The sequence below is a fragment of the Acomys minous genome, assembly GCF_964271855.1.
Source record: "Acomys minous genome assembly, chromosome: 11".
NCBI classification, from domain to species: Eukaryota; Metazoa; Chordata; class Mammalia; order Rodentia; family Muridae; genus Acomys; species Acomys minous.
In genome coordinates, this window is record NC_140492.1 from 35,813,596 (window position 1) to 35,885,684 (window position 72,089).

Consider the following 72,089-nt stretch of genomic DNA (forward strand, 5'->3'; position numbering starts at 1 on the left):
AGAGCAACAGCAATAGTTTTCTAGCTAATATTTCTCACTAGTTTCCCCTCCCAGCAACCTATTTTCTCTACTACCACATGTTTAATTTTAAAGATATTTTTAAGAATTTATTTCTAATGATATTTCCTATTGTAACATTTGAGTGAATTAAAAATGGCCAGTCTGTTCCAATTGTTTAACATCCTTAACATCCAGTGCTGGAGAGAAGGCTCAGATTAGAACGGTGCTGCTATTGAAGGGGACTGCAGTGGAATTCTTCTTACACAGCTTGCAAGCTTATGCGTGCCTGTAACTGCAGCTCCAAGGAATACGACTCTTCCTTCCGACTCCTATGGCTACCTATTCTCATGCTCACCTCCCACCCACCCACACAAACATACTTATACACAACTAAAAATATTGTAAAGTCTTTAAAAATTCTTATATATTCCAACTCATGCTTTAAAAATAGCATTTTGTCACGTTAATCTAAATAATTTGTTTATTATGTAAAAATAAATAAAATTTAAAGGGCCTTCTGATAAATTTTTGCATCTATTTCAAGTCCATATCGCCAGTTTTTTATTATTTTTTTATTTTATTTACATTCTATATCTGGATTGTAATCCCCTCGCTCTTATCTTCCTGTTTCTCTCTACCATCCCTCTTCTGCCCTATTCCCCTCCCGTAGATCTCTGACCAGTGGGGTCCTCCTCCCGCACCACCTGACCACAGCCTCTCAGATCTCATCTGGATAGCCTGCATCTCCATCCTCTGTGTTCCCACAGGGCCTCTCAGCCAAGGTGCCCACAGTCAAATCTCAGGCACCAGAGCTCCTGTCAGAGGCAGTCCCTGCTCTCCCCTCCACTTCTCCGTGTGCAGAACAAGCTGTCCATTGGCTACATCTGAACAGGGAGTCTAGGTTCACTGCTCGCAGTGTCCTTGGTTGGTGCATCAGTTTGTGCAGGCGCCCTGGGTGGGTCCAGATCTGCCAGCCTTGATAGTCTCCTTTTCAATTAATAAATTCTAGTAAACAATCATTTACATTCCCTGCCATTCATTGCAGAGCCATCCAGTGGAGACATGGAAACGGAGAACACAACACGGCTGACAGAGTTTGTTCTCACAGGACTCATTTACCAGCCACTGTGGAAAGTCCCTCTGTTCCTGGTCTTCTTGCTGATCTATCTCATCACTATTGTGGGGAACCTTGGTCTGATCACTCTCATCTGGACTGACCCTCACCTTCACATCCCCATGTACCTGTTCCTTGGAAATTTAGCTTTTGTAGATACATCTATATCTTCCATAGTGGTTCCAAAGATGCTGCTTAACTTCTTTGCTAAGAGCAAGCTGATTTCTCTATCTGGATGTATGACACAATTTTTTTTATTTAATATCAGTGCAACCACCGAATGCTTCCTCTTGGCAGCAATGGCCTATGATCGCTATGTAGCCATATGTAAACCTTTACTCTACCCAGTACTTATGACCAATGGTCTCTGCGTATGTCTGACAGTCTTGTCCTTTGTAGGTGGGATTATTCATGCTGTAATTCATGAAGGTTTCTTATTGAGACTAACTTTCTGTCATTCCAATGTGATACATCACTTTTACTGTGACATTATATCAATGTTGAAGATTTCCTGTACTGACACTTCTCTTAATTACCTAATTGTTTTTATTTTTTCTGGCTCAATCCAAGTTTTCACTATTTCAACCATCCTTGTCTCTTACACTATTATTCTGTTTACAATCTTAAAAAAGAAATCTGCCAAAGGCATAAAGAAAGCATTCTCCACCTGTGGCGCTCATCTCTTATCTGTGTCTTTGTACTACGGGCCTCTTCTCTTCATGTATGTGCACCCAGCATCTTCAGCAGTAGATGATCAAGATATGATAGACTCTCTGTTTTACACTGTCATAATTCCTGTGTTAAATCCAATTATTTACAGTTTAAGAAATAAGCAAGTCATAGATTCATTGACAAAATTATTAAAGAGAAATACTTAGACTTCTTACAACTATCAAGGTTCAATATGACTATGTGTTCACATTTGTGTAATTCATTTAAAACTTTAATTGACTTAAGTATAAGTACTTAACATCTCCTTAAAACATGTATGGGTTATACACACACACACACACACACACACACACACACACACACACACACACACACCCCACACACTGACCTCAAGAGCATATGAGTCTTTCTAACAAATGTTATTACATATGAAATAATTACACCAGAAAACAAATTAAACCAATGTTCAAGCTTTTTATTTAGTCTTTTTCAGTGTGGCTATGCAATGCAAGTGTATGAACAATTAAAAATAATATTCTTACAAAGCACACTTGAATACTATTTCCTTGATACCAATACTGCTGTGTAGTCTGGAGAGATGCCACATTTATCTGTTTGGAGGAGGCAGGTTTTTATTTTGGTGAGTAGAAACAGATCTATAGTATATGTCTAGCCTTCAATATGTCTTTCGTCATGGTTAATTTCACTTCTTAAAGCAACTCAACCTAAAAATTACAAAAATAATAATCAGAAAAGACAATTCAACAAGATAATTGACAGCAAGGGACAACTGAAAGGTGATGCTCTGAGCTCAGCATGCTTGCATGGGTGAACAGAGGCCACTGCTTCTATAGTCTAGGGTACCATCTAAGGACTTCTCCAGTGATGCTTTATGTTGTCTGACAGTAGTTCAAAAAAAACCAACAACAACAGTAGATTGGACAAGCTGAGAGAAGTGTGCAGAAAGAGTGCAGAATGGGGAAGAAGGAGTGCCTTTTTTTTTTTTTTAATTTAAGTAAAATGAAACTGTTGAGTTAAAGTCTCTGGTAACACTTATTGGAATGTCTGTTTAAAAACTAGAAGCTTCAAATACATAGTATGGAAGATTAAATAACGGCAACACATTTGATATCATAGAACAAAGTAGATTTTAGCGGGGGAGAATATGAAAATGCAAACACATACAACTGAGCGTACAAACATGTGTTTGTGCTTGTGTGTACGTGTGAAGAATAATTGTTCTGTTGGCACTTCACAAATTGCATGTCTTCCTGCCTCTGATCTCTCCATCTTCGGCTCTATCTTGCCTTTCTCCTATCATCACCGAAATGCCCTACATATTTCTATTTATGCCACAGAGGCTCTTGCTGTAGAATCTACTCATCTCTGCTCATGTAAACCTCTAGTTTTTATAGCCTCCAGCCTGCAGATACTCTCTTCTTTCACAAATGCTGCTCCTAGATAATTATTCATAACCAAAACTGATTAAATGAAACCCCTTTTCATATTTTTGAAGCATTTTATTTTTTAAATTTTTTTTTGCATTAAAATTTTTTTATTAATTCATTCATATTACTTGTCAATTGTTATCCCATCCCATGCATCCTCCCATTCCTCCCTCTTTCCTGCTTTCACCCCATTCCCCTTCCCTATGACTGTGACTGATGGGGACCTCCTCCCCTTGAATATGATGCTAGGGTATCAAGTCTCTTTTTGGTAGTCTTTTGAAGCATTTTCTTAACTACAAGATTATATACATGTACATTATTAATAGCTAATTATATTATTTCCATATCTGTTTTGCAGAGCTCTTATCCTCTGTGCTGATTATGACCATATTTACATTTTTCTTTGCCATGCATTTCCCACAATGCTTGATTTGAAATCCTTCCCAGTGACACCTACTGTCATAAGTCTCATCTCTCACAATCCTCCAAATAAAAATTTTATTATATCCAAAATACATCACTGAAAGAATTCTGGACCTACCTTACTGTCTAACATTCTTTCTTTCACCCAAAACTCCTCTTCACAGAGACTCCCTGCCATACTTTGTTCCATTGCTGCCAATATTGCCCCAATATTGAAACATTGTGTTTTTTTTTTAAAGATATGACTAAACTGTAACCATATGACTGCTTTCCTATAAGGCGTTCGCATAACATCAACTTGAACAGGAAATATTACTCATTAGAATAATTTAATCCTTTGCACTTCTTGAGTGAAATCTGACCTTGTGTGACACTTAACTTTGGCTTATAAATTGCTATCTAAAGTCCTGCTGCTCTGTGCCTTTTTGTTTGTATCACCGTAGCTTACATATGTGAGACCTTACATAAATGTTTCTAAAACTGAAGTGATTTGGCCTTCACAGATCCACAAAATGCAATGTGTTACTCCTTTCATTGAAAAATGAGCCCATTGTTGGTGAGAAGGTTCTACTAGTAAAGGCTTATTGTGAGGCCTTAAGACTTGAAAATTAAATTCTATTCCCACAGAACTCACATGGTAGAAAGAGAGAATTGGCTCCCACAAGTTGTCTTCTGGCCTTCATAGATGTTCTGAGGTGTGTGTGTGTGTGTGCGTGCGTGCACGCACGCACACACACACACACACACACACACACACACACACACACACATATAAATTCTAAAGGTCTCAGAGATTTTAAGGTTTTTCCATATTCTGGAACAAGAAGAGTTAAATTGGAGTGGAAGAAGGGAAGATAGGAGAAAGAATGCAACATAAAGAGTGATAAATAAAACATGGAAGCTTACCTACCATTGTAGAAGAGTCCTAATATATAAAGCAGAATTGCCATGTAATGGGGCAACAACGACCCCCACTAGACACCACTCGCTAATAAATAAATGTCTTAGTTCCAGAAATGGGTGTCTTCTTTTGGAATTGATGGGTAGTGGGGTTCAAAACATTCAGACTACTGCAAATTCTATTGGTTACCCTCCAGAATCTGATGGTAAGGCTCTGTAGTTGAAGATACCACATACTTCTTTCATAGAACATGTATAAATCAATCTTGTACTGACTTGGACATTTCATCACTAGTGACTCGTTTTCCTGGTACTGGAAGGTAACATGCAAGCTACTGGAGGAGAAAAGTAATCATCATCACTTGTAAAACCTGAGAGCTAAAATAATGGTTTCAATGGTTTAATAATAATATGAATGTCAGGAGTAGCAACCACTTTGACTGGATCTAACTTCAATCACACAAGGTGGGATCCTATACCTGGTACCCTTATTTTCTGTACACTAGACGCTTACTGGCTGTGAGAATGTTAAGCTTATCTTAAAAAAAAAAAAAAAAAAGACAAAACCAAAAACCCCAGCTTCTTTGTAAAATTTATTCAAATGCACGTGGTACTTACCTTCAAAGTTTAATCAGTGTGGTGTCATCCCTTGGCATTTGAAGAGAGTTGTTTAAAAAGATTTCTCCTGAATACGAAATTGTGAGACTGGTCAAGACTATTACAGAAATATCTTTGTATTTATATATAACCTATTATAACCTACTCAAATACTCAAGTATTTTATTCATTTTAATTTTTTAAGAGGCACATTTTTCACTCTGTTGTCCAGGCTAGCCCCAATCTATTTGTTCAGGTGACTGGTACTACGGGAGCATATCAACATACTTTAAGTAATTTTCTAGATTACATGCAATAACTTATGTCAGGTAAAACTTTATAAATAGCATATGGTTTAGGAAATATGGCCATAAATGCAAATTCAATGAAAAAGTTCATCAAGCCAATCTGGGTAGGATTATTAACAGCTCAGAATTATCACGGATCAAATTACCATACCTTCTAAAAATACCATGATCAGATGATGTACTTGTGGAAAGAAAAGGAAACAAATAATTTGTACTACAAAGTTGAGTTATAAATACAGGTTTTGACCATATGGTCATTCAAAAAATAAAGTGTATTATTGTTATGAGATATTCTTCTGTTATACGTACTCTGGTGCCTCACATTTGACCATGTCCCCTGGAGTACTGACCTGGTGGCACTCAGAGGAAGGACAGCAGGTTACCAAGAAAAGACTTGATACCCTATGAGCATACACAGGGGGAGGTAATCCCCCTCAGGAACAGTCATAGGGGAGGGGAATAAGGGGAAAATGGGAGGGAGGGAAGACTGGGAGGATACAAGGGATGGGATAACCATTGAGATGTAACAAGAATAAATTAATTTAAAAAAAGAATAATCATTGAATAAATAAATAAATAAAAAATGTATATAAATATATGTGTATATACATTTACATACAAACCCACACAATTACACATTATTGTGTACTAAAAGGTAATATATTGAAATAAATATTCCCCAGATAATGGGTGGAGTCATTGAGAAGTGACGGGCTAGTATTCAAATCTTAACATCTATGGTCACTGCTGTTTAGACAGCATGCTATTGGCTGCTATCCTAAATTTGTTTTTGGTTTTCATCTTTTCTTCCCCCATGGCTAACACCTACTTACTATAACTTTTTTTTTATCAAATTTATGATTAAGTTTAGGAAGTTAAGATATGTTCAAATGTAAGATGTTATTTTTATTATCAGTAGAGTGTTATTTTTGGATTTCCCATTGTAAAAAAATGTAGATGGGTGCTTTAATAAAATTATGATTTGATTAGTACAGACATGCCATCAAAGCACTCACTGCATTCAATTTCATATCTAAACCAGAGTTGACATAAAACCACCAGGCATGTCACTTATGATGAAATATAATGATGTTAAGTGTAATTTTAATTTATTAAGCTAGACTTGCTCAGAGTGATTTGATGTTTATCGATCCTCTGGGAAGACCTGAATTTTACACACACCTCCATCAGCAATGCCCAGTTGGTGATCTTCACTCTTTCCTACAGGGAATCCTAAGGCATTCTGAGGGGAATTTCAGTTCTTCACGTCTTCTTTCCTAGGGAAAAATGCACATGTATGCAATTGGTTGAAACTGTGTTCACAGAACAACGATATAAACAGGATTTTCTAATAAATTTTGTAAGCAAAGCCATCCAAGTGTGTCAGTGAACCACCTGTATCTTCACATCGGTGCTGTCATGTGCTATTTCTGCTCTTGAGAAATTCTAACACTCTTAAAGGATCTCCACAGTTCCATAGAAGATATTGGTAACATTGAAAATATTTTCTAATATTAATCTTTGTAAAGAAGATTTAAAATTCACAAGGTTTAAAATCTATTAGCATAGTGATGTTAGAATGCATGTACAAAATGAAAATAGCTAAGGGGTACTTTTGAAAAGATTGAAATTTTTGCATGTTTCATTTTCATGACTAAAATCTGGACTTTATCAGTTGTGCTGAGATAAAACATGAGTGCTTCAAAACTCAGTTTTTAGATTGATGACATTATTCTTGTATAAGAAATATCTAGACAATTCTGATATAAAGACCCCATTCAAGGCAATTACATTTCTGATTAAAACAGAAAGTCTACCAATTAGAGAATAATTATTTCATGACTCCCCATGTGAGAATAGCTTCACTGAATATTTTACCTATATATAATATAGATATAATATATGTACAAATTAATATTTACCATTATATATAAATATAAAAATATATGATGAATATTGGCACATTTTGTACAAATACATACAAATATAACTGAGCAATTTATATAAAATTTATTATACATCCTTAGGAGAAAATATCTAAATGTATTTGTATATGTTTGTATATATTTATGCGTATACACATAAACACACACACATATACATGACATATATCAGCATTTGTTATTTGAAAGATACATATTTGAAGATTTTCAACGGTTTTTGTGATTTGAAAAGCATGTAAGCTTTTTATGTACAATTATTGACATTGGCTCTTCATACAGTCTGTATCTAATCAATATTTTTCTCCTGTTACTTACTAAAAATGAGAGAAAGCATCACTATCACATGGAATGAACCTTTAGACACTGTCACTATACCTATATAAAAGAAAAAATTCAAGTTAAAGTCTCTTAGTCCTATATAGAATCTATAAGAAAATAAGAAAATAAACTAGAATTCTTTTAAAAAGGGCATTGATTCTGATAAAGCAGCTACTAGTGAACACAGGGTTCTGACAAATGCCCTGCCCAAACCACCCCACCCCACCCCACCCCACCCCACCCCACCCCACCCCACACCACCCCACACCACCCTCTGAGTTTCCTTTTATTTTGCTTTGTGCACTTTTCATGTTTCTTCTTCTTTTCTTGGCTTGCTTTTTACTAGACTTATCAAGTTATGACTGTTACTTTTGCCGATTTTCATGACCTTTTATTTTCTTTTTATTCCCCGTGTAAATTTAGCTTTTTCATCCCCCTTCTCTTTTCTTTTCAGTTTATTTCAATTGCCTACTCTTCCTTTTGAGAACTTGTTAAAAAATATGTTACGGAGGGAAAAAGTCAGGTAGATCTATGAAACATAGATAAATGTAAACTCTCCTCGTGTTTGATAGAGTCTGCTGTATTATTTGCTTTCTTTATTCTCATACTATGCCTTTCACATTAACATCTTATGATTCTATGATTTAATACCATTCAACAAAGGAAACAGCTCTTGTTGAAGCCACTAACAATTTCTGTATTGCAACTCTCAGCAATTCCTCCTCTTTCTTTTTCTCTCCCCTCTCTCCTCTCTCCCCTCTCTCTCCCCTCTCTCTCTTCTCTCCTCTCTCTGTAAATCCACAGCTCTCTATCTGAGGGTCGAATGACCCTTTCACAGGGGTCACCTAAGACCATCAAGAAAACACAGATATTTATATTATGATTCATAACAGTAGCAAATTACAGCTATGAAGTAGTAATGAAATAATTTTATATTTGGGGGTTACCACAGCATGAGGGACTGTACTAAAGGGCCTCAGCATTAGGAAAGTTGGAAACAGCTGCCCTGGAGCATTTGTTTTTGCACTTGACGCTGTATTTCTGTGTTACTCTTATTAGCTTTCTTTTCCTAGTGTTCACAATACTCAGCCTTCTGGTTCCCTCTTGCTGCTTTCTTTGATCACTCTGCTTAGAGAGCTTCCCTTGCCTCTTTCTGCTCTCCCCTTTTGGCTCACAATCACCTTTAACCCTGGTTCCAGAAGATCTGAAAAAGTAAAAGACCGTTCTGGTAAAGATGATGTCATATCAAACCCTGTCCCTGTGTTGACGTTTAGTGAATGCTCCATTACATGTATTTTATTTCACTTCAGGCAGTGTCCAGTGAGCAACACATGGAAAAAGAGAATACCACCCTGCTGACAGAGTTTCTTCTCACAGGACTCACGAATCACCGTGGCCTGCAGGTGCCCCTCTTCCTGCTCTTCTTGGTGGTCTACCTCATCACTATTGTGGGGAACCTAGGTCTGATTGTTCTCATTTGGAGTGACCCCCAGCTGCATATCCCTATGTACTTTTTCCTTGGGAGTTTGGCTTTTGTAGATGCATGGATATCATCCACAGTGACTCCTAACATGCTAGTTGACCTGTTATCTAAGAACAAGGTGATATCACTTTCCGAGTGCATGATACAATTCTTTGCCTTTGCGTTTGGTGGAACCACAGAATGCTTTCTTTTGGGTACAATGGCCTATGATCGCTATGTAGCCATATGCAAACCATTACTTTATCCAGTTATTATGACCAATGGACTATGTATCCGCCTACTAGTTTCAGTGTTTGTAGGCGGCTTTCTCCACTCCTTGTTTCATGTGTTGTTTCTACTCAGATTAACCTTCTGTAATTCCAATATAATCCATCACTTTTATTGCGATATTATACCGTTGTATAATATTTCCTGTACTGACCCTTCTCTTAATCTTCTATTAGTATTTATTTTGTCTGGGTCAATACAGGTCTTCACCATTATGACTGTCTTGGTTTCATATACACTAGTGCTATTTACAATTTTGAAAAGGAAGTCTCTCCAAGGCATAAGGAAGGCTTTCTCCACCTGTGGTGCCCATCTCCTGTCTGTGTCTTTATACTATGGGCCCCTTCTCTTCATGTATGTGCTCCCTGCATCTCAACAAACCGACAGTCAAGGTATGATGGATTCTCTGTTTTACACGGTCATAATACCTGTGCTGAACCCAATTATCTACAGCCTGAGAAACAGGCAAGTCACAGATTCACTGAAAAAAAGATTGGAGAGGCATGTTTAGTTCTTGGAAATCTCTTGCCCATTCACTTTAAAACCAGACACAGAATTCGCCAGTTTGATATGTCTTTGTTTTATAAAATGTTCAAAGATTTTTTTCACTTATAATTATCACTTTTTTATACTTTGTTGAAATCAACCCTTCGAGTATTTTAACAATTATAATGTGACATGTCTAAAAAAAAAGTGTTGGTGCTTCTAATTATAAAATGTTCAGGAATCTCATTAAGTTTTTGTCACACTAAATAAAACAGGAAGAAAACATTCCACTGGTGTATGTGTTTTTCCTTGCGGCTTTACTAATTCTGTATTGATTTAAAGCAACCTAAGTTCTTTCCAAATGACTTAGTAGGATACATGACACAGCAAACAGGGCCACCTAGGTTGAACACTTTACGTGTGTTTATTAATTGTATGCTTAGCTTCCTGTTTGTTTAATCACATGGGAAAAAATCCCAGAAAATCTACCAGCTCTTCAAACTTCTTTTTTTCCAAAGGTATTTCTTTGACTTTTAATGTTTATAGAAATTCACACTATCTGTCATGGGGAAAAAAATCAATAGAAAGTGGAATACAATCATGAAGAAAATGACAGAAAAGGCAAGAGGAAACTTTATGAGCATTTTCTTAACTTCTCTTTTCTATAAGTGAGGAATGATGCCTATCTTTTCTTTGATTATGGCTTCTTGAAATGCCTCTTTTTGGAGGTAGGATTACCTTATTTTGTTTTAACTTCTCTATTGGTGTATATCTATATATTTTAAATTATTTTACACAGTTTCATTAATTTAAATTTTATTAATCTTGAGAATTTATAGTTCTTGAGAATTCCTAGTATACAATGCCGTGTGATCATATCTACCTCCTATTTTCTCTCTCCAAATTTCCCCATATTTATTACAAGTAATTCTGGGTTTCAGGCAGAATGGCTTTTTAAATTATGTCATATATTTTCTTGACTAGGTCATTGTATATTATTAGGTAGTTTATTGTATATAACTTCCATAAGTAAAAAACTAAAGGGGAAAATGGAAGAATTAAGTTTATTTGAACCTAAAAAAACAAAAGTGGTACAATACAAAGGGAATAGTCTTGATTTGGTAATTTACCAAAAAAAAAACTTTAAAAATGCCCTTGGTGTTTTGACTTTGTAAACCAAAAATCTTTTATTATGTTAAGAGTTAGAGACCACTACGCCAGCTTCAAATTTAAATAAATGTAACAAAAAGTAAATTAAGCTGTTTGTTTTCATTGAATGTTTATGGCAAATTCTGTTACTACTCAAGGGAAATTCTGCACCTTTCAATATCATGTAAAATGTTGCCAAATCTTTCTCTACACTAGAGCCAGTCACTGACTTACTCTGGAAATCTTGTGGGACCGCCTGCATCTCTCTTCCTAGAAAATGAACATTTGCAACTGCTTTAATCAAAGTCCAAGGCTTTCTGGTTATGACTGTGCTTGGCAAATGTCCGCAGGATCACTGTATCATAAAGGAAGGTCCCTGAGCCCCAATGCTACTACTGAAGTTGAATCTGCATTTTTAACAGACTTTCTAAGAAGCTTGGTGCTATTCATGTTTGGAAGGCAGAGTTCTAGACACTGCCCATTGAGGTAATTTGTCTTTTTCCTTCCCTTGACATTCATTAGTACAATTTCCCATTAGACTTAAGCTTGAACTGGTGTAGTAAGTTGATTTGAACAAGTGTTCTTTGCCTACTCCATATGGGGCTGACACCAGAAGAGCATCTACATATTTGGTCTTACTTAAATCCCACTTAGATTAGCTCAGACAGAGCCACAAAAGTCAAGGTAGAAAGAAGAATGTATTTTTTTATATAAGTGAAAATTTGTCTAAACGTCTCAGACATTTTCTACTTGAGGTAGAAATTTTTTTACAAGTCTTCTTCTAAATTCCTCCCTGGAATAGAAAACCAGAAAATGTTACTTAAATAAAATAAATATATACTTAATGTATGTATTTAATGTAATTTATATGATAAAATTTAGTATATATACATGACAACACAAAAGGCTGTAAAACACAGTGGCACTGTAGAGGTTCTCTGTGGCTGGTCCAACTCTATAGTGCTTGGAGAGCAGGTCACCGTCCTAAAGGGACTTCCTAATGGAGTCTTTTGGGGAATCAATTTCTTCACGCTTTGTCTTTAGGTAAAAGCACATATGTGTCCAATTTGTGAGGTCTTGCTTTGAATGTATTTTTATACAAAAACACATCTCCTTGTCTTAAGAAATGCAGCCTCTAAAGGAGTCCGCATGGAAACACTGTTGCCTATTTTTTTCCTCACTTCTGTTAAAGTTGGGCTTTCCTATGTTATGAAACCTATGGTTTTGTTTTTTTTTAACTGGGAGAGTTTTTTAATTTATTATAATTTATTCGGGTTACATCTCGATTGTTATCCCCTCCCTTGTATCTTCCTGTTTCCACCCTCTGTCCCTCTTCCACCCTATTCCCCTTCCTGAGACCTATGATAGAAGAGACCTTCTCCCCCACCATATGACCACAGCCTACCAGGTTTCATCCAGATAGCCTGCATCCCTTTTGCTGTCAGGCTTTCCCACCAAGGGGAAGTGATTAGATCTGGACCACCAGAGTTCATGTCAGAGGCAGTACCTGCTCTCCCACAACTGTGGAGAATGAGCTGCCGTTGGCTATATCTGAACAGGGTGTCTAGGTTTACTGAGTTCATTGTGCTTGGTTGGTACAACAGTTTGTGCAGCCTTCCCCGGGTCCAGATGCACCAGCCTTGATTGTCTCCTTGTGGGGCTCCTAAGCCCTCTGGGTTCTTCCATCCATCCATTCTTCCATAGCACTCTCAGTGCTCCATCCAGAGTCCAGCAGTGAGTTCCAGCATCTGTCCCAAAACCTCAAGGGGTGGAGTCTCTCAGAAGACACCTATGTTGGGCTTATATCCACTTATAAGTGAGTATATACCATGCGTGTGTTTCTAGGTCTGGGGTACCTCACTCAGGATGATCATTTCTAGTTCCATCCATTTGCCCTGAATTTTTCAAATTTTCCTTGTTTTTAATAGCTGAGTAGCATTCCATTGTGTAAATGTACCATACTTTCTTTATCGGTTGAGGGACATAGAGGTTGTTTCCAGATTCTGGCTATTATGAATAAGGCTGCTATGAACATAGTTGAGCAAATGTCCTTGTTGTATGGTGGAGCATCTTTTGGGTATATACCCAGGAGTAGTATAGCTGGGTCTTATGGTAGCACTGTTCACAATTTTCTGATAAATGACCAGATTGATTTCCAAAGTGGTTTTAAAAGTTTGCACTCCCACCAGCAATGGAGGAGTGTTCTTCTTTCTCCACATCCTTGCAAGTATGTGCCATCACTTGAGTTTTTGATGTTAGCTATTCGATAGGTGTAAGACGGACTCTCAAGTCATTTTGATTTGCATTTCCCTGATGACTAAGGACCTTGAGCATTTCTTTAAGTGTTTGTCGGCCATTTAAAGTTTCTCTGCTGAGAATTCTCTGTTCATCTCTGTAACCCGTTTTTAAATTGGGTTATTTGGTCTGGTGGTTTTTAATTTCTTGAGTTTTTTATATATTTTGGATATTAGCCCTCGGTCAGTGTAGGGTTGGTGAAGGTCATTTCTCAGTATGTAGGCTGTCATTTTATTTTGTTGACAGTGTCTTTTGCCTTACAGGAGCTTTTCAGTTTCATGAGGTCCCATTTATTAATTGCTAACCTTAGAGCCTGAGCTGTTGGTGTTCTGTTTAGGAAATTGTCTCCTGTGCCAATGAGCTCAAGGCTCTTCCCCACTTTATCTTCTAACAGATTCAGTGTGTCTGGTTTTATGTTGATATCTTTAATGCACTTGAACTTTGGTTTTGTACAAGGTGATAAATATGCATCTCTTTGCATTTTTCTACATGTAGACATTCAGCTAGACCAGCACCATCTGTTGAAGATGCTCTTTTTTTCCATTGTATAAAATCCAGATTTTCCATTTGGTTTCTTCATCAAAAATCAAGAGTCCGTAGGTGTGTGGTATTATTTCTAGGCCTTCTATTTGATTCCATTGATCAACAAGTCTAATTCTATGCCTATATAATGCCATTTTTATTACTGTTGCTACATAGTATAGATTGAGATCCGGGATGGAGATTCCTCCAGATCTTTTATTATACGAAATTGTTTTAGCTCTTCTGGTTAATCTGTTTTTCCATATGAAGATGAGAATTGATCTTTCCAGCCTCACAAATATGTCTGTCTGATATACTGGGACAGAAGGATAAAGAGGGTTTTAGGTGAGTATTCAGGCAGCAAACACTCTCTGTTTTGTTGTTGTTGTTGTTGTTGTTGTTGTTGTTGTTGTTTCACTTTGGAAGATGCTAACCTGCACTTCCTATTTACTCAGGTAATTAATTTTATTGCTTCTTAAGTCTCTGATGGCATTGAAGACCAGATCGTTTAGTTTTACAATTAAGCTTAGTTATTTAAAGGTTAAGATGTATTTAGGTCTAGATAGATGTTTTAAGTTGATAGAGATGAGAAATGATAGATATTGATTTACATTCAGAACTTTAGACTCACCAAGAAAGGAAATATGTTTCCTTCAAGGTTGTCAAATGCAAATAGTGAAAATATTAGGCAGATTTGGGCACAGGGGTCCCGCTCAAACTAAGGCACCAGCCAAGGACAATACAGGCAGTAAACCTTAAACCCCTACCCAGATCTAGACAATGGACAGAACACTCTCCACAGTAGAGTGGAGAGTGGGATATTACTTTCTCACATACTCTGGTGCCTCAACTTTGACCATGTCCCCTGGAGGGGGAGACCTGGTGGCACTCAGAGGAAGGACAGCAGGTTACCAAGAAGAGACTTGATACCCTATGAGCATACACACGGGGAGGTAATCCCCCTCAGGAACAGTCATAGGGAAGGGGAATAAGGGGGAAATGGGAGGGAGGGAAGAATGGGAGGATACAAGGGATGGGATAACCATTGAGATGTAACAAGAATAAATTAATAAAGTAAAAAAAATATTATGAATGTAACATTAATGTAATCCTGATCATTTCATGATTCTTCTTGCTGTATATAGTTTATTTTATATGTGTGATAATATAAATGTATATGTTAATAATAATTAATAATAATAATAATAATAAATTGTGTAGGTATTTTGATAGGGATTGCATTGAATCTGTAGAGGGCTTTCAGTAAAATGCCCATTTTTACTATGTAGATTCTCCCCATCCATGAGCATGGGAGATCTTTCGGTCTTCAGAAACTTTCAATATCTTTCTTCAGATATTTGAAGTGCTTTTTATACAAGTCTTTCATTTTTTGGTTAGACTTACACCAAGACACTTTATATTATTTGTGGCTATTGAGAAGGGTGTAGTTTCCCTACCTTCACTCTCAGCCCATTTATCATTTGTGTCCAGGAGGCCTACTTATTATTTTTTTATACTTTTATTTTACTACACATGTATAAAACAAACTAGATACAGCAGGGAGAACCATGTGACAATCATGAGAATAATGAGTTCTGTATATGTTACATTCATAGTGACTTGGCCATCTGCATTCATGTCATTTGAAGTGTTTTTCCTGTCTTGTTGGGTCGAGATTTCTGAATGAGATTCAATATCTATCTTATCTCAACTCGAAAAGCTTAACTTCTTTATCTTGATCTAAAATTATCTTGTCCCCTAACCAGCTAAACTTGGTTATGAAACTATACTATCTTGTCTTCAATGCCCCTCAGAGACTTGAGAAGGAATAAAACTTAAATTCCTGAGTGAATCAGCAGTGTGGGTTAGCAGCTTCCAAAATGTACAAATTGACTTAAGACAGTTTACTGCCTGACCAGAAGCCCAATATTATTTTTGAGCTGATTTTGTATCTAGCCACTTTGCTGAAGGTGTTTATCAGCTTTAGGAGTTCCTTGGTAGAATTTTGGGGTCACCTATATATACTATCAAATCATCCATGAGTATAGTTTGACTTCTTCTTTTCCAATTTTTATCACCTTGATCTCCTTTAGTTGTCTTATTGCTATAGCTAGGACTTCAAGTACTATAATGAAGAGATACAGAGAGAGTACACAGCCCTCACTTAGCCCTGATTTCAGTATAATTATTTTAAATTTCTCTCCATTTAGTTTTATGTTGGCCAGAGGCTTGCTGTATATTGCCTTTACTATGTTTAGGTATGTGCCTTTTTTTTCCCCTGCTCTCTCCAAGACTTTAAACATGAATGGGTGTTGGATTTTGTCAAATGCTTTTTCAGCATCTAAGGAGATGATCATGTGATTTTTTTCTTTCATTTTGTTTATATAATGAATTACATGGGTGGATTTCTGTATATTAAAATGCTCATGAACACCTGGGATGAAGTCTACTTGGTCACAGTGAATGATATTTTTGATGTGTTCTTGGATTTGGTTTGCAAATAGTTTATTGACTATTTTGCATCAATATTCATTAGAGAAATTGGTCTGAAATACTCTTTCTTCACTCAATCTTTCTGTGGTTTAGGTATCAAGGTAGCTGTGACCTCATAGAAAGAATGTGGCAACATTCCTTCTGATTCTATTTTGTGGAACTTCTCTGAATTCTGTGCTGTCCAGCTATCTAGTCCTCTTGCATGTGTCTGCTTTTTTTCTTCCAGAGCTTTCAGGTGTGCTGTTCAGCTGCTAGTATGGGACCTCTCCAGTTTCTTTATAAAGGCACCTGCTATGAACTTCCTTCTAAGGCGTGCTTCTCTGTGTCCCATAAGCTTAAGTATGTTGTGCCTTCAATTTCATTGAATTCTGGGAAGTTTTTAATTTCTCTTTTTATTTCGTCCCTTAACCAAGAGTCATTGAGTAGGAAGTTGTTCAGTTTCCATGAGCTTGTAGGCTTTCTGTCATTTCTGTTGTTGAGTTCCAGCTTTAATTCATGGTGGTCTGATAAGTTGCAAGGGATTATTTCAACCTTCCTGTATCTGCTGAAATTTGCTTTGTGACCGAGTATATGGTCAATTTTGAAGAAGGTTCCATAAAATGCTGAGAAGAAGGTGTATTATTTTGTGTTTAGGTGAAATGTTCTGTACATGTCAGCTAGGTCCTTTTGATTCCTGACATCTATTAGTTTTATTGATTCTCCATTTAGTTTCTGTCTTGATGGTCTGTCTATTGGGGAGAGTGGGGTGTTGAAGTCTCCCACTCTTAATATGTGGGGATTGATGTGTGATTTAAGCTTTGGTAATGTTTCTTTTATGAATAATGGCATTCAGAATTGAGACATCATCTTGGTGTATTTTTCCTCTGATGAGTATGATGTGCCCTTCTCCATCTCTTTTGATTAGTTTTGGTTGAGAATCTTTTTTTATTAAATACTAGAATGGTTACTCCAGCTTGCTTCTTTGGTCCATTTACTTGGAATATAGTTTTCTAGCCCTTTACTCTGAGGTAATGTCTATCTTTATTGCTGAAGTGTGTTTCTTGTGTGCAGCAGAATGATGGGTCTTGTTTTGTGTCTATTCTGTTAGCCTGTCTCTTTTCACTGGGAAGTTGAAGCCATTGATGTTGAGAGTACTTGTTAGTTCCTGTTATCTTTATGTTGGTGGTGGTAGAGTGTGTGTTATTGTGTGTGTGTGTGTGTGTGTGTGTGTGAGAGAGAGAGAGAGAGAGAGAGAGAGAGAGAGAGAGAGAGAGAGAGAGAGAGAGAGAGTACTTTCTTTTGTTGTTGTGGATGTGAGGTTATTTATTTCCTGTTTTTCCCTGCATATAATTAGCCTCCTTAGGTTGGTGTTTTCCTTCTATTATCTTCTATAAGGCTGGATTTGTAGCTAGATCCTGTTTAAACTTGGTTTTATCATGGAATATATTGTTTTCTCCATAGAATGATTAAAGGTTTTTCTGGGTATAGTAGTGTGGGTTGGCATCTGTGATCTCTTAATGTTTACATGACATCCATCCATCCATCCATGCCCTTAGGGCTTTCATAGTCTCTTTTGAGAAGTCAGATGTAATTCTAATAGGTTTGACTTTATATGTGACTTGGCCTTTATCTCTTACAGATTTTAATATTTTTTCTTTGTTTTGTACATTTAGTGTTATGATTATTATGTGGCGTGAGGACTTTATTTTCTAGTCCAATCTATTTGGAGTTCTGTAGGCTCCTTGTATGTTTATGGGAACTTCTTTCTTTAGATTGGGGAAGTTTTCTTCTATGGTTTTGTTGAAAACATTTTCTGGGTGTTGAATCTTAGAGTCTTTTCTTCTTTTCCTATTATTCTTATATTTGGTCTTTTTATGGTGTCCCAGCTTTCTTGGGTGTTTTGTGACAGAAACTTTTTAGTTTTAACATTTTCTTTGACTGATGTATTGATAACTTCCATCGTATTGTCCATCTCTTGTATTCTGTTGGTGTTGCTTGTGTTTGTGGTTCCTGTTCTGTTCTGTTGACTCAGATTGTGTTTTCTTTGTTGCTTCTAACTCTTTCTTCAGGTCTTGAATAGTTTTGTTCATTTCTTTCTCCCATTTGATTGAATTTTCCTGTAATTCTTATTAGGATTTTTCAATTCCTTCATCTGTTTAAATTTATTTACCTATATTTATTTGAGAGATTTATTTTCCTCCTTTAAGGCTTCTATCATTTTTTTCTTTTTTTTATTAATTTATTCTTGTTACATCTCAATGGTTATCCCATCCCTTATATCCTCCCATTCTTCCCTCCCTCCCATTTTCCCCTTATTCCCCTCCCCTATGACTGTTCCTGAGGGGGATTACCTCACCCTATATACGCTCATAGGGTATCAAGTGTCTTCTTCGTAACCTGCTGTCCTTCTTCTGAGTGCCACCAGGTCTCCCCCTCAGATTTAAAATTTTCTTGTGCTTCATGGGTGTTTATATCTCCAGGGATTGCTGTGGTAAGATCACTGGTTTCTGGTTGTGTCATATGGCTCTGAGTTTTGTTGCTTGTTTTCTTGCACTGGCCTCTAGCCATCTAGTTGTCTCTGATGTTAAAAGGACTAGACCTCCATCCAAAGGGTCACTGTCTGTGTCCCACAGGGTTCAGGCAGGTTGAGAGCAATCAACAAGAGCTCCAGGCTAGAAGTTGGTTGCTAGTGCTCCACAGAGGCCTCTTCAGGATGGTGAATAATGGATGTTGGAGCCTGCACCCAGTTCATCTGCTGGGATCCCTGTCTGTATCCCACTTAGGTCAGGCGAAGAGTAGGAAGCTGAGAGACTTCCAAGACCAAAGCTGCTCAGTTGCCCCACAGGCCTTTTTGAGATGGCAGGGGTCTGCCTTTCTGCTCTGTGTCCCAGATGGGCCAGGCCAGTAAGTAGCTGGCAGGCAGAGAGAAATCTGAGCCCAAAGATATTCTAGGGCCCCAAAGACCTTCTTGAGATGGTTGCTAATGTTGGTTGTGGCTAGAACGCTAGAATCAGTTCTGCCTATCTGCTGCCCATCTATGTCTTAGATGGACCAGGCCAGTTAGAAGCTGACAGAGAGAGATTTGAGCCCAAAGTTGCTTGAGTGGGTATTTTATTTTATATTTTTGCATATATATATATTATATATATATATAATGTTTGTATATATGATGTATGTTCACTAAGGAATTTATTTTTAACAGTTATCTTTATTTTTATTTTTCTGAATTCCTTGTTCTTTTGCTATGTTATTATGACTGATATTCTTTTTAACTAACAAATATCATATTTCAATATCTGAATTTTTAAAAATATTACAGCCAATGCCATTGTTTGTTTTGCTCCATTTGAGTCAAGCTGGACATCACTCTCTGCACAGAACATCTGACAGAACGTTTATGAGAGCCTGCTGAGATGCAACCATAGACCAGTTGAAAGAAATTTATCTACTCCAGAAAAGAATGGATATTTCTTTAAACTTGATGTAAATTTCAACTTACAGGAAAGATAAGCCCCAATGAATAAGCTAGTCCAATTTAAACCTGGAAAAGAAAGATGTAAGGTCCTGAGCCAAGATAGTCAACCAAATAGTGAGAAAAGTACCACAACTGTGATAGACATGACACAAGCAACGGTACTCAAATAAGTTTTTTTTCCTCTATCCCTTGAAAATAACCCATCAATGACAAGACTGAAGGAATAAATACTGAAGTCCTATCACATGTAAATATTGTCTAAACCACAGCTGTCTAAAACTACCAGAGGGAGCCTACTTTTTCAAGAATTCAGAGACTATGTCCCTAAGATTTATCCATGCCAATAAGTATGTGAAAGGAATTTTAAAAATATGAAAAAAAATCAAAGCATCATATGTCCTTTAACTGTATATTGTAAGGCGCGGCCGCACCCAATAATGGTGACGGCCAAGAACTCGCTGTTCGTAAATAATAATTGCTCCTGCGCATGCGCTAGAACCAGAGCCAGCTCAGCATGCCCCTCCCGAACGGGGATATGCTTATGAGCTATCGTGGATGGTGGTTATTAACCAATCCACTCCTATTTGCTAATGAAGCATCTAGCCACAACCCATGAGGTATCGATACACCACACAAAGATGGTACTAAACACGGGCTCCCGGACATTCAGAGTCTTTCGTGCCAGTTTCAAGGGCACTCCCAATAAAGCTTGTTGAGAAGAATCCTGGTGTCTGCGTCATTCCTGCCGGCAGGAGGGCGCGACAGTATATAATCTGATTTTAAATATGTTTAAATAGGTGAAATACCAGATAATTATTCATAACATAATTGGAAATGAAGCTTGGATGATAGATCCATGGGTAAACGTGTAGGCAGGAAGTATTATAACATTTCAACATTAATAAAAGAAAACATATGACTGATGGAGAATCAGTATTAAAATTTAAGCCTATAAATTTTTGGTATAGATAGAAGAGGTACAGTATAATACATAAAAGCCCATTAAGTAAAATATTAGACAACAATTCCACAAATATTAGAAGAAAAGCTATGGAGCTATGTGTACAGAAGATATTTAGGATATGAGAGAAGCATGACCAAAGATTGAAACTTTGCACTCCATATTAAATTTAACTGTCAAGCCACCTTAGCTTTTTTTGATACTGCTGTGATAATACACCATGACCAAGGTAACTTACAAAAAGGAAAGAGTTTATTTTGGAGTTATAGTGTTAGAGGGTTAGAGTACATAAACATCATGGCAAGAAGCATGGCAGCAATCATGAAAGCAAAGAACTGATGCAGTTGACCCCAGTGACACACCTTTAAGTTCACATCTCATAATCCTTTCCAAATAATTCTACCAACTGGAGACAAAATATTCAAATATATAAGTCTACAGTGAAAGTTCTTACTCAAACAACCACACAAGTGTACAGGAAAGAAAGAAAGAAAGAAAGAAAGAAAGAAAGAAAGAAAGAAAGAAAGAAAGAAAAGTAAAGCTGTAAGAAAGAAGTGCAAAGTCTATTTTCAGACAAATCTATGAGAATGCCAGCATTTTTTTTCAGCATAAACAGTAAAAGTCAATATGGTATGGTATGATGCATGTCAAATCACGTAGAAACAAATCAAAGGAAAGGAAACAATTATTTCCTTCAACTCTATAGCCACAGGTGAACCTATTGGGCTCCAAGGAATAGTTCCAATCCCATGGTGATGAAGATAACCTCGATTAAACTAAATGGGCCACAATACAAAGCCAAAAGTTGTAAATCTAGAAAATGGACTAGAGAGAGAGAAAGAGATAGATAGATAGATAGATAGATAGATAGATAGATAGATAGACAGACAGACATTAACTGCCAACCTATAAAGTTATATAAAAAATTATTCCAAGAATTGGAGAAATAAAATCTTTCTACTACAAACATGAATGAAAGGGTTTCATGAACACAAAGCCAGAATTACAGAAACATTTAAATAAATTCTACAAAAAGGATAAGGGAATATTACATATCTGATCACAAGAACACAGGAAAGAAACAAAGATCTTACTAGGAGAACAGATTAAAAAATAGGAAAGAACCAACTATGATTAATCAGCAAATTAGTACACTTTTAGATGATTGAGGAAGAAGAGGTGGTAGAAGAAAATAAAAATACAAATTACTCAAAACAACCAAAAGGAAAACAACACAAAAAATAGTAAATTTCTTATAATAATAAAATGGTCATGACCCATACTTCAAAGACACACACTAGTTCATTGAATGATGAATAGCCCAACAAATTGCTGTCATCCAGAAACTCATATCACAAGACATATGCAGACCAGAAGTAAAATGAAAGAAAACTCTACTCCAAGAAAGCAGGATTGAAACCCAGCAGGAAATCTACACTAAATAAAGCAAAAACTACTGACATGATGTGGTAAATGGGTCTCAAAACCATAATAGTGAGTGACTTTGCTACATCACACTCACCAATATTTATGTCTCACATACATACAGAGAGAGAGAGAGAGAGAGAGAGAGAGAGAGAGAGAGAGAGAGAGAGAGAGAGAGAGAGAGAAGAAGAAGAAGAAGAAAAGAAGAAGAAGAAAAGAAGAAGAAGAAAAGAAGAAGAAGAAGAAGAAGAAGAAGAAGAAGAAGAAGAAGAAGGAGAAGATAGCTAAATTACACTATCCATTTACATCTTCTAGGTTTAGCAATTTTCTAAGCTTTCTAATTATGACTGTGTTTGGCACGTATGCACAGGATCACCATTCCACAAGGGAAGATTCCTGAGCCCCAAACCTTGTTACTGAAATCTATCATTTTTCTCAGGCTATCACAGATGCTTAGAGGCATTTATGCTAGGGGATAGAGTTATACACACCTCCATGCAGGTCTTTTGGTTTTGTTTTTGCTTTTCTCCTTCTCCATGACATTCACCTCATTTAATTTCCCATTAGATTTCAATTTAAGCTGATGGTGTTGGTGTAGGCCTATAGTCACAGTTTTCTTGACAAATTAAGTTGCTGTCAACTCCCCCAGGGAGTCTAGACCTTTGGTCTTACTGAAATCATGTTTTGATTAGCTCACATGCAGCTATTGCATGTGCAGGACAAAGAAGAGCAATATATGTATAAACCAGTTTGCCTAAGTGTGTCAGAAGTATCACCTGAATTGGAAGGTAGAGTGATTTTCTGCATTATCAGTTTCCGATATAAAACTACCTGCAGTGACTTGATTTCTGTGATTTTAGAGGCTACAAAACCCAGTGGAACTGTTTGAGCTTCTCCATGAATGGTTCAACTCTAGAAAAAAACAAGGCAGCATTCATTGTCCTAAAGTGACTTTTCCAGCTCCCTTGTATAACTTACTTTTTTATGCTTCTGTCTTTGACAAGATCATGTGCATGTCCCATTGGTGAACTCTTGTTCTGAAGACATTTTATATACTCAGCATTCCCTCGGTTTGAGAAGTTGAGCCTGCAAATGAATCAGAATGGAAATGCTGAAACCTGTACTTCTCTCAGTTCTGTGCTAAGATTGGATTTTTCTACTTTATGCAACCTAATCGCCTCTTTGAATTCTTTGAAGATATATGGGTAAGAAAAAATAATCTGTTTTTTCATTTTGCTTATTAAGAAATTATTTATTTTTCTTTAATTCATAGTTTAAGGTTTTGCTGATGAGATGTCTAAACAGACAATGGAATAGAATGCTATTTGAGAATTATCTGTGAGCCTCCAGAAAACCAAGCTGGGAGCTAGAAGATTCAAATTTCTTAAATGGTATTTAATTACTTGTGAACCTATCTATAAAAACCTTGTGAGAAAATTTAGGTAAAGCCAGAATATTAACTTAAACCTCTGCTTTAAAATATACTCATCATTTTCTTAGAGGGTATACCTGTTAGTTTATTCTGATTAGAAGATTCATTTTGTTTCAGTTAAATATATATTCAAATAAAAACTTTTAACATGAAAGTCAAGTTAGCTTTTAAATATTTTAGCCACTTCTGAAAATAATTATGTCACACAAATACACATGTACCTATGTATCAGGAAATACTTGGAAAATTTTCTCTGTTGCTGTTTTTGTCATTTATGACCAGAAATAAATTGAGACTTTTAAATTATGTTGCCATTTTCTATTGCATAGAACAAAGCCCATTTAATCACTACAAACACTGCTGCTTATGCTGCTTGTATTCGTATCTCAGTTCAGTAAATGTTTAGCAACAGACAAAAGAAGAAAAGTCACTCCCACTATATGCTTGATTTACAGGAACTGTAGAGCAGATTAGAAAAATATTTTGTCTGGCACATAGAAACAGTATTCACTTAATTCTCCCTATTTTTATTTATTAACATATATCATGTAATAGCGATAAATAATAAAACATAAATGTAGAGTTTTGTTTCAAGTCACTTCCCAGAACTTTCACTCCATAAATAAATAATCCCCTTTTATATTTATTTCAGCATATAGTCCTGAGGAGCCTGGAAATGGAGAATGCAACACTGCTGCAGATTTGTCTTAGAAGGACTCACTCATCTACCACAGTAGAAAGTCCAGCTCTTCCTGGCATTTTTGGTGATCTACCTCGTCACCATTGTGGGCTATTTGAGTCTGATTACTCTCATCTGGAGTGATACTCACCTTCCCATTCCCGTGTACTTACAGTTGGTTGTCATCTAAATTATTGATCATCATGTCATTCAAGACACCCCCCCCCCCCCTCTCTCTCTCTCTCTCTCTCTCTCTCTCTCTCTCTCTCTCTCTCTCTCTCTCGCTTTCTCTCTCTGAATGCCTAGTATTTTTTCCCTTTGCTTTCAGTGCGATTGTAGAGTGCTTCCTCTTGACTTCAATGGCTTATAATTGCTATGTAGCTGTATGCAAAACTTTATTTTATCCAATGATTATGACCTATAGATTATGTTTCCACCTAGTAATTTTGTCATTTGTAGGTGATTTCTTCATGCCTTAATTTATGAAATATTTTTAGTCCATCTCTCAGTATTTCCAATGAAATACATTTTATCATGATGTCATGCCTTTTAAAAACAGATTTCCTGTTCTGATCCTTCTATTACTTTACTGATGGTATTTGCTTTATCTGGTATAGCTCAAATATTTACCATAGTGACTGTTTTAATCTCTTACACATGTGTTCTTTTTATAATCTTACAAACTATGTCTGTCAAGAGCATAAAAAAGCCTTCTACATGTGAAGCTCATCTCCTATCAATGTCTTTTTAAAAATTTATTCACTTTACATCCCCCAATCTTAGCCCCCTCCCTCATTTCCTCTAGGTCCCATCCTCCCTCCCACCTCCCATTCCCCTCCCCAAGTCCTCAGAGATGGGAGCTCTTCTCCTGTACCAACTGACCCCAGCCTATGAAGTCTCATCAGGACTACCTACATCCTCTTCCCCTGTGGCATGGTAAGGTACCCCCACGAGGAGGAAGTGATTAAAGTGCAGGCAACAGAGTCTTTGGCAGGGCCAGAGCCTATGACCTTTAATAGGGGACTCATATGGATACTGAACTGCCTATTGACTACATCTGAGTCTGGGTGCTAGGTGCTCTCCATACACGGTCCTTGTTTGGTGCATCATATCCGTGTCTTTGCATTGTGGCCCTCTTCTCTTCATGCATGTATGTCCTGCCTCTACACAGTCAGATGACAAGACTATGACTGGCTCCCTATTTTACACAGTCATAACTCTTGTATTAACCCAATTTTCTGTTGTTTAGAAATAAACAAGTCATAGGTTCAGTGGAAAAATAATTAAAGAGAAATTTAGATCTCATAAAGTATTTTCTTTTTTAAAAAATGGATGCATTTAGGGAAATTAAATTTGTATATTTTCTGATATGTGTTGAAATTTTTTTGCAAAAATGTTCCTTACTTCTTTGAGACATCATTAGTAACTAGTTAATTCTTTTATTTATGCAAAACATAATGAAATATAATGAAGTATCCAGTGCATACTATGATGATTAAAATGGGAAACTAAGTGAACATACTTTCCTTCCTCTAATTCTTCCTAGATCCTCTTTACTCTCACTTTGGGTGGCTTCTTTCTCTCTTTCTTTTTATCTTTCAAACAAAACAACAACAGCAACAAAAAAAACAAGAAACAAAACAAGCAAACAAAAAACAAGAAATACAAAACGCATATTAAATACACACACACACAAAAGCAAAAACCCAATAACACAAAAAAATTCCCTAAACAAAGCAAAAGGGAAACACAAAGTTCACAAAATAGTATTGAGTTCCTATTGTGTTGGCCAACTACTCCTGGGCATGAGGCCTATCCTTGAATATGTTTCATATACACAGTGAGACTCCAATGAAGAAGAGTGCTGAAGAAACATAGCAATAAAATGGTGCCCAATGACATGTAGCTACAAAAGATCAATAATACCAAAAACTGCCTAAACAAAAAATAAAGGAAACCAAAATTTCACACACACACACACACACACACACACCTCATTGAGTTCCTTCTGTATTGGATAACTAATCCTGGGCATAGGGCCAATTTTGGAATTGATTGCTCTAGCCAATGAAACACTGGAATATTTCCTTTGTCAATGATTATGGAGGACCCTTCTCTTCTCAGTTCTGGGACTCCATCTAGCCTGAACCTGTGCAGGCCTTAAGCATACTGCCACAGTCTCTGTGCGTCTATATGTGAGTCAGCCCTCTTGAATGTTGAAGACACTGCTTTCCTAGACTCTAACACCTCTGGCTCTTACAAGTTTCTGCCTTACCTTCTGCATAGATTCATGAACCTTGAGAGGACGGTTTGAGGAATACATGCCATGTTGGACTGAGTACTCCTAAGTCTCTCACTTGTTGCACAATGTCCAGTATCAATTCCCATCTAGTGTTGTAGCTCATCTGTCTGGCTGTAAAAGTTTAAACACTCATTTCGCCCGCTGTACTAACCTGCTTTTCATTCCTAAGCACTGCACATAATGTTCCTTAGGATGAGACTATCAGTTGCAGTATGAAAATGTGTATAATACTATTTTTGTGAGATGGATAGTAAGTTTAGATCTTTAGATGGATCATTTCCTATATTTAAAAAGCATGGATAAAGTATCCCTAGTATCAAGGACTCTTTTATTCCCAGCCAGCCAACAGATGTTATGGCATCAAATCCTCTTACCATTACTTGAATTAAGTTACCTGTGTGTACAAGACATATCAATAAAACTTGATGCCACTGGAAATTATGTGTGCTTTATGAGCTCAAGATTTGGCTTTGGTTTTGCTTATTGAGGGAAGAATGAACATGTTTTCTTCCCTTTATACACCTTTCCCCCCCCAGGCATATCTTATTTAGTTCTTCAATATACTTATATTCTTAATGAGTCAACCTGTGGATTTTTCTCAGAGAAATAAATCACTTCTTGCGTTAAGAAGTACAAATAACCCAATTTAAAAATGGGGTAGAGAGCTAAACAGAGAATTCTCAACAGAGGAATATTGACTGGCTGAGAAACACTTTACAAAATGCTCAAGGTCCTTAGTCAGGGAAATGCTAATCAAAATGACTCTGAGAGTCCATCTTACACCCACCATAATGGCTAAGATCAAACACTCAAGTGACAGCACATGCTGGCAAGGATGTGGAGGAAAGGGAACACTCCTGCATTGCTAGTGGGAGTGCAAACTTGTACAACCACTTTGGAAATCAACCTGGCTTTTTCTCAGGAAATTGGAAATTTTTCTACCTCAAAACCCATCTATACCACTCTTGGGCACATACCCAAAAGATGCTCCACCATAGAACAAGGACATTTGTTCAAGTATGTTCATAGCAGCTTTGTTTTTAATAGCCAGAATCTGGAAACAGTCTAGATGGCCCTCAACAGAAGAATGGATACAGAAACTGTGGTACATTTACACAATGGAATACTACTCAGCTATTAAAAACAAGGAAATCTTGAAAATTGCAGGCAAATGGATGGAACTAAAAAAGATCATCCTAAGTGAAGTAACCCAGACCCAGAAAGACACACATGTATATACTCACTTTTAAGTAAATATTAGCCCAACCTAGATGTACTCTGAGAGACTCCACCCATCAGGGGATCGGGACAGGTCCTGGGACTTGCAGCAGGACTCTGGGCGAAGCGCTGTGACTTGTATGGAAGAGTTGGGGCATGGAAGGAGAGAGATAGGGTGGAGGGGGGTTGTCAGGAGCTTCACAAGGAGATTATCAAGACTGGCAGATCTGGACCCAGGAGGACCTGCACAAATTAAAGCACCAACCAAGGACACTGCAATCAGAGAACCTAGACCCCTTGCTCAGATGTAGCTGATGGACAGCTCATTCTTCACATGCAGAAGGGGATGGAAGATGGGGACTGCATCTGACAGTAACTGTGGTGCCCACGATTTGATCACTGCCTCTAGGCAGTGGAAGGGGATGCAGGCTATCCAGAGGAGAACTGATAGGCTGTGGTCAGAAGGCAAAGGAGAAGGACCCACCTGTCAGAGATCTAGGGGAGAGGAATAGGGTGGAAAATGGAGGGAGGGTGGGAACAAGAAGATAAGAGCAAGGGGATTACATTCAGGATGTAATGTGAATAAATTATAATAAAATAAAACAAGCAAAAAAGAAGTGCAGTGAGCTAAGACCATATTCATACTTATTGTCCCTACCCTCAAGGCATTGTCTTTTCATTAGTTCTTTTGATTATGTTCAAATATTTGTCTATTTCTCTATAGTATATATGAGCTGAGTTTCTTCGGCAAGTGATAGTCACCATTTCACACTAAATACGTCATGAAAGACATTTGATGGCTATCAGTATTCCTGATGTTTCTTCTATGCACTGCCACACAAGCCTGCCAACAACATAGATCCAATGTGACATGACTTTGACACTGCATAGTCCAAGTTTCTCTCTAAAGTTTCACACTGAAGGGCTTTTGATAGAAAGAAGATGATTATATTTTCCACACGCACAACATAATAACAGGAAACTATAACTTGTTTCCTTGCTTTCTGTTTTATAATGATAGAACACATTATTGAAAGTTTACATATATGCATATGAACAATGAAAACATATTTATCAATTTATTTAGGAGATAACTGTATATTTAAACTAAATTCAATAATCTTGTCAAACATTTATAATTTTAAAGTTGTTGAAATGCAAAATAGCCACCTACTTCTACAGTATTGTAGGTTTTAATAAAATTAGCAGATATTGATAAGATCTAAACTGTTTTCGTCAACATTTTTTTCAGAGAATCTATGACTTGCTTATTTCTGAGACTGTAAATAATTGGATTTAATACAGGAATTATAACCGTGTAAAACAGAGAGAAGATCATGTCTTGTTCATCTACTTTTGAAGATGCTGGGTGCACATACATGAAGAGAAGAGGCCCAAAGTATAAAACCACAGATAAGAAGTGTGCTCCACAGGTGGAGAAAGCCTTCCTTATGCCCTTGTCAGACTTCTTTTTTAAAATTGTAAGGAGAACAAATGTGTAAGAGATAACAACAGTCACAATAGTAAACACTTGTATTGAACCAGAGAAAATGAAAATGATCAGATAATTTAAGGAAGGATCAGTACAGGAAATTTTTAACAGTGGTATAACATCACAGTAAAAATGATACAGTACGTTTGAATTACAGAAGGTTAATCTGAATAAAAGGCTCTCGTGAATTACTGCATGAACAAAGCCACCTACAAATGATAAAACTAACAGGCAGCTACATACTCTATTAGTCATAATCACTGGATAAAGCAAAGGATTGCATATGGCTGCATAGCGGTCGTAAGCCATCGATGCCAAGAGAAAACATTCTATGGTCACACAGAGTGCAACAGAAAAAAATTGTATCATGCACTCAGGGACAGAAATCACCTTGCCCTTACCCAAGAGATTAAATAACATCTTTGGAGTCACTGTGGATGATAACCAAGTATCCACAAAGGCTAAGTTACTAAGGAATAAGTACATAGGGATGTGAAGTTGAGAGTCATTCCAGATAAGAGTGATCAGACCAAGGTTCCCCACAATGGTCGTGAGGTATATTACCAAGAACACTAGGAACAGGAAGATTTTCCATGGTGGCTGGCATATGAGACCTGTGAGAACAAACTCTGTCCATAGTGTTTCATTCTCCTTTTCCATTCTGTCATTGGATGTCTCCTGAAATTAGATGTAATGAATGTAAGACAAAAGTCACTGGGAAAATTTTATGTGAATATTGAAGGAGCCTCTAGTAATGAGACAATATGTTACACTTTTCTCATAGTCTATATAATGTTACAGCAGAAGGAACACTCTAGAAATTAAGAACAACAAAATTTTTAATTGATTCCATGCAATAATGAGCAAGCAGTAACAAATTAAGGCCTCCTAAACTTGTGATACATTTATTGGGAAACACACCAACACTGGAAATTTTGTCCTGTATGTGCTGCATAAACATGAGAAAAGCTATTGGAATGTACATTGAGTACCTTAAGGAATAAAGAAATTTGTACTTTATCCCTTAGGAATGGGCTTCTAGTGAAATTTACATAATGTGGAGTGGTTTTTATAAATATACCTTTATATAAATATTTGCCGGGGAAAAAAGCTTTAAGGAAAACTGTTGGGAGCAAGGGACCCTAACTAAGAAATAACTACTGTTCTAAGTTTCCCAAACAAATTTACCTTATTGGTGGCCCAGAATGAAGTTTTACATAAAGTATAGATGATTAAGCACTACTGCAGCAATAAAGTCAGTATTTAAGAATGCATTCAGAATATATGCTCAAAAATGCTCCTATGCTGAAGCCAAAATAAGTGTATTGTCTAGTCTAGTCTGTACATTAAAAGGCCTGGCTCTGTTGGGGTAGTGGCTACACAGGTTTAAAAGTATTCAGTGTACATGGTAACTAAGATACAGCTTTATAATAACAATCAAAGAGTAGCACAGAAGGAGAGATAAATCGCAGTGATCAAACATCACTGATAACAATTGCATCAGTGGCCATCAAAAGAAAACGGGAGCTGACTGAAACGGAGCATTAAGTGGGATGCCTCCATCAAATGGCTCCCCTAAGAGATAAGAAACCCTGCAGAAAAGGAGGCAGAAAGAGTGTAAGAACCAGAAGAAGAGGAGGACACCAACAGTGCCCTCTAAATCAACATGAACTAAGCTCATATGAACTCACAGAGACTGAGGCAACACGCACAGGGCCTGCACAGGTCTGTGCCAAATCCTCTGCATGTATGCTATGGCATCCATCTTATGGGATTCCTGAGTGTGAGTGAGCAGGTCTCTGCTGCAGGTGCCTTCTCTTCGGCTCTTTTCCTTCTGCTGGTTTGTGCGACCCAACTTCAATGTAATAGATTTTGCTTTATCTTATTTTATTTTGTTATGTTGCTGTATCTCAGAAGCCTATTCTTTTCTAATGAGACAGAAAGGGAGTAGATCTGAATTGAAAGGGAATAGGGGAGGAACTGAGAGGTGTAAAGGGATGTGGAAATTGGAATTGGAATTACGTTATATGAGAAAAGAATACATTTTTTAATAACAGGAAAAATAACAAATGATAAAATTCTAGGAAGGAGCATCTTCTCAAGGTAAGCAATGACAACATAAACAGAAGAGTTGGAAACAGAGTTATGGATAATCTGCTCCTCAGAGAGTATTAAAAAAAAAAAGAAAAGAAATGTGGATGAAAACAGAGAACACTGAGAGACTATATTAAAGACACTGTAGTGTGGTAGATAAATTTCATTTACTTGATAGACACATAGAATTGCTTTCTAATTCATGAATGTTTGCCCATTAGGAACTTCCATCCACACAAGAAACCCAAGAAGCTACAAACCTGTGTTCTCACACTTCTCTTACCTAGAAGAATAAGGAGACTTGATTGATGTTTTCCAAGTCAAACCACAAATACATGCATTGGAAAACTTAGTAAGAAAAAGGACAGAGACCAAGAAATTGAGATCTCAAGGCAAGCAAGGCAGCCAGATTAAGACTCCACCAAATGAACATGGCACCACGCCAATGGCACTGTCAGGCTGACATGAGATGCATTTCAAGTCAGCAGCAGTGGTAAAGCTCATATTTAAATCACTTTGGAACAAGGTTGGGGCTGCATTTAGCCTTCTTTGCTTTCCTTTGTTTGCATCCATTTTCCACTCTCCTTCCTCAATGCTGTTCCTGTTGGAATTGCTCAGTACCCTAACCTTGGCCCTGGATTAAGACCAAAAAAGAAAAGAAAACCAAAGATGTTCTTTTTTTAAAAAATTGAAGAAAAATCCTATATGTACCCTGGGAGCTCAAAATCTGAAGTTTGTGGTTATGAAAAAAATGACAGACCCTCCAAAAACAAAACAAACGACAAACAAAAACATCCTTCAAGATTGGTGCCAAACATCAAAATAAATATTCTATTAGGATGAGAAATTAATGGAACTATTTCAGCGCAGAGAATAAAAAGGAAAAAACTGTAAGGACTTTAATGGAATGGGAACAACTTTCTCATAGGATAGAATGCAACATGCATCAAAGAACAAATAGTGTGACAGCACGGGGGAGTGGAGGAATGTCCTCCAGGGTTGGGAGTAGTAAGAATTTACATTCTGTCTGGAGTTAATATCACTGATTTCACTGTAGACTACCTTAATAAAAGTTACAGAGAAGAGATGCATTAAAATGAGACAGGAACCCTTGAAAAACAATTTACAACGAGCCAAAGAAAAACGAGGTGAAGGGATAAAATAGGCAGAAAACCAGGGGTGTGTAGTTAAGAACAGAAAGGTCAGCGATGTGAGGTGTTTAGGATTGGATGAACATGAGGAAAAATAAAGCTTTGCATGCATCTGTTTGCCCTTACCCTAAGCTTCATCAACACCATCAGACAAGTTAATCTTCTCCTTTATTGGTTATGGTTTTACCCGTAAGTACAAGAGAGAGGCCTGATTTAAAACTTTGTTTTACAAATCATGCTGTTCTCAAATATATAGCATGGGCTGGCTGTCCTTTCTGTATCTATAGTTGTTTACCCCTAGATGTGAGGGCAGCATGGATACTAATTGTGGTAATACATTAATATTGGATTTGGGAAAAGCATATATTTCAAATACTGTTTGTGTCACTCATAATAAAAAGTGACAAATGGACTATGGCATGTGAGGTTTCTTAACTTTGCTAGTATGTCACTGTTCATACATATATACTATACAGCAAAGGTCATGAGGTATATTTCATATTTATGCAACAAATATTTAAATTTAACTATGATTTTGTGACAATGATTGAAAAATATTTAATTAAAAGGTATGCTTCATTGACAGTGCTTTCCTCCACAGAAACCTGATAAAGGTAATATAAATTACCATCACCAGGAACTCCAGTGTTATGGAGTTATGATTAGGCCAATAAGATACTAGACATGTCTCTTCAGCAAAACAATCACTCTCACAACATTGATACTTACTGAGAATTTAACAGAGCAGGAAAACAAGATCCTGTCACTGTTTTCTCATTTTTTCACCTGCATATTAATTTCCTCTAGTTGCTACATATATACAATATGTTATCTTCATGCAAAATTTATAATATAGTAATTATTTCTATCTTACCCAAATGTTGAAAGAGATTATGGTGATGCTTTAAAGTATTAAGCCTTTAGGAATTTTAAAGAGTAAGGGAAAGGTTGGAAGAAGGAAAAAGAAGGAATAAAACAAGGTAATTTCAAAAAATAAAACTAGTTTTCAATAATAATAATTTTTAAAATTATCAGTCCTTATAAAACACACACTAAAAAAAACCCTGTAAATCCGGAGGACTGACAGCAATAAAGGCAGCAATCTTCTTCCACACTCTTTCATTTCAGAGGCTCCATTTCCAAGTCTCAGTAGGTGTAGCTTATATAAGCTCAAAGTACAAGGACTAACAGTTATGTCACTCTCTCTGCATTCCAAGTGAAATTCTCTTGAGGACAAAAGGGCTTCCTGCAGGCCAAAGCTAAGCTAAGCTGTTCTACTAGAATTGGAGAGTTTTGGCATGTAAGAGTATAGGTTGTTCCAAATGCCAGTGACCTAAGAAGTTTGAGGGAGTGTGCAAAGTCTAGGAAGCTATGTCAAGGACTTTCTTCTCTTATATAATTTTTTTATTTCTTTGAAAAATGGTATGTGTGTGTGCATGTGTGTGTGTCTATGCTTGAGTTTTTGCATAACTGTGGTGCCCATAGAGACCTTAGGAGGATATTGAGTCCCCCAGAACTAAAGTTACAGAAACTAGTAAGCCACCAGATATGGATGTTGAGGGCTGAACGTGGTCTCTCTCAAAGAGCAGCATGTCCTCTTAATCTCTGAACCAAATCTCTAGCCCTGAGACTCTTCTAAGACTATAAACATGGTGATGACATATTTGTATTCTTTTTCAAGAACAATCAAATCAACTTGAATACAAATATTTATCAAAAAATCTTTTTAAAAAAACCATAAAGAATATTAAAAGTTGGCCACTGAAAACTGACCATAAACGTCTTCAAAGTAAATAGATTTTTATAAATATAAACATTAGCCCACAATTGGAAAAGTTAGAAGCAAACTAAAGGCCTATGTTTTTGAAAAACTCAATAATCAATCACCTTGCTTACAAACAACATTTTTAGTAGAAAGAAATATGAAGAAAAATAATGCATAAGAGTAAAATATGTCAGTATGTCATATGTCAGGGTAAAATATGTCAGTACGACATGACCTGACAGTTCTAACTACATTCTTCTCCACAGGGTTCTTGTCTCATGACACACAGGGATGAGGTACACAGACAACAAAGAGTAAGTGGCTCAAGGAAGATTTATTAAGAGAAAGGTAAAGCTCGTAATAACAGAGAATGGATTTGAAAGCAGATGCCAAGGAGGATACATTGTCTACAGGGTTTAATGAGTTTAGAGGGGTGTATGTGTATGCAAATTAGATGGAAGTAAGAACTAGCCAGAGGAGAATCCCCCACCCCCTGCAGCCCAGGAGGTTTTCTATAAGGTCCAAGGCTCCATGCCTGTCCATGCTTACTGTTACATTGGATATGAAGAAAGAATAAAATCTTCATTGAAACAATTTTACCAGTGGCTTCATTGTTGTTTCCATATATGGGTCATGGGGACAGTTGGAGACGTCTGTCACCCAGATAACTATTATTATGACCAAAACCTTGTATAAATTAACATAAAGTTTATCTTATTTTTTAAACTATCCTAGATGGCAAATCAACATTAATCCAATATAGGTAGACTTTGTGGGGGAGGGGGGAGCGTTGAGACAGGGTTTCTCTATGTTGCCCTCGCTGTCCTAGACTCACTTTGTAGACCAGGCTGGTCTCGAACTCACAGTGATCCACCTGCCCATCCCCTCCGCCCCGCCCCGCCCCGCCCCGCCCCGCCCCCCCAGTTCTGCAATTAAAGGCATGCGCCACCACACTGGGCTTATAGGTAGACTTTTTCATCTTTGTAATTTAAGTAATATGATTGTGATTTTCCTATTGTGATTTCAGTTGAATTTATTGATAAATTTTGTTGTAGTTCAGTTTATGCTTGTATTGTTAAGTAAGTATTTAATATCATATTTTAATGGGGTTTTTTTTGTTTTAGATATAAGTTATCTATATATTTCTCCAACTTTCCTGGAACTCACTGTGTAGACTGGGCTGGCCTCAAACTCAAAGACCCCTGCCTTCCTTTGCCTCTCAAGTTCTGGAATTAAAGGTGTGTTCCAACATGAGCAGACCACATTTTTAAACTTTTTTGATGTTATTAAAATATTCAAAATCCATAATAAGAAAACTAACAACTGAATTTAAATAGTAGCAAATGACAGAGAAAAACGAGGCACACTTCACCTACAAAGACATGAAGAAATCAGAGAAGGCCACAAAAGATTCTGGAGACCTTAAGGCAGAGGAAGAAAAGACAGTAGCCTCATGATCTCCTTTAAGGATATGTCATAAGTGGCACAATGTTTCCCACAAGCACACAACTCTGATAGTTTTCTCTGCCCTTCAGTAGCATCATGGGCTAGAAACCTGGCCTTTAATACATAGGGTTAGGGCCATCTACAGAATCCAAATGCATTTAGTTTATGTACAAGATTTCCCAATGTCTTAACTGTTCCAAAATTATAAGTCCAGTTCTTTTTGAGACTTAACTCTATAATCCCATTGAAAAATAAACAAGCAAATGAACAAAAAACCAAATGAATAAAAATATCAAGTTATATATTTTTAAGATATATTATCACAGATGTCTTAGTTTTTTTCTATTGCTGTGAAAAGGCACTGTGACCAAGGCAACTTATAGAAGAACATTTATTGGGATTTTGCTTATAGTTTCAGAGAGTCCATGACCATCGTGGTGGAGAGCAGGGCAACAGGCAGAAAGTCATGGCTATGAAGCAGTAGTTGAAAACTTACACTTAGAGACAACCGCCATAAGGCAAGCAGAAAGAGAGCCAACTGGAAGTAAACTTTGGGAACTTCAAAGGCCATTTCCAATGACACATCTCTCCAACAAGGCCACATCTCCCAACCCTTCCAAAACTGGGAAGCATCCAAGTATATAACTCTACAAGGGCTATTCTCATTTAAACCACCACAACAGAGTAAGCCTTGCCAAAGGAAGGAGGCAGTGTCACAGGATAAAATTTTTATTACAAAAGGCAGAAGTAGATAAGCAGCAAGACATCAGAAGAAAACAATAACAAAGCCTATCAGGGTCAATCTTTACTTTAAAGTCTCCATTTCAAGGGGACAGGGAATGTTGTGGTGAGAAGTGTCCATCCAGGGTATTAGGAAAGCCTGGCCAGTAACTTGATACGTGGGAGTGAATACAACCTCTTCTTCTTCAGCAGGTTTTATATACTGCTTTCACTGTAGCTCAAGGGAATGTTCCATGTTTCAGTATCTTTAACTTGCTAGGGACTTCATTTGGAGCTGTGACTTTACCAAACAAGTTCATGAATCACTGTTATGAGTTATTTGCTGGGAATCCAACTTTCTAAAAAACTGCCTTGCCTCCCTGGCTTTCCTTGTTGGAAGTGTCACGGTATGACCAAGCTTACGTTCTACATACCTGCAAAACCAGTATCACAGGCTAAAGGGAGGCATCAGCTATGTCAGGGCCTACTTGAACAATGGTGCATCTGCCTCTGTGTGTGTCACCAACTGATATGTGCCTTTGTGAAAAGGGGTCTCATGGGTTCTCCTCAATAGATTTTGCCTTGAAATTTCCACAAAATTTGTATTTTTGTATCTCTAACCTTATAACGGCTTTCCCTACAGGTGTCTCTTCTATTGTGAATTGAATGATTCTTGGCTTCTTCTTACTCCTCCCAGCAATCCTAACCTGACTCACTTTGGTAGTCACTTTTTATGTACTTCTTTTCAGATAAGCTAGACATTCTTTTTAACTTGCTTCTTCTCTGCTTCTCTGTTCCCAATTCTCAATGTAAATATGTGTGAAAATAGCCAAATATTCTCATGCAAGCATTTGAATGACTTATTGTTATGAAATTTACTTCACAAGATCAATTAGTGCATAATCTTTAAACTTAGTCTTTTTAAGCAGTGTCTCACGGATTTGGCAACCTGTACCCAAATACTTTTCAAGTGGAACACCACCAAATTTCCAATAAGATCCATATTTCCACTGAAAACACTATCATGTTATCTCAGCTTTGAGAATTCTATCACTTTCACACACTTTTAAGCCTTGAATAAAAGTTCCAATAAAATTCCCTTTATAAAGTTTTAGGCAGTTTTTTAGCATGCTACTGTAAGAATTCCAAGATATATATATATACATATATATATATATATATATGTATATATATATATATATATATATATATATATATATATATATATATTAAAAACTTGGTACCAGTTTTTAAAGTTACTCAGTTTTCCATTAACACAACAAATTTTTTGGAGAAATAACTTAAAGGAAAGATACATTTTTGCATCTATACACAAATTGTTGTCTAACCTTAGTACAGACCCTGTTGTCCTCTGCCGGCAAAGGCTCTCCATGGGAGTACAGAAGCTAAATGATGGCTGGGTCTGGGTGGGCTTGGCCACTTTATCATGATCCATTAAGTTACAGTGCAAGTGGAAATGCTCATCCATAAGTGGGTGCTATTGGATGTGCGAATTAGTACCCCATCAAATTAAATGTACCGAATCTGACTTATGGGATCCATATAGACAGGAGGAAGTTACATGACCTGCTGGTCCAGCTGTTCACCATTCCATTTTCTGTTACATGACATCCTCTTTCTTGTTGCTGAAGACAACAAGTACACAACTCATTGAACATGGAGATGTTTATCCGATGCCTATATAGAGCCTTCACTCCACATTCCAGTGTCTTTAGCACAAGAAGGTGCTCTACATGCTCTCAAAAGAGAAATGTAAACACCAAGCCAGCCATAAAACCTGTATCGACAAAGGTCTTCTGCCTGAAAGATATACTAGGGCAATGATGGGACAAAGCTTGTGGGAGTAACCGACCAATAACTGTTTGTCTAAAGGTACATTCCACAAGATGTAACCCATACCTGGCATGTTTGGGTGACCAAGGACATGAGACTAAATAGCCCAGGGAAGTAAGGTCAATCCAAATAATACTGGTCTAAAAAATTGAAAAAAAAAAATGTAGTGATGACTTCTAATGATACTCTGGTATACTCAAAGATCAGTGCCTTATTCAGCCATTATAAGGAAACTTTGTCCTGCAGCAGGTAGAAACAAATGTAGAGATCCACAGCCAGATGTAATTCAGAGGGTGAGACACCTTGGAATATTCATACCTAAATGGTAAGTGTCCATCAAATCCCTCCCCTCAGATCTCAGTGAACCCCTTACAAGAAGAAGAAGTACGAAGAGTATAAGAGCCAATTTGTGTGCAAATGGATGGAACTAGAAATGATCATCCTGAGTGAGTTAACCCAGACCCAGAAAGATATACATGGCATATACTCACTTATAATTGGACACTAGCCCAACAGAAATGTTCCCTGAAAGTATTCACTTAGCAGGAGATTGGGATAGATGCTGGGACTTTCTAGTGGTGGGGGGTGGGGGGAAGGTCCCCTTCTGTCACAGACCTAGGGGAGGGGAATAGGGTGAAAGAGGGAAGGAGGGGAAATGGAAGATACAAGTGAGGGAATAACAATTGGGATGTAATCTGAATAACTTACTTAAATCAGAGAGAGGGAGAGGGAGGGAGAGGGAAAGAGAGAGAGAGAGAGAGAGAGAGAGAGAGAGAGAGAGAGAGAGAGGGAGGGAGGGAGGGAAGGAGAGAGAGGGAGAGGGAGGAAGAGAGAGATATGAAGGGCACCTAGAAAACAAGGTCCTTTAAATCAACATGAGCTCAGAGACTGGTGCAGAGGGTCTGCATGGGTCTGTATGAGGTCCAACTTCCAGTTTATTGTTTTTATGAAATTTATGAACATAAGAACTAGTGGGTCCATAATTCTTGTGACTTCTCTTGAGCTCTTTTCTGTCTGTTGGTTTACCTTGTCCAACTTCAATGTGATAGTTTTTGTTTTATCTTATGTTTTATTTTGTTATATTTTTAAATGAATGAATAAAAATATCTCAAAAGAAGAAATACTATTGGGTAAAAAACACTGTTAAAAAGTGTTCGGGGGCTGGTGAGATGGGTCAGTGGTTAAGAGCACTGATTACTCTTCCGACGTCCTGAATTCAATTCCTAGCAACCACATGGTGGCTCACAATGATCTATAATGTGATCTGATGTCCTCTTCTTATCTGCAGGTGTATTTGTAGACAGAGCACTGTATACATAATATTGTGTTCAACACTCTTATCTAAACAGGACATAAAAATAAATACTGCTTCAAGATTCCATCTCATCTAGTAAAACAGTTCTCATCAAGAATGGCCAGGTGTGGTGGCACACACTTTTAATCCCAGCACTCGGGAGGCAGAGGCAGGTGGATTGCTGTGAGTTTGAGGCCAGCCGGGTCTACAAAGTGAGTCCACGATGGCCAAGATAACATAGAGAAGCCCTGTCTTGAAAAACCAAAAAAAGAAAGAAAGAGAGAGAGAGAGAGAGAGAGAGAGAGAGAGAGAGAGAGAGAAAGAAAGGAAAGAAAGAAAGGAAGGAAGGAAGGAAGAAAGAAAAGAATACCAATCTGGAGTTTTCTCAAAAACTACAAATAAAGCTACCTTATCACTCAGCTACACTACTCCTAGGCACTTGTATATTCATGTTCTTTGCTGCTCTGTTCATATTATCTATCTAGAAAATGAAACAAACCTAGATGTAGGTGAACTGGTAAATAGATAAGGAAAATAAATGCACAATGAGGTATAACTAGGTTACAAAGAAAAATGAAATCAATAAATGTGTGGGTAATTAGATTTAAAAAAAATTACTGGCTGAGCTCAACTAGAAAGACTTCCCAGGTAATATGTATCCACTGAAGCAATAATGGTACTATGGTTATGAAAGTACCCAATCATTTTTTTAATGGATTTGAGACTTCCAATGGAGGGAATTTTATGTCTGGTACAATTCTATGGCTGGTACAAAAGTCTATGGCTGGAAAGATAGTAAGACCTAAGAAACTTACTATTGTTTCCCTAAATGGTCATGTTGTTAAACAGCCTTATAAACACCTATGTTTATGCCCATAGGTTTGTGTTACTCTCAATATTTGGTCAGAGAATCTTTATTGGGTAGTGGTTGATGCAAAGATTCAAAACCAGACAAAGCTCGCAGTGACAGCTCAATTATTGCAAGTTATACCCAAAATGTGTGGTGTCTGCAGCAACTGTGTCATACCTTCAAGAACTGAAAGACAAATAGGACAAAGGCAATAGTTTTTATTGTTTTGGGAGTCTTTTTAACTACCCTGACAAAGAGCTCAAAAGGAGTTCCCCATGCCAGGCATTGCTGTTATTGTTAGATACTCGATGGCTTTGTTGGACAGCATTATCACTCCATGTCACATAAAACTATGTAAATACTGTGTGTGTGTGTGTGTGTGAAAATGTATCTTTTTGTTTATACACATGTATATTGTATATTTGTGTGTTTATGTAAGCCTGGAAAATGTTTCCCTGTAACTTTATTTCTCCTTCCTCCCACCACTCTCTATTACCCTTCTATCTTTTCCCAGTTAAAGGCTCCCTATCCCATTTTCCCATTTCCCCCTTCTCAGCACTTATATCCTATAACTTTCATCTAGTGTGCCTTTTCCGGCCCTCCTTATATGGTCCCTTTCTACTTTCCTTGCTACCAGGGGACAGCCTCAGCGATGGCCAGGGCCCACAAAGGAGTTAAGGAGCTGTAGAGGGAGGAGTGAATCAGGCATGGTGGTTGGGAAAATCTTGTAGCCTGACTGACTGGCAGTCAAGATGCTTCTTTATTTATACGGAACTCAGAAGGCAGGGAAAGATGTGTGTCATTCCAAAACATAAACCTATTGTTTCTCTTTTTTGGTTGTGTGATTTAATTTCCTTTTGGTCATAAGTTTAGTCATCACTGGTAAACTATGAAAGAACAGAGCTATCTTTTACAATCATGTGGCCCTGGGCTTTTTGTTGCTGTGGTTGTTGTGGTGGTTGTTACAAAACTCTTAATTATTGCTTCTATTTCACTAGGGGTTGTAGGCATGTTTACATTGCTTCTCTGTTCTTGGTTTAAGTTTTGTAAATGGTATGTGCTAAGAAAATTATCAGTTTATTCTAGATTTCTAACTTGGTAGAGTACTATTTTTTAAATGTATGCCACTATAATTTGTTTCATTGGGTTTTTTTTTGGTATTATTTCTTTGTTATTGTTGTTTCTGTTTTATTAATTTCTGAATGGAGTTTGGTTATTTCTTAGTATATAAGCCTTTTGAGTGTTACTTTTTTTCTAGATTTTTAATATGTGCCATTATGTTGCTAATATGAAATTCCCCCTTTATGTAGTTACTTAGTGCTATGAATCTGCCCGTTAGGGCTACTTTCATTGTATTTCATAAGTTTGTGTACATTGTGTATTCATTTCCAAAGTAGTTTTGTTTCTCTCTTAATTTCTGTCTTGACCTATTTTTCATTCTATGGAAAGTTGTTCAGTTTCCATGAGTTTGTAAGCTTTCTGATATTGAACTTTTCATCTGTGGTGGTCAGATAATATCAGAATCTTATATTAGTTTTGTTGTATTTCTTGGACTTGCTTTATGTTTCAGAATGTGGCCAACTTTATAGAAAGTTCCATGAGGTGCTGAGAAGAAGCTATATTCTTTTGTGTTTGGGTGAAATGTTTTATAGATATCTGTTAGACCCATTTGCTTTATGATGTCAGCTCCAACATTAATCTGTTTAGTCATTGTTTGGATTATCTGTCTATTGATGTCAGTGAGATATTCAAGTCATCCACTAACACTCTGTGGGGTCAATATGCAATTTAAGCTGTAGTAGTGTTTATTTTATAAACTTTTGTTTCCTTTTGTTTGGTTCATAGATGTTAAAAATTGCAATGTCCCTTTGGTGGATTTTTCTCTTGATGTGTATATAGTGTGCTTCCTTAACTCTTCTGATTAACTTTTTGTTTGAAGTCTATTTTGTCTGATATTAAAATGGCTAAGGCTATAGCAGCTTGCTTCTTGGGCCCATTTTCTGAAATATATTTGTCCATCCTCTTACCTTCAGGTGATATATCTTCTTGATGTTAATATGTGTTTCTTGGATGCATCAAAAGATTATATCCCATTTTTAATCAAATTAATTAGTCTATATCTTTTAATTGGGAAACTGAGACCATTCATTTTGAGAGTTGTCTATAAACAATGTGAATTGATTTTTAGTTATTTTGTTGTAGTGGTATTCGGTTTTGCCTCTTCATTTTTGATTTGCTATTCTGAAATCACGTATTCCTGTATTTTCTTGGGTGTGATTGAAGCTCAGGTTGAAGCTTTTCTTTTTTTTTCCCTATTTACTTTTTATCCATAATCATAAACTTAACTCTGCATCCAGCTAAACTTGAAGAGTAATGAGAAAAATATGGAAGCCAAGGAACGTCAGTGTGAGCAGAGATTACAGGGCACTTGGAGCAGCAGATTGGGTGGGGACACTCTCAACAAAAAACAGGTCAATATGGTAACAAGCTCTGATATTCTAGCACAGCTGTAACACAGGGAAATGACTGTAAACATATGCTTATGATGATGGAAGAGGCCTTTAGAGAGGAAACAAATAAATCCCTCAAAGAAATATAGGAAAACACAATCAAACAAATATAGGCCATTAAAGAAAAAAATGAATAAATCACTTAAAGGAATATAGAAAATCACAATCAAACAGTAAATTAATAAAATGGTTCAAAACCTGAAAATGGAAATAGAATCAATAAAGAAAACACAAACTGAGGAAATACTGGAAAGGGAAAACTTATGGAAGAGAACAGGAATCTCAGAGGTAAGCATCAACAACAAAATAGAAGAGATAGAAGAAAAAATATCAAGAATGGAAAATACAATTGAAAAAAATCAATACATATGTCAAAGAAAATATTAAATTGAAAACATTCTGACACAAAACAACCAAGAAATCAAGAACACCATGAAAAGATGAAACCTAAGAATAATAAGAATAGAAGAAAAAGAAGATTGCAGGCTTCAAGGACCAGGAAATATCTTCAACAAAATCATAGAAGAAAATTTCCCCTTAAAGGAAGCCATTAAACATAAAATAGGCTTACAGTGCAAAAATACATTAGACCAGAATGGAAAATCCTCCCACCACATAATAATCAAAATACTAATTGTACAGAATAAAGAAAAATAATAAAAGCTGCAAGGGGGAAAGGTCACAAAACATATAAAGGATGATCTATCATAATCAGACCTGACTCTTAACAGGGACTATAGAAGGCAGAAGTATCTGGGCAGATGTCATGAGAACCCTAAGAGACCACAGATGTCAGCACAGATTACTATAACCAGCAAAGTTTTCAATTACCATAGATGAAGAAAACAAGATATTCCGTGACAAAACTAAATTTAAACAAATCTATGCACCAACCCAGCCCTTCAGAAGATACTAGAAAGAAAACTCCAACCAAACAAGGTTAACTACACCCAAGAAAACATAGGATATAAATAACTTTGCAGTAGCTAAACCAAAAAAAGACAAGCACACAAACACATTACTTACACCAAAATCATAATAGAAGGAACTAACAATCATTGGTCATTAACATCTCTCAACATCAATCGACTCAACTCTCCAATAACAGGCTAACAGAATGGATACATAAACAGAACCCATCATTCTGCTGCATACAAGAAATACACCTCAGAAACAAAGATAGGCATTACCTGAGAGTAACAGGCTGGAAAAGGGTTTTTCAAACAAACAGACCCAAGAAGCAAGCTGGAGTAGCCATCCTAATATCTAATAAAATAGCCTTTCAACCAAAAGAGATGGGAAGGATACTTCATTCTCATGAAAGGAACAATCCACAAAAGGTACATCTATGCCACAAATACAAAGGAACCCACATTTGTAAAAGAAACATCATTAAAGCTCAAGTAACACAACAATGACCCACTCTCACCAATAAACAGAAACTAAATAGAGAAATAATAAAACTAACAGAAGTAATGAAACAAATGGGCCTAATAGGTATCTATACAACTTTTCACCAAAACACAAAAGAATATACCTTCTTCTCAGCACCACATAAAATTTTGTCCAAAATTGACCATATGGTTGGTCACAATGAAAATGTCAACCAATACAAGAATATTGAGTTAGCCCATTGTATTTTGTCAGATCACCATGGATTAAAGCCAGACTTCAACAACAGCAGAAGTAACAACAAAGTCTACACACTCATGGTAACTGAACAACTCCCTATTAAATGACCACTGGGTCAGGGAAGAAAAAAATTAAAGACTTCCTAAAATTTGATAAAAATGAAGGCACAACATACCCAACTTATGGAACACAATGAAAACAGTGCTAAGAGGAAAGTGCATAGCACTAAGTACCTTCATTTTTAAAAATTGAAGAGATCTCATACTCCCAACTTAACAGCCTACTTGAAATGTTTAAAGAAAAATAAGAGCCAAACACACCCAAGAGGAATTGGCAACAGGAAATAATCAACCTCAGGGCTGAAATCAATGAATTAGAAACAAAAAGAACAACACAAGCAACAAAACCCTGAGCTGCTTCTTTGAGAAAATCAACAAGATAAACAAACCCTTGGCCAAACTAACTAAAAGGCACAGGGGAAAGTATCCAAACTAACAAAATCAGAAATGAAGAGGGAGACATAACAACAGACATTGAGGAAATCCAAAGAATCACTAAGTTTTACTTCAAAAGGCTGTACTCCACAAAATTGGTAAATTTAAATAAAATGGACAATTTTCTTAGTGTCATCCACTTACCAAATTAAATCAAGGCCAAGTAAACAAGTTAAATAGTCCTATAACCCCTAAAGAAATACAAGAAGTCATTAAAACTCTCCCATCAAAAAAAGGAAAGAAAGAAAGAAAGAAAGAAAGAAAGAAAGAAAAGAAAAGAAAAGCTGAAGGCCAGATGGTTTCAGTGCAGAATTCTACCCAGCTAATACCAATGCAACTCAAACTATTCCACAAAATAGAAGCATAAGAGACATTACCAAACTCATTCTATCAAGATACAGTCACCCTGATACCTAAACTACACAGACTCAACACAGAAAGATAATTTTAGAAAATTTTCCATATGAACACTGATGTAAAAATGATTAACAAAATACACACAAACTGAATCCAAGAACACATCAAAAATATCACCCACCATGATGGATTCATCCAAGGCGTATGGGAGTGAATTAATAAATTAAAATCCATTAACTTAATCCACCACATAAACGAACTGAATGAAAAATCCATATGATCACCTCATTAGATGCTGAAAAAAGCATTTGACAAACTCCAACACCCTTTCATGTTAAAAGTCCAGGAAAGATTATACGTAAATGGCACATACCTAAACATAATAAAAGTATTATACAGCAAGCCTATAGTCAACATCAAATTAAATGAAGAGAGTTAAAGCAACCCCACAGAAAACAGAGACAAGACAAAGCTGTCTGCTCTCTTTCTGTAGCTCTTCAATATAGCACTTGAAGTCCTAGCTAGCAATAAGACAACTAAAGGAGATCAAGAGGGGAAAATTGGAAAAGAAGAAGTCAAAGTATCATTATTCACAGACAATATAATAGTATACATAAGTGACCCCCAAAATTCCACCAGAGAATTCCTACAGCTGATCAAAGTGGCTGGATACAAAGTTAATTTTAAAACTCAGTAGCCCTCATATATACAAATTACAAACAAACTAAGAAAGAAATTAGGGTAACTATACCCTTCTCAATAGCCACAAATAATATAAAGTATCTTGGTGTAACTCTAATCAAGCAAGTGAAAAAGCCTATATAACAAGAACTTCAAGTCTCTGAAGAAAGAAATTGAAGAAGATATTAGAAGATAGAAAGATGTCCCATGCTCATGGATAGGTAGGATTAACATAGTAAAAATGGTCATAGTACCAAAAGCCATCTACAGATTCAATGCAATCCCCACCAAAATATCAACACAATCCTTTTCAGACCTTGAAAGAACAATTCTAAACTTCATATGGAAAAGCAAAAATGCAGAATAGCTAAAACAATCATATTTAATAATAGAACTTCTGGAGGTATCTCTTTCCCTGACTTCAAGCTATGTTATAGAGCAATAGTAATAAAAACTGTGTGGTGCTGGTATAGAAATAGACTGGATGATCAATAGAATCAAATCAAAGACACAGAAATAATCACACACACCTATGGACACTTGATTTTTAACAAAGGAGCCAAAACCATACAGTGGAAAAAAGAAAGCATCTTCAATAAATGGTGCTGTTCAAACTAAATGTCTATATGTAGAAAATGCAAGTATATCATAATTATCGCCCTGCACAAAACTCATCTAAGTGGATCAAAGAAATTAACATAAAATGAGATACATTAAATCTATTAAAATAAAAAGTGGGAAAGATCCTTACACTCATTGGCACAGGAGACAACTTCCTGAACAGAACACCAACAGCTCAGGCTCTAAAATCAATAATTAATAAATGGGACCTCTTGAAACTGAAAAGCTTCTGTAAGGCAAAGGACACTGTCAATAGAATGAAACAAATTTCTACAAATTGGGACAGGATCTTCATCAATCCTACATCCAACAAAGGGCTAATATCCAAAATGTGTAAAGAATTCAAGAAATTAAACACCAACAAACAAAATAATCCAATTTAAAAATGGGGTATAGAGCTAAACAGAGAATGCTCAACAGAGGAATCTTAAATGGCTGAGAAGCATTTTAAAAAGCGCTATTAAGTTACTAGTATGGGATCTCTCTGATATCTTTATAAAAGTACTTAGTATTATGAACTTTCCTCTTAGCACTGCTTTCATTGTGTCCCATAAGTTTGGGTATGTTGTGTCTTCATTTTTATTGAATTATAGAAAGTTTTTCATTTCTTTTTTTTTTTATTTTGTCTCTTACCTAGAAACCATAAGGTAGAGAGTTTGTTTCTGTGAGTTTGTAGGCTTCCTGATGTTTCTGTTGTTGTTATGTTCTAGTTTTAATCCATGATAGTGTGATAAACTGCAAGATATTATTTCAATCCTTTTATATCTGTTGAGGTTTGCTTTGTGATCAAGTACATGATCAATTTTGGAGAAGTGTGTGTGTGTGTGTGTGTGTGTGTGTGTGTGTGTGTGTGTGTGAACTAAGAGGGAGTGGGAAGAGTGGGCAGGAAAGGGGGAGAGTGAGGAGTGAAAAATCTTTAAATATAGTATTTATGAATGAACTTAAAATATTTTAGTACTAGTCAAGACACTGAGAATAAGTAACTACTCATCTTCAGCCAGAGAAGGGTCATGTACATGGACTTTACTCAAGTCTCAGGGGATATTGCATAATATAGAGAAAAATGTAAAAGCTTGTAGATAGGAAAGATTATTGTCATCTGGATATGAAAGCATGGCCTTTGCACACATGAGCATACAAGAATGTGGTCACATGCACAAGTCCTACACAGAACCAAAACAGTAAAAATGCTAACAGGGACCAGGGAGAGGATCTAGGGCCTCCGGCTTTTTATATGGAGTTATTGGCAGCTGGTGACTGAAAGAAGAAAGTCACATTTCTTGGGATGTGTGGAAACTTGTCCATATTTCAGAGATAGTACATCCATGTATATATAAGCAGTGCTAATCAGACCTGGTGAGTTATTAACTTCAAAAGAGGAAGGAATACATGTAGAGGGATCACATATGATCTGGAGGGGAGTACTAAGAAGTGAATTAGATCAAAGTGCGATACACACGTACAAAGTTTTCAAAGCCTTACTTTAAAATATTGTTTTTTGAATAATATGAAAATGCGACCAATTTTATATTTGTGCTTTCTGATTTTACATCTTGACTTTTGTTTGCACTTGTTTTAGGAAAAGTGAAAGCATTTATTCATACCATGCCATCTTTCTTTCTTCTTTTCCAGATTTTGCCTTTGTATTTGTTTTGTCTTTAATTACTCTGAATCACTGGCTGCTGCCATGTTCCAAAAAGGGCAAATCACATCTTGTCGTTACTCAATCCAAAATAAGCCAAACATTTCATCCTACTGATTGGCTGTGTCATAAATGTCAAACAAAATACTTACAAGTATATTAGAGCTGTTGGTAAAACTAAAAATTTTATTGAAAAATGTGCAATGATTAAAATTGCAATGTTTTTAAATACTATAAAGCATTTACATACAATATCACAGCTTTTTTACTCTTGAAAAATGAAGAGTAAGGATCTAAAGTTTTCTTTTTAACATTTTTAACATTATTCTCAGGGAATCAGTACTTGCTTATTCTCAGTCTGTAGGTAGTTGGACTTAGTGCAGGAACTATGAGCATGTAAATAGAGAGTCAGTCATGCCTTGATTATCTACTAATGGATGGATATCTGGGATGTACATACATGAACAGAAGAGGCCATAGTATAAAGATGCAGATAGGAGATAGGCTTCATACATGGAGAAATCTTTCCTTATGTCTTTTTCAGAGTTTTTCTTTAATGACAAAAAGAACATATGTATAAGAGATAATAGGGAAGTAGAAAGATCCAGAGGGTCCTAGAAACCCACAAGAAGAACATCATGGCAGGCAGATCTGGACGCAGGGGATTTTGCTCAACCTACTGCACCAGGCAAGGACAATACTCGTAGTAAACATTGAACCCCAAGTCAGATCTAGCCAATGGACAAGATGTTCTCCACAGTTGTGTAGAGAGTGGGGACTGACTCTAACATGAACTCTGGTGCCCCATATTTGGCTACTTCCCCCTGGTGGGGAGGCCTGGTGGCACTCAGAGAAAGGATAAACAGGCTACCAGGATGAGACTTGATAGGCTGTGACCATATGGTGGGGGAGGAGATCCCCTTCTGTCACAGACCTAGGGGAAGGGAATAGGGTAAAAGAGGGAAGGAGGAAGGAACAGGAGGGTACAAGTGAGGGTATAACAATTGAGATGTAATCTAAATAAATTAATAAAAAAGAGATAAGAATAGTCATAATGCTGAACACTTGCATTAAACGAAAGAAAATAAAAACTGTCAAATAGCTTTAAAAAGGGAATAGTATAGAATATCTTCAACAATAGTGTACTAACAGTAAAATTGATGTGTTCTGTCAGAATTACAAAAGTTAGGGTGAATATAAATGAACCACTATCATTTTATTGACTGGGAAAAATCTGAACTCTTTCTCAGGAGCCGATCAAAGATAAATATTTTCACTTTTATTCAACAAAATTCTGAAAGTCTTAACCTGAAGGTCCCCAAAACAAATAACTAAAGGCAGACAAATTGCAAAAGATGTCCTGTAGCCATACTTTTCCAGACAACATGGCCTTATGTATAGAAAAACCACAAAAACTTAGGCAAATACTATTAGAACTATCCAAAATTCAATATGTGAAAGCAATATACAGAAAGTAGTGTGTGGTAAATGTTAACAGTGAATTAGCTAAAGTACAAATCAGGACATTAATGCCATTTACAAAATCTAGAAAAGATAAAATAAATGTCTATTAATAAATTTACCCTACAAGAAGAATGATCTCAGAGATAAATTCATAAACACTGATGTAAGATCTTTAGTAAGATACAAATGGTGAAACACCCTACATTTATGAGTTGAAAAAATATTATCAAAATATTCAAGTAACTCAAAGTGATCCACCTATTCAATGTAGCAATTATCAAAATTACAACGACAATGTTCAAAAAGGCTATAAAACTCTAAAATTTGTATGGAATCGCTAACCACACAGAAAACCACACAAAACTCTAAAAGCTTCAAGTAATTTTTTTAAAAAAAGACACATGTAACTTAACTCAAAAATATCATTTAAGAATATATTGATCAAAATAATGCTGTATTGAAATAAAAATTAGACACTGAGACCAAAGGAACAGAATAAAGATCCTAGAAGCAGGCCTACACATTAGCAGCCAAAAGATTTTTTACCACAGTGCAAAAAAAATGTGCATTGAAGAACGGAGTCTCTTCAATAAATACCAATGGGAAATAGGCTATCTACCTCTAGAATATGAAGCACTGGATCCCCATCTTTTAGGGGTTATAAAAGTCTACTGAAATAGAATACAGACACAAGTCTAAGACCTGAAACTATGAAATGTGTAGAATAAAGTATACTAAACATGCTCCAGGACACTTGAGGATAAGCATGGAATTTGTGGACAAGATCTCAAAATGACAGGAAAAAAAAAAAAAACAAATGAAACCAAGACAATTACCTAAAGCCAAAATGCTTCCACATAGAGAAGAAATACTCAACCATATGCAGAGACAGTATGTAAAAGGTGAGAGAATATTTACAATGTATATATCTCAAAGGGGGTGATATCTAGAATATATAAGAAATGCCAAAAAGAAACAAACAAGAAACTACCTGATTAAAACATGATAAATGAATACAAACAGACATTTCTCTGACTTTCACACGAACTCTGGTGCCCCATATTTGACCATGTCCCCTGAATGGGGAGGCCTGGTGGCACTCAGAGGAAGGATAGCAGGCTACCAAGAAGAGCCTCAATACCCTATGAGCATATATAGGGGGAGAAGGTCCCCCTCAGTCACAGTCATAGGGGAGGAGAGTAAGGGGAAAATGGGAGGGAGGGAGGAATGGGAGGATACAAGGGATGGGATAACAATTTAGATGTAATATGAATAAATTAATAAAATATATTTTAAAAAGACATTTCTGTATATAAGGCATATTATTAACTAAAATAATGCGCAAAATAAAACTGTTGTTACATGAAGGTTAGAAGCCTTAGTAAAAACGGCTAATATTCAAATCGATCCAAGATGATGGCTCCTACCTAACACACACCTTGTTTGAGCAGCAGGCCAGCAGTGAAAATTCAGCAACCCAAGGACTGATCTGAGACCCATACAACAATAGCACCAGTAACCCACAGGTGAGAGGGCTCCAAATAGTGTGGAACGTGGTCAAGGTAAAGACCCGGGTCCCCACAGGTCTAAAGGCTAGAGCCACACATCTGGCGGGCAAGCAGCCACCAAGATCCTAGGCAGCCGTGAGTCCTCCGGGGCTAGCTGGCAGTCTTGGATTTCCCAGGGCACAGAAACAGCCTCTTCCCCAAAAATCTCTAGGGTCGGTGGGTCATAGCACTGAGCAGATGTCACAGATTAGAACACTCGTGGATCTGACCACAGACCACCTAGAAAACTCATCCATAACTCCAGCTGGCCATGAGCAAACAACTACCGGAGTTCCTGGGTACTCGCACACTCGTCAGGCTGGCAGACAGCGTCTTATTTTCCTGGGCACAGAGAAAGCCGTTGCTCTCAAAAACTCTAGTGTCTGTGAGTCCTAGGCCCGAACAGACACCACAGACTAGAATACAAGTGGATCTGTCCACAGACCACCCAGAAAACTCTGGGTGCCCAAGGACCCAACAGCCACAGACCCCACACAGAGACATCACAATGGGAAGAGGTCAGCATAAGAATGCAAGTAACAATCACCAAGTCCATTGGATACCACCAGAAATCAACAGTCCCACCACCACCACAGTAAGCCCTGGAGATACTATCACAGTCAAGGCACAAGAGAAGGACTTCAAATCTGAGATTATGAAAATAATAGAGTTCTTAAAGGAGGAAAATAAATCCCTCAAACCAAAACTGGAACACACAAAGAAAGAAATGCACAAATCACTTGAAGAAACTACTATCAAACAGGAGAAAGAAATGAATAAAAAGTCTCATGGCCTAAAACAGAAGGCCCATGCTATGAATAAATACAATCTGAGATAATCCAGGAAATGGAAACCCAAGAGAAGAGGACAGGATCTACAGACACAAGTATGACCAACAGAATTTAAGAGATAGAACAAAGAATATCAGAGATAGAACATATGGCTGAAGACATGGATACAGCAGTAAAGGAAAATGCTAAGTCTAAAGCTCTTGACACAGAATATCCAAGAAATTTGGGACACTGTGAAAGACCAAACCTAGGAATCACAGGGATAGAAGAAAAAAAAAAAGACTCCCAACTGAAAGGCCCAGAAAATATTTTCAAGAAAATCATGGAAGAAAACTTCCCTAACCTAAAGAAAGAAATGTCCATAAATATACAAGAAGCCTACAGAACTCCAAATAGATTGGACCAGAAAAGAAAATCCTCCTGCCACATAATAGTCAAAACACTAAATGTACAGAACAAAGAGAGACTATTAAAAACTGCAAGAGAAAAAGACCAAGTCACATATAAAGGCAAACCTATCAGAATTACACCTGACTTCTCAACAGAGACTACGGAAGTCAGAAGGGCCTGGGCAGAAGTCATGCAGACATTAAGAAACCACAAATGCCAACTAAGATTAATATACACAGCAAATCTCTCAATCACCATAGAGAAAACAAGATATTTCCTAACAAAAACGAAGTTCAAACAGTATCTCACCACAAATCCAGCTCTACAGAATATACTAGAAGGAAAACTTCAATCCAAGGAGGGTAATTTCACTCAGGGAAACAGAGGAAATGAATAACCCCACACCCACAAAAACAAAAGAAAGAAAGCTCTCTCTCTCTCTCTCTCTCTCTCTCTCTCTCTCTCTCTCTCTCTCTCACACACACACACACACACACACACACACACACACACACACACACTCTCTCTCTACCACTACCAACATCAAAATAATGGTTATTAATATCACTCAGCGTCAGTGGCTTCAACTCCCCAATGAAGAGACACAGGCTAAGAGAATGGATGCAAAAACAGGACCCATCAATCTGCTGCATGCAAGAAACACACCTCAGCAATAAAGATAAACATTACCTTAGAATAAAGGGCTGGAAAAAGGTTGTCCAAGCAAACAGACCAAAGAAACAAGCTGAGTAGCCATCCTAGGAGCTAATTAAGTAGACTTTCAATCAAAACTATCAAAAGAGATGGGGAAGGACACTTCATACTCATCAAAGGAAAAATACACCAAGATGATATCTGAATTCTGAGCATCTATGTCCCAAATACAGGAGTAACCACATTCACAAAAGAAACATTATTAAAGCTTAAATCATATTGAACCCCAGACTTTAATAGTTGGAGACTTCACCACCCCACTCTCACCGACAGATAGATCTTCACAGCAGACACTAAATGGAGAAACAATGAAAATAATAGACATCATCAACCAAATGACCTAACATATATAGAGAACTTTTCATCCAAATGCAAAAGAATTCACCTTTTTCTCAGCACCTCATGGAACCTTCTCCAAAATTGACCATATAATTGGCCACAAAGCAAACCTCAACAGATACAAAAAGATAGAAATAATTCCTTGCATCCTATCAGACCACCACAGATTATAGATTGATCTCAATAACAACAAAAACAACAGAACACCTAAAAACTCATGGAAACTGAACAGCTGCCTACTCAATGATATATGGGTAAGGAATGACAAAAAAAGAAATAAAAATCTTTCTAGAATTCAATGAATCCAGAGGCGTAATATACCCAAACTTATGGGACACAATAAAAGCAGTTCTAAGAGGAAAAGTCATAGCACCAAGTGCCTTTATTAAGAAATTGGAGAGACCCCATATTACCAACTTAACAATGCACCTGAAAGCTCTAGAACAAAAAGGAGACTCACTTAAGAGGAGTAGATGGCTGGAAATCATCAAACTCAGAGCTGAAATTAATAAAATAGAAACAGAGAAAACAATTCAAAGAATCAACAAAACCAGTAGCTAGGTTTTTTGAGAAAATCAAGAAGATAGACAAACCCTTAGCAAAAATAACTAAAACACAAAGGGAGAGTAATCAAATCAACAAAATCAGAAATGAAAAAGGAGATATAACAACAGACAGTAAGGAAATCCAAGAAATCATTAGGTCCTATTTCGAAAGCCTATATGCCACAAAATTTGAAAACCTAAATGAAATGGACAATTTCTTTGATAGATACCAACTACCAAAATTGAACCAAGATCAGGTAAACAAATTAAATAGTCCTATATCTCCTAAGGAAATTGAGGAAGTCATCAAAAATCTCCCAACCAAAAAGGGGCCAGGGCCTGATGGATTCAGCACAGAATTCTACAATATCTTCAAAGATGAGCTCATACCAATTCTCTTTAAACTCTTCCACAAAATAGAAACAGAATGAACATTACCAAACTCATTCAATGAGGTCACTGTCACTTTTGGTACCTAAACCACAGAAAGATCCTACAAAGAGAATTTCAGATCAATTTCTCTTATAAACATTGATCCAAAAATACTCAAAAAAAAAAAAATACTCGCAAGCCGAATCCAAGAACACATCAAAAATATTATTCACCATGACCAAGTAGGCTTTATATAAGGTATACAGGGGTTGTTCAATATATGGAAATTCATCAATGTAATCCATCATATAAGTAAACTGAAGGAAAAAAATCACATTATCATCTCCTTAGATGATGAAAAAGCATTCTACAAAATCCAACAGCCATTCATGTTTAAAGTCTAGGAAAGAGTGGGAATACAAGACACATACATCAATATAATAAAAGCAATATACAGCAAGCCTATAGCCAACATCAAACTAAATGGGGAGAAACTTAAATCTATTCCACTGAAATCAGGGACAAGACAAGGCTGTCCACTCTTTCCATATCTTCAACATAGTACTTGAAGTACTATCTAGAGCAATAAGACAACTAATGAAGATCAAGGGGATAAAAATAGGAAAGGAAGAAGTCAAACTATCACTATTTGGGGATGACATGATAGTATATATAGGTCACCCTAAAAATTCCACCAAGGAACTTCTGCAGCTGGTAAACACCTTCAATAAAGTGGCTAGATACAAAGTCAACTCAAAAAAATCAGTAGCCCTGCTCTATACAAATATCAAATGAGCTGAGAAAGAAATTAAGGAAACTATCCCTTCAAGATAGCCACAAAGTGTATAAAGTATCTTCGTGAAACTCTAACCAAACAAGTAAAAGACTTATATGAGAAAAAAACTTCAAGTCTCTAAAGAAAGAAATAGAAGAAGATATCAGAAGATGGAAAGACCTCCCATGTTCCTAGATCAGGTGAATCAACATAGTAAAAATGTCCATCTTACCAAAGGCAATCTATAATTCAATGCAATTCCCATCAAAATTCCAACACAATTCTTTACAAACCTTGAAAGATCAATTCTCAACTTCATATAGAAAAACAAAAAAAACTAGAATACCTGAAACAATCCTGTACAATAAAAGATCTTCTGGAGAAATCTCCATCCCAGAACTCAAGCAGTACTATAGAGCAACAGTAATAAAAACAGCATGATACTGGCATGGTAATAGGCAGATTGACCAGTGGAATCAAATAGAAGACCCAGAAATAATACCACAATCTATGGGCATTTAATTTTTGAAAAAGAAGCCAAATCCATTCAGTGGAGAAAATATACCATGTTCAACAAATGGTGCTGGTCGAACTGGATGGCTACATGTAGAAAAATGCAAATAAACTCATATTTATCACTGTGCACAAAACTAAAGCCCAAATGGATTAAAGACCTCAACTTAAAAACACCCTAAATATGTTAGAAGAAACTGTGGGGAAGAGCCTTGAACTCATTGGCACAGGAGACAGCTTTATGAACAGAACACCAACAGCTCAAGCCTTAAGGTCCACAATTAATAAGTGGGACCTCATGAAACTGAAAAGCTTCTGTAAGGCAAAGAAAACAGTCAACAGAACAAATCAACATCCTACAGACTAGAAAAAGATCTTCATCAACCCTACTTCTGACAAAGGGCTAATATCCAAAGTATATAAAGAACTCAAGAAATTAAGCACCACAAAACCAAATAACCCAATTGAGAAATGGGGCTCAGAACTAAACAGAGAATTCTCAACAGAGGAATATTGAATAGCAGAGAAACACTTAAAGAAATGCTCAACATCATTAGTCATCAGAGAAATGCAAATCAAAACAACTCTGAGATTCCATCTTACACTCATCACAATGGCTAAGATAAAAAATGCAGGTGACAGCACATGCTGGAAAGGATGTGGAGAAAGAGGAACACTTCTTCATTGCTGGTGGGAGTGCAAACTTGTACAACCACTTTGGAAATCAATCTGGTACTTTCTCAGAAAAAATGGGAATAGGGCTACCTCAAGACTCAGCTATTCCATTCCTTGAAATATATCCAGAAGATGCTCCACCACACAAGGACATATGCTCAATCATGTTCATAGCAGCTTTATTTGTAATAGCCAGAACCTGAAAACAACCTAAATGTTGAAAATAGATAAAGAAACTGTGATGCATTTACATAATGGAATACTACTCAGCTATTAAAGACAAGGAAAATTTGAAATTTGCAGGGAAATGGAGGGCATTAGAGACAATCATCCTGAGTGAGGTAACTCAGACCAGACAGACACACATGGCATATTCTCTCATAAGCAGATGTTAGCCACTTAATTCAGGTTAACCACATTACAATACAGAGACTGATAAGACAACCAAGGTCTATGTGGGACATGGATCTAGACCTCCTGCTCAAATGTAGTAGATAGACAGCACAGCCTCAGTGTGGGTCCCACAATATGTGGAGTAGGAACTACTCTGACATGGATTCAGGCTTCCTAATGTTGTTCACTTATGCCCTGGTGGGGTGGTCTTGCAAGGCCACACTGGAAGAGGTTACAGGTAGGTCAGAAAACACTGGATAAGCTGAGGTCAAACATTAGAGTAGGAGGGTTCCCCTTTCTAAAGACTAGGGGAGGGAGGTAAAGGGGGCAAAGGAGGGGATGGCATCAGGAGGGTATGAAGGAGGGGGCTTCAATCAGGATGTAAAAAATTCAAACTGCAGAACAAGCAGGTAACTAATATTGTTAATCCTACTACATGGAAATACCTCTGAGACTGGCTGAGATATGAAGGTTTATGCATAGACACGGTTTCACATTGGTCACAGATTCTCTGTGACTTAAAATTACAGGCCATTCTTAGTATGGCATGAAGGAAGATTTACAGATGTCTTACTTCTCATACAATGAGCAGAGAAGAAGCCTTAATTGCTCTGTACATCCTGCATACCTCATACCCTCACACAGTGTTAGAACTGTATAATGCTTGTGAGAAGTTATATTTTCAGAACAAAAGAACTGGACACTGACACTGGATCAGACCTGACAGGATTCATTACTCTCAGCAAGCTGGATGCCAACATCCTGCACCCTCCATGTTCCAGCCCCAGGCACCTCAGTTGCTGTTACCCATCAAAACAGGACAGCTCCCAGGACAGCGTTGTAGAAAGATTCTGATCCCAATAGGTCCCGCAGTTCAGGCTGTCCCACACAGGATTCCTATATTTCACAACTTATGAAAAATGGACCACAAATGCTATCCCTCACTTACTTAACCATTTTCCCCAATTTGGGGGGGGGGGCTTCAAAGGAACTATTTGCCCTAAATCCCCCTGAAGAAATCTTAAGAGAATGATGTCCCATTTCCTCTAAGGGGGTTGGATAGGTTCTGTTTACTCTCTTGGTCTACAGATGCTTATTTTCATTGAGAGTTGGACATAAGTATTATTGGTCTTTTACAGAGAGAAAAACTAAGTTTGACTGAGGGACATATCTCTTTTCCTTTATCTTTCTTTTGCAAGTAAGGAGATAGGAGCTAAAAAGAAAGAAAGGGGCATATAGAAATATAAAGGGAAGATAGAACAAAAGGTAGATTATTGAATCTACTCCTCATCTCAAGGCCCTAATTGTTACTCACAAATAAGGTTATTTTTTATTAATTTATTCTTGTTACATCTCAATGGTTATCCCATCCCTTGTATCCTCCCATTCTTCCCTCCCTCCCATTTTCCTCTTATTCCCCTCCCCTAAGACTGTTCCTGAAGGGGATTACCTCCCCCTGTATATGCTCATAGGGTATCAAGTCTCTTCTTAGTAACCTGTTCTTCCTCTGAGTGCCACCAGGTCTCCCCCTCCAGGGGACATGGTCAAATGTGAGGCACCAGAGTATGTGAGAAAGTCATATCCCACTCTCCACTCAACTGTGGAGAATGTTCTGACCATTGGCTAGATCTAGGTAAACTGGGACAGAGGGGAGGACATCCTATTGGGACTCTAGATGAGAGAAGCATGGGAGAATAGCAAAGTAGAAGGATCCAGAGGGTCCTAGAAACCTACAAGTAGAACATTATGATAGGCAGATTTGGGCCCAGGGGTCCCGCTCAAACTAAGGCACCAGCCAAGAACAATACAGGTGGTAAACTTTAAACCCCTACCCAGATAAGGTTATTTTTTAATTCAATGGTATTGAATTTTGTATATTGATGCAAATCATGCTAATGTCAAAAGCTAGTCTAATTTTATCACAAGAATATATACTCCAGGTCTAATAGATATATATGATTCTATAGATATATGAGGTAAAATAGTTAAATAGGGTCTTCAAAAACCTCAGAGACCTACAGAATATGACATTTAAAGATGTTTTCATTATTCTAAAGATTCTTTGACAACAAGTCAAGTTAACTTCTGGCAACACCCAGCCTGCCTGAAAAAAGATGATGAGCATCAAAGAACCTTCTTATGGAGTTGGCTCCAAATGTGGCAAACAAGCCTCTGGGCAAAATGTCCTTGTTTCTGCCACAGACAGAATTCTGCCTAAAAATGGACAAGTTTAGATGCAGGCAGAGTCGACAGCCAAACTCTGCCAAGACAGGGTAAGCAATTCCTCAATAGTTCCTGCCTTGCAATTATGTCTGCCAGATATATTGGGTCAGAAGGCTGAAGATGATGCTCCAATGTTATAGAGAATGTTGGATAACTGTTCAGAAGGTAAACTGTCTCAGTCATTTTTTTTTTTCATTTTGGAAGCTGCAAACCTACACTCTGGGTTCACTCAGGTATTTAAGTTTTATTGCTTCTCAAGTGTCCAATGAGTTTGAAGATCAGATAGTTTAGTCTTTCAATTAAGCTTACTAGGTTAGAGATTAAGATGATTTTAGATCAAGATAGATATTTTAAGTTAATAAAGATGTGATATATGATATATATTAATCTCTATTCAGAAATTTAAATGCAACAAGATAGGAAAGATGTTTACTTCAAGTTTGACAAATACAAATGGCCAAATCACTATGAATGTAAGATTTATATTTTAAAAATATTTCTAATATCCAAAAGGATAACAATGACATATTCTTATGATATTGAGGGAAGATAAAGCCCTACACTTTACTAACAAGTGTATAAATTAGTATAGTTATTATGAAATACAATATGTAATGTCTGGCAAAAAGTAGACCTAAACCTGGGGATAGAAAGCTCAGTAGATAAGAGCTCTGGCTGATCTTCCAGAGGGTGGGATCAATTCCAGCACCCCGCATGGTAACTCACAACCATCTGTAACTCCAATCCAGGTCAACTATCATCCCATTCTGGTGTCTATGGGCACTGGACATGCAAATATTACACAAATATATATGCATGCATGCGGCGTGCAGCCTCGCCGATAAGGAGCACGCCACACTCAAGATTCTTCTGACAGCATTTATTGATCAGCTCTTTTTGATGGCAGATGCGAAGGACCCCGAGTCCCCCAAAACCCGCTGCTTATATGCTGTTTCGGGAGGTGTGCCGAGTCCTCATTGGCTCACTCAAAGTGCCTAATTAGCATGTAGTAAAACACGCTTTGCGCAGGCGCATTAGCGAATGGTTTCGCGCCACACGCAGGCGCACTCAAGGCCAGACAGCCGTGAAGAACCAGGAAGCAGGAAACCGGCGCCATCTTGTAATGGCAATTGCGGCTCCTAACATCTCCCCCTACTTATTAAATTGCATGAAGCAAGCATCCATGAGGTTACCAATCCAGCCTGTTGGCCCAACGGCTTCAGGTGATCGAGGAAGTTACATGGAGGGAGACCCTGTGTACCCACAATCCCGTGCAATGGGAACCTGAGCCCTGGGGGGTTACACAGGACTGTCATTCAGATATCCTGGTGCAAAGGGAACACGAGCCCTCAGGAATACCATATGAATGTAGTGTCTCACTGCTTCAGCATATTCAACCAAGCTTGAGGGGACGCTCCTGACTCCACGGCCATCAAGGCCTGAGCAATAACCATTTTATCTCGGTGACGTTGTTTTTTAAATTTGCAGAGCAACCAGAGTACTAAAAGCAATCCCCCCAACAGCATACAGCCAAACATTCCCACCCCGACCCATTCCATAAAGTAAGGGAATGCAGATTGCAGCCAAGAAGCAAAGTCTACAAAGGTAACGATTTCCACTCGAGTCCCATTCAACTGTGCAATCTGAAAGACAAGTTGTCGGGATAGCCTTTCTGCTTCCAACGTCCAGTTTCCTGCAAGATAGTCTGAAATAATCTTACTTTGATTAAAAGACATAGCAAAGTCATAGCTTAGAGGGGTAACACACACATGTTGATAATGAGTCCTGTATTAAATCCATTCTCTGGTTAACCAGACGCATGCCAGACAGGACATGAGCATTGAATTTCTCTTGGGTTACTAAGGCAGTGGCAGTCTTTTCCACCACTTGATTAATAGTCTCAGCAGCTTGTACTTGATTAACCATAGCGACGGCTGCAGTGGCAGCTGCCGCTGCTGAAACAGTAATAGCCGTTATAGAATGATTAGATTTTGCAGCTTCCAGTTTTTCAGAGGTTAATGGCCATTGGGGAACCCATACAGGTTCCTCTGATAACCATGGTATAGGCAAAGCTTCCTCAATGGCCTCTAGGAAAAACCCAGTCCCTTTACCCATTGTCCCTGACATGTAAGCATGTCAAAGTTAAGGATGAGGTCTCATCCTCTTTGGCATCTTCTTGTTCCTCCTCGGAAGACGTCTCCTCCAAGGAAGAATCCCTAACTTTTAAATTTTTAAACTCATCTAACATAGGATACAATTTTTTCTTTGGTGGTGTAATTTTCACTCGATCACCACCTTCCTTTGTATCACTTTCATTTTTCCCCTTTTTCCTCTGTTTTTTATTGCTAGCGCTCTTTTCTTTCTCTGCTTCTGATAGGCTATCCTGATGGTCTACTAGAGCTCTTTGCCCTTCCTTCACCTTCTCCTGACACCTATCATCTTCAATACAAGCTCGAAGCATTTTATAAATGGGCCAGGTCCCTGCGCTTAGCTTCCCCTCCTCCTTTTCTTTAGCTAAGTCCACTCCAAGCTTGCTCCAAGATCCCTTAGTCAGGGACCCTGTGGAGGTGAACCATGGAGCGATTCTGGCCACCTCCTTGAGGAAGTTACGTAGTACTCGCTCAGGAATCTTTAAGCCGCGCTCTTGGAGCAACACCTGCGTTGCAGAGAGAATCGGCTTCACCTGCTGATTACCCATATGACAATTCAGACACAGGCAGCAAGCGAAAATGAAAACCGCCCCGAAGAGAAGTGCAGGAGCGAGCCAGATAGACCAAGCAGGAATCACCATACCTTGCAGAGAAACGTCTAGACTTCTTTCACCGTCAGCTCTGAATCTTCTTCTGCTAGCCAGCAGGGTCCTTCAGGGCAGAACGAAATCCCGAGACGTTCGGCTTCGTTCCCGGGTTTCGGCACCACTTGCGGCGCGCAGCCTCGCCGATAAGGAGCATGCCACACTCAAGATTCTTCTGACAGCATTTATTGATCAGCTCTTTTTGATGGCAGATGCGAAGGACCCCGAGTCCCCCAAAACCCGCTGCTTATATGCTGTTTCGGGAGGTGTGCCGAGTCCTCATTGGCTCACTCAAAGTGCCTAATTAGCATGTAGTAAAACACGCTTTGCGCAAGTGCATTAGCGAATGGTTTCGCGCCACACGCAGGCGCACTCAAGGCCAGACAGCCGTGAAGAACCAGGAAGCAGGAAACCGGCGCCATCTTGTAATGGCGATTGCGGCTCCTAACACATGCACAAATGTTTATAAACATAAAATCAACACTTTTAATTAAATAAGAATAGCATGCCCTTTCTTTAAAAGAAAGAAAACTAGGCCCTAAATACCACTACTAAGTATACATTCAAATGAAATGTAATTAATAGTTTAAAATACATGTATACTCCCAAGTTCATTGCTTACTATTCCCCATGGCCAAGGACTAGAAATAACTTTTGAAGGAAACCACCTATACAGGTAGGGCCTCCACTTTCAAACATGGAGATAAGGTGATAGGAGAAAAGAAACAGTGATCTGAAAAGCTCAGGGGTGGGAGGGAGGAAGATATAAGAATTGAAATAAAATATTTAATTATTAAATGATGCAGGTAGGGGTTGAGGAATAAATATAAAGCACAGGAAGAGCACTGCAGTATATCTTGGGGTGTGTGTGTGTGTGTGTGTGTGTGTGTGTGTGTGTGTGGTGTTGCAGAGGGTAAGAGGTGTTATAGAACTGACTCAATTGGCTTTTTCTCTATGTAATTATCTACTACATTAGAATGGAAAAAAGTGAAGCTCTCATTCATGATATTAAGAATTCTCATTTGTTCAAATATATTCATTATTCCAGTTTATTACTGAACTATTCTAATTTTATCCTAATATACCAATTTCTCAAAAATTATAAATCTGAAGTAACTTCAATAAGTCTGATTGGGAAGACTGGAAGGCTTTTCTTTCATTATGAAATGAAGGGAAGGGTGTCTTCATTTATTTCCTAGGATACTCATGACCAAAAAAAAAATCTTTCCCTTTTCGAGAGTTTTATAAGGATTCATCAACCGAGAATCACTGAAGACAGTATATTGCTGAGCAGCCTCATTCAACTCTTAATTGGGGACATGCACAGTAAATTAACAATCTCTATTGAAAATATAATTAGGAACCCTGCTCTCCACTTGAGACTTCATTAGAAGTTTGATGCTTATGTACTGGGAGTTGAAAAGTTTTGCAATTGTAAGTTTGTGCCTGCAATTTGTATGCAATGCTCAGTGGACCTTATTAAGGAATATACAGGAACTTTGCTGGAAAGGTCACATTACTTTGGCCAACTGAAAGCAACACTTACGAACAGTGATGAGACCCAAGAGTCGACTTTGGCATGAAAGGAAGAGTTCTTGCCTTTTGTGGCATGAGGCCAAGTTGTGTGTATGTCTTTTACACTTGTATCTTCCATCAGCCTAAGGAGGATTCATTAAAGCAGTGTGCTAGTGGAGATGGCTCTTCTCTGACATTTCTTAGATCGCGTCACTTCCAGGGCTAGTATGTGGTTAACTGCACACTCTAGCTCATGCCGTCCCAGGGATCTCCCCAACTAAGCAGTTATGGATCACAAGTAAGCCAAAGAAGGGATTTTATTTTTCTAGTCTAAATCCAAATCCATGGCTTATATGAATAAAGGCTTACTTGCAGAGTTCATTAGTGACTTCAAACTACCTGCCCCAGATCTCCTTGAACTAACTACCTGTAAGAATGATTGAACTTATCCAAATCAGCAGCAATCGTCTTTATACGTGAGTGGAAAAACAGAGGAGAGTGCATAATCTCTGAATGAGAATCTGTGTTTTGAAGTCAAACTTTGCAACTGACTAGTCATATAACCCTGGCTGTGTCACAAATGATCCATTCCTATATTTTCTCAGTAAACAGAGATGAGGTGTGAGAGTAATAAAATTATATTGGAGATTTGTTGTAAGGATTCCCACAATTTGTGTGATTCAAACACCATATTTCACACAAAGCTTGGCATGTTTTAAAAAAAGCTTACATTGGCACATACAAGTGGTTTTTTTTTTAACTGATGTCTTATTGTAATTATGCACAAAATACCATCTAGAAAAGGCCAGACATGATGACAAGGCAAGTGAATAAGAATAAGACTCTTAACATTTATTAGGTATTGAACAGTGTGATGAGAGATGAGGAAGACACTGGTCTATGAGTACAAAGGAATGTCATTAGGAGCCATTTTATTGCTACTTTGTTTTTGTTGTTGGCTTTTTTTTTGTTTGGTTTTGTTTTTTCTTTGTTTTGGTTTGTGGTTTTGCTAGAACACTAGTATTTAGTTTTATGCTTTGTCCCTAAGCTATCTAGTCTCAGATTTTTGGTTACCGACACACCGCACAGTGTTGGTTCCATCTTGTAGAATGTGCCTTAAGTTAAGTTAGAAATGAGTTACTCCCACAACTTTATGCGACCATTGTATGAGCATACTTGCAATGAGAACACCATTGTAGATCAAGGCATTGTGGGAGGTTGGTGTTTTGTTTCTCCTCACGTGACACTCAGAATACCTTCCTGTACCAAAGAGGCTCTCATGTAGGGGTGCAAGCACATCTTTTCCATGTTCAATGAGTTGTGTTGTCTTCAGCAATGGGGCCTAGTTGTCAGTTTGTGGAGAGTAACCCACAGTCTTGGCTACTGCCAAGGCTGTGTTTTATTATCATGGGCCCTATTTGGCCAACAACTCAATTAGATATAATCAGATGATGCTTCTAGTGCTGGAAGCTACATCTAGTGACAAGAATTTGAAGAGGATAATCATAGTCCAGATGTGACTGGATATGCCAACATGGGTTTATACGGGGTATAGGGTGGCACTGAGAGGAGAAGAGAGGGCTGTGTTTGGGATACAAAATGAATGAATGAATAAATAAATAAATTAATTAATTAATTAATTAATCTTTTTAAAAAAATGGCCAGTTGGGGCTTGTCTTCCCCATTATTTAGCAAGTTAATTTAGTTCTCATTAATATATGTATATACTTTATGTACCATCTACTGTATTAGGTTTTTATTCTATGCCTCCAATGGCCCTTAAATATCACAGTCCCTTTCTATATTCCCTCCCTTGACTTCCTTTACCTTTATTTGATCCTCCTATCCCAGCCCTCGTTCCCTCAGGCTTCCATTCATAGATATTTATTGTGTTTGTCTTTCTGGGTCTGTGTTGCCTCACACAGGTTGATTTTTTTTTCTAGTTCTATCCATTTACCTATGAATTTCATGATTTGGTTTTTTACCAGCTAATACTCCACTGTGTACATATATCACATTTCCTTTAACCATTGTTCTGTTGAGCGATCTCTAGGTTCTTTCCATTTTTGGCTATTATTAAATAGAGCAGAAATGAATATAGTTGAGCTTCTGAGATAGGAGAAATCATCCTTATGTCTAAGGTTGGTATAGCTGAACCTTGAAGTAGTTCAATTCCCATCTTCCTGAGGAACAGCCACACTGATTACTATAGTATCTGTATAAGTTTCCACTCCTACCAGCAATGTGTTTCCCTTAATCTATACTCTTGCCAATATGTCTTGTTTTGATGATCTTAGCTATTCTGACAGTGTAAAATGAAATATCAGACTAGTTTTGATTTGCATTTTTCTGATGGCTAGGGATATTGGACATTTGTAAGGTTTTTTTTTGTTTGTTTTTGTTTTTGTTTTTGTTTTTAGCCCTTTGAGTTTCCTTTATTGAAGCTTCTGTTTAGATCTGTACCCCATTTTTAATAGAATTGTTTAATTTCTTGCTATCTAACATTTTGAATTCCTTATGTATTTTGAATATTAGTCCTCCATTGAAAGCGAAGGGGACGAAAATATTTTCCCATTCTGTAGCCTGCCACTTTGTGCGCATGATGGCATTCTTTCTTGTGCAGAAGCTTTTCAGTTTCCTGAGGTCCTAGTTTAATTGTTGATCTTAGTGACTGTACAAACAGTGTTCTATTCAGAAAGTTTGTTCCTGTGTCAATGAGTTTAAGGTCATGCCCCACTTTCTCTTCTCTCGGGTTCAGTGAGCTGGTTTTATATTGTGGTCTTTGATCCATTTAGGCTTGAGTTTTGTGCCAAGTGGGTCTTCAGTTCAATTGCATTGATGTGTCTGTTTTTTGTTTCAACAATCTGCTTTTTTATTACTATAGTTCTATAGTAAAACTTGAAATTCAGAATAGTGATGTTTCCTATATTTCCTTAATTATTCTTTTTTAAATAATTTTTTCAGATTACAACTCAATTGTTATCCCATCACTTTTATCCTCCCATTTCTCCTTTTGATTGTTTTAGCTATCCTGGTTTTTCTCTTCCTCCATATGAAGCTTAAAATTGTCCTTTCAAGAGGTATGAAGAACTATGTTGAAATTTTCATGGGGACTGCATCGATTCTGTTGCTTTGTGTCAGATGACAATTTTTACTGTATCAATTCTTTTTTGTTTGTTTGTTTTTGGTTTTTTGAAACAGAGTTTCTCTGTGTAGCTTTGGCTGTCCTGGACCCACTTTGTAGACCAGGCTGGCCTCGAACCTACGCGATCCACCCACCTCTGCTTCCCGAGTGCTGGGTACTGTATCAATTCTATAGTCCATGAGTATGGGAGATATTTTCATCTTCTGATATCTTCTTCAATGTCTTTCTTCAAAGACTTGAAGTTTTTAATCATACAAATCTTTTCAATTGGCTTGGCTACAGATACCCCAAGACATTTAATATCCTTTGATGCTATTGTGAATGGTGCTGTTTCCCTAACTTCTTTCTCAGTCTGTCATTAAGATGTAAGAGAGCTTCAGATTTTGTGAATTAATTGTGCATCCAGCTACTTTGCTAAAAGTGTTTATCAGCTGGAGGAATTCCCAGGTGAAAAATTTAGGGTCACTTATGAATACTACTATGTCATCTATAAATAAAGATACTTTGATTTCTTTCTTTCCAATTTGTATACCCTTGATCTCCTTCATTTATCTTATTGCTCTAGCTAAGACTTCAAGTACTATATTGAATAAATTTGGAGAGAATGGACAGTCTTGTCTTATCCCTGACTTTAATGAATTGTTTTCTGTTTCTCTCCATTTAAGTTGATGTTGGCTATGGCCTTAATGTAATTTGCCTTAGTATGTTTTTAGATATGTTCCTTGTATCCTTAATCACTCCAGAACTTTTATTATGAAGTGGTGTTGGATTTTTTTCAAAGGCCATTTCTGCATATAATGTGATGTTTTTGTGAGAATTTTTTCAGTTAGTTTGTATGATTGATTACATTTATTGGTTTACATATGAATAACCACCCCTTGGATTTCTGGGATGAAGCCTATTTGATCATCAAAGATAATCTTTTTAACATGTTTTCTATTATATTTGTAAGTATTTTACTGGGAACTCTGGGTCTATACTAATAAGAAAAATTGATCTGTAATTCTCTTTCTTTGTTGAGTCTTTATGTAGTTTGAGTATCAAGGTAACTGTGGCCTCATAAAACAAATTGAGTAATGTTCTTTCTATTTTGTGGAAGAATTTGAGGAATATTTTCATTAACTCTTCTTTGAAAGAATTCTGTGCTAAAACCATCTATTTCTTTGTGTGTGTGTGTGTGTGTGTGTGTGTGTGTGTGTGTGTGTGTGTGTGTTTTGCTTGAGAGACTTTTTATTACTTTATTTTTTAATAGGGGTAACAGTTCTGTTTATATTGCTTATCTGGTCTTAATTTAACTTTTAAGTGATATGTATCAAGTAAATTTCCCATTTCTTTTAAATTTTCTAGTTTACAAAGTACGGGTTTTTAAAGTATGTCATTATGACTCTCTGGATTTCCTTGTTTGGTGTCATTTCCCCTTTTTATTTCTAATTTTATTAATTTGGATATTCTCTTTCAGCCTTTAAATTAATTTGGATAAGGGTTTCACAATACTATTGAGTTTCCAAAAGAATCACCTATTTGTTTTTGTTGACATTCTGCATTGTTTTCTTCTATTTTATTGATTTTGCCCTAAGTTTGATTAGTTTTTCTGTCTACTTTTTTTGCGTGTGATTTCTCTTTTAATATTGTAGATATATTGTATGTAGTGTTAACTTACTAGTATAAGATCTCTCAAACATTTTATGATTGTGCTTAGTGCTATGAACTTGCCTCTTAGAACTACTTTCATTGAGTCACATAAGTTTAGGCATTTTATGTATTTGGTTGTGTTTTGTTGTTTTTTGTTGTGTTTTGTTTTGTTTTTACAAAACTCAAGAATTCTTTATTCCCAAAATGCTTTCTACACAAAGCTGTGGGGGGCTGAGGAGATGGCTCATGGGCTAAGTGCTTGTGATGCAAGGATGAGCTCTTGTATTCTGAGGTCTCTTGTCTCAAAAATAAGGTGGAAAGAGATAGACGCTCAGCCTTGACCACTGGCACACACGAAAGCACTTGCATGCATGCACATGCATGCACATATTCAAATACAAATCTATGTATTTGTTTTCATTCAGTGCTAGAAAATATTTCATTTCTGTCTTGACCCAATTTTCATTCAATAGTGAGTTCTTCAATATCCAAGAGTTGTTTCTATTGTTGTTGAAATGCAACTTTAATTAAAAGTGTTCTGATATGATGCAGGAAATCATTTCAATTTTTTTATCTATTGAGACTCTCTTTGTTTGAGTAGTCAATTTTAGAGAAGGTTTCATGTATTACTGAGAAGATACCTTCTTTTGTGTTTGGGTGAAATGTCCTGTAAATATGTTTTAGGTCCCTTTGGTGTATAACATCAGTTAGCTCTAGCATTTTTCTGTTTAGTTTTTGTCTGGATGGTCTGTCTTTTGGGGGAATTAGGATGTTTAAGTTACACACTAACATTGTGGTGGGAGTCAATACGTGATTTAAGCTGTACTAGTGTTTCTTTTACAAACTTGGGTACCCTTATGTTTGGCACATATACGTTAAGAGTTGCCATGCCCTCTTGGTAGTTTTTTCCTTTGAGTATGTACTACCTTTCTCTGTCTTTTCTGATTAGTTTTGGTTTGAAGCCTATTTTGTTGAATACTAAAATATCTACAGTGTCGTGTTTCTTAGACCCATTTGCTTGGAATATCTTTTTCCATTCTTTTACTTACAAGTAATGTCTATCTTTGATGTTAAAGTGTGTTACTTGGAGACAGCAGAAAGATGGATTCTATTTTTGCATCCATTCTGTTAGTCAGTATCTTTTTACTGGGAAATTGAGACCATTGATGTTGAGAGATATTATTGAACAATGTTTGTTGGTTCTTATTTTATTGTTGTTTTGGTGGTGGTGGTGGCAGTGGTGGTTGTGTTGGTTGTGGTGTGTGTGTGTGTCTATGTGTGCCTCCTCTTTTGATTTGCTGGTCTGAAATTATTTATTTCTTGTGTATTCTTGGGTGTGAGAACCTCCTTAGGTTGGATTTCCCTTCTAGCTCCTTCTATAGGGCTAGACTTTTAGATAGATGGTGCTTAAATTTGATTTTATTATGGATTTTTTTTCTCCATTGATTGTGATTGGAGGTTTGGCTGAGTACAGTAGTCTAGGCTGATATCTGTCCAGGTCCTTTTGTCTTTTAGAATCTCCACTGAGAAGTCAAGAGGTCTGTTTTTATATGTTACTGATCTTTTCCCATTGCATCTTTTAATATTCTATCTTTGTTCTATGTTAGTGTTTTGAATATTAAATGCCAAGGGGAATTTCTTTTGTGGTCCAGTCTATTTGGTGTGTTTTTCTTGTCTTGTCTTGTCTTGTCTTTCTTTCTTTCTTTCTTTCTTTCTTTCTTTCTTTTTTAACATTCCTTCTACCTTGATAGGCATCTTCCCCTTTATGTTAGGGAAATTTTCTTGAAAATATTTTGGGCCTTTGACCTACTTTTCTTCTTCCTCTATTTCTATAATTCTTGGGTTTGGTCTTTTTCTATTGTCCTACATTTCCTGAATGTTTTATGCTGGGTATTTTTTAGAGTTAACATTTTCTTTAACCAAAGAATTCATTTCTTCTATTTTGCCATCAATGTTTGAGTTTCTTTCTTCCATTTTTTGTGTTCTGTTGATGATGCTTGTCTCTGATAGCCTTGTTTAAATCTTTACATTGTTCTTTTCCAGATTTTTTCAATTTGGTTTTTTATATTTTTTATTCATTTATTCATATTACATCTCAATTGTTAGCCCATCCTTTGTATCCTCCCATTCCTCCCTCCATCTCAATTTCCCTCTACTCCCCTCCCCTATAACTGTGACTGAGGGGGACCTCCTCCCCCTGTATATGCTCATAGGGTATCAAGTCTCTTCTTGATAGCCTGCCTTCCTTCCTCTGAGTGCCACCAGGCCTCCTCATGCAGGGGACATGGTCAAATATGGGGCACCAGAGTTCGTGTGAAAGTCAGTCCCCACTCTCCACTCAACTGTGAAGAATGTCCTGTCCATTGGCTAGGGGTACAAAGTTTACTGCACATACTGTGCTTGGCTGGTGCCATAGTTTGAGCAGGACCCCTGGGCCCAGATCCACCCGTTATAATGTTCTTCTTGTAGGTTTCTAGAATTCTCTGGTTCCTTCTATTTCCCCATTCTTCAATGCTTCTCTCCTAGAGTCCTAATAGGATGCCCTCCCCTCTGTCCCACTTTCCTGGTAAGTGAAGACTTTCATGGAACATGCCCTTTGGGCTAGTGTCCAGATATAAGTGAATATATACCATTTGACTCTTTCTGCTTCTGGGTTAACTCACTCATTATGATCGTTTCTAGTTCAATCTAATTTGGGTTTTCTTTATTGATTATTGTTCTATTTTCAGGTCTTGAACTGTTTTTTTTTCTATGCTATTGTATTTTTATTTAACACATACACAAATTTACATACAATACAAATTTTTTGTGGTAAAGTATTTAGTATTCTTTTGGGTTTTTGAAATACCCAATATTTTATATAATGCATCACTCTATGGAGCAGTGGTGGGGTAGAACTTGCTATTTTATTTTATTTTACTTTTAAAATTATTTTTTTTCTTAATCCAGACTACAACTTTTTAAAAAAAAATTTTTGTAAGTAGATTTTTTTTATTAATTTATTCTTGTTACATCTCAATGGTTATCCCATCCCTTGTATCCTCCCATTCTTCCCTCCCTCCCATTTTCCCCTTATTCCCCTCCCCTATGACTGTTCCTGAGGGGGATTACCTCCCCCTGTATATGTTCATAGGGTATCAAGTCTCTTCTTGGTAACCTGCTGTCCTTCCTCTGAGTGCCACCAGGTGTCCCCCTCCAGGGGACATGGTCAAATGTGAGGCACCAGAGTACGTGAGAAAGTCATATCCCTACAAGTAGAACATTATGATAGGCAGATTTGGGCCCAGGGGTCCCGCTCAAACTAAGGCACCAGCCAAGGACAATACAGGCGGTAAACTTTAAACCTCTACCCAGATCTAGCCAATGGTCAGAACATTCTCCACAGTTGAACTGTTTTCACTTATTTTCTTCCACTGTTGATGTTTTCACTTGAGAATTTATTCATTTCTTCTTTATGGAACTATATAATATTCATAAAGGCCATTTAAGGGTCTTTTCTAGTGCTTCAGCTATGATGCCTGGAATGGGAGGGTTGCTGGTCTCTAGTGCAGACATGTTTTCCTAGTTATTATTGATTGTATTTTTACAATGGAATCTGGGCTTCTGGATTTGACAAGATTACAAGCCTAGGTGCTGATATCTGGTCTTGTCTTTGTTGAGTAGGTGCTCTTTTCCTTGGTCTCTGTTGCCCTCTCTGGTTCTTAGGAGAGTGTGATGGCTGTGTGTTGCCTGGTAGGAAATTCTTGCATGGTCCTGATAGGTGTCGCCAC

The 72,089-nt window shown here is 37.2% G+C and overlaps 2 protein-coding genes and 1 long non-coding RNA gene across 3 annotated transcripts; 1 reads left to right on the forward strand and 2 right to left on the reverse strand.

Moving 5' to 3' along the window:
- Positions 1-1,062: 1,062 nt before the first annotated feature.
- Positions 1,063-9,992, forward strand: LOC311608878 (olfactory receptor 5T17-like; the record flags this gene model as incomplete). The annotated part of the gene is made up of 2 exons (XM_084801469.1): positions 1,063-1,989; positions 9,034-9,992. The coding sequence occupies 2 exons, from the start codon at positions 1,063-1,065 to the stop codon at positions 9,982-9,984; spliced, it is 1,878 nt and encodes a 625-aa protein (XP_084657595.1). The 3' UTR covers positions 9,985-9,992.
- Positions 9,993-29,111: 19,119 nt separating this feature from the next.
- Positions 29,112-30,041, reverse strand: LOC311608546 (olfactory receptor 5H17; the record flags this gene model as incomplete). The annotated part of the gene is made up of 1 exon (XM_084801077.1): positions 29,112-30,041. The coding sequence occupies one exon, from the start codon at positions 30,039-30,041 to the stop codon at positions 29,112-29,114; it is 930 nt and encodes a 309-aa protein (XP_084657203.1).
- A 30,057-nt stretch (positions 30,042-60,098) lies between these two features.
- On the reverse strand, positions 60,099-62,471 carry LOC311608553. The gene is made up of 2 exons (XR_014783006.1): positions 62,027-62,471; positions 60,099-61,188 (listed from the first exon to the last, which is right to left on the reverse strand). It is a non-coding gene; the product is annotated as an uncharacterized lncRNA (long non-coding RNA).
- Positions 62,472-72,089: the final 9,618 nt, after the last annotated feature.